General features: G+C 33.3%; 12 protein-coding genes across 25 annotated transcripts in view; 5 read left to right on the top strand and 7 right to left on the bottom strand.

Moving 5' to 3' along the window:
- The first annotated feature begins 695 nt into the window (after positions 1 to 695).
- LOC105162613 (pectinesterase inhibitor-like) lies at positions 696 to 1844 on the top strand. Its single transcript, XM_011080687.3, has one exon. The coding sequence runs from the start codon at positions 887 to 889 to the stop codon at positions 1412 to 1414; it is 528 nt and encodes a 175-aa protein (XP_011078989.1). The 5' UTR covers positions 696 to 886; the 3' UTR covers positions 1415 to 1844.
- Positions 1845 to 3368: 1524 nt separating this feature from the next.
- LOC105162546 (RING-H2 finger protein ATL79) lies at positions 3369 to 4277 on the bottom strand. The gene has a single exon (XM_011080603.3). It carries the CDS (start codon positions 4195 to 4197, stop codon positions 3643 to 3645), a length of 555 nt encoding a protein of 184 aa, XP_011078905.1. The 5' UTR covers positions 4198 to 4277; the 3' UTR covers positions 3369 to 3642.
- A 3198-nt stretch (positions 4278 to 7475) lies between these two features.
- On the bottom strand, positions 7476 to 9609 carry LOC105162545 (protein TEEBE). Its single transcript, XM_011080602.3, has 3 exons — positions 9348 to 9609; positions 8678 to 9178; positions 7476 to 8154 (listed from the first exon to the last, which is right to left on the bottom strand). The coding sequence occupies exons 1-3, from the start codon at positions 9433 to 9435 to the stop codon at positions 7634 to 7636; spliced, it is 1110 nt and encodes a 369-aa protein (XP_011078904.1). The 5' UTR covers positions 9436 to 9609; the 3' UTR covers positions 7476 to 7633.
- Positions 9610 to 19938: 10329 nt separating this feature from the next.
- Positions 19939 to 23983, top strand: LOC105162544 (leucine-rich repeat receptor-like tyrosine-protein kinase PXC3). The gene is made up of 2 exons (XM_011080601.3): positions 19939 to 23205; positions 23310 to 23983. The coding sequence occupies exons 1-2, from the start codon at positions 20862 to 20864 to the stop codon at positions 23633 to 23635; spliced, it is 2670 nt and encodes an 889-aa protein (XP_011078903.2). The 5' UTR covers positions 19939 to 20861; the 3' UTR covers positions 23636 to 23983.
- A 439-nt stretch (positions 23984 to 24422) lies between these two features.
- On the bottom strand, positions 24423 to 25008 carry LOC148788021 (uncharacterized). Its single transcript, XM_088880845.1, has 2 exons — positions 24791 to 25008; positions 24423 to 24714 (listed from the first exon to the last, which is right to left on the bottom strand). Exons 1-2 carry the CDS (start codon positions 24876 to 24878, stop codon positions 24569 to 24571), a joined length of 234 nt encoding a protein of 77 aa, XP_088736971.1. The 5' UTR covers positions 24879 to 25008; the 3' UTR covers positions 24423 to 24568.
- A 3212-nt stretch (positions 25009 to 28220) lies between these two features.
- LOC105162543 (protein SEMI-ROLLED LEAF 2) lies at positions 28221 to 38977 on the bottom strand. The gene is made up of 20 exons (XM_011080600.3): positions 38831 to 38977; positions 38134 to 38464; positions 37688 to 37762; positions 37073 to 37188; positions 36711 to 36825; positions 36447 to 36575; positions 35971 to 36018; positions 35385 to 35539; positions 35103 to 35299; positions 34724 to 35016; positions 34488 to 34637; positions 33979 to 34398; positions 33579 to 33728; positions 33236 to 33311; positions 33041 to 33168; positions 32775 to 32963; positions 32579 to 32701; positions 29301 to 29426; positions 28978 to 29202; positions 28221 to 28828 (listed from the first exon to the last, which is right to left on the bottom strand). The coding sequence occupies exons 2-20, from the start codon at positions 38281 to 38283 to the stop codon at positions 28664 to 28666; spliced, it is 3030 nt and encodes a 1009-aa protein (XP_011078902.1). The 5' UTR covers positions 38284 to 38464; positions 38831 to 38977; the 3' UTR covers positions 28221 to 28663.
- Positions 38978 to 40453: 1476 nt separating this feature from the next.
- On the bottom strand, positions 40454 to 42872 carry LOC105162542 (zinc finger AN1 and C2H2 domain-containing stress-associated protein 13). Its single transcript, XM_011080599.3, has 2 exons — positions 42542 to 42872; positions 40454 to 41443 (listed from the first exon to the last, which is right to left on the bottom strand). The coding sequence occupies exons 1-2, from the start codon at positions 42638 to 42640 to the stop codon at positions 40622 to 40624; spliced, it is 921 nt and encodes a 306-aa protein (XP_011078901.1). The 5' UTR covers positions 42641 to 42872; the 3' UTR covers positions 40454 to 40621.
- A 2258-nt stretch (positions 42873 to 45130) lies between these two features.
- LOC105162541 (fission regulator-like protein) lies at positions 45131 to 45840 on the top strand. Its single transcript, XM_011080598.3, has one exon. The coding sequence runs from the start codon at positions 45306 to 45308 to the stop codon at positions 45618 to 45620; it is 315 nt and encodes a 104-aa protein (XP_011078900.2). The 5' UTR covers positions 45131 to 45305; the 3' UTR covers positions 45621 to 45840.
- Positions 45841 to 49511: 3671 nt separating this feature from the next.
- Positions 49512 to 52141, top strand: LOC105162540 (1,4-dihydroxy-2-naphthoyl-CoA thioesterase 1). Of its 11 annotated transcripts, none has more exons than XM_088880217.1 (6): positions 49512 to 49670; positions 50159 to 50221; positions 50644 to 50763; positions 50891 to 51111; positions 51266 to 51457; positions 51596 to 52141. In XM_088880217.1, exons 4-6 carry the CDS (start codon positions 50980 to 50982, stop codon positions 51746 to 51748), a joined length of 477 nt encoding a protein of 158 aa, XP_088736343.1. In that variant the 5' UTR covers positions 49512 to 49670; positions 50159 to 50221; positions 50644 to 50763; positions 50891 to 50979; the 3' UTR covers positions 51749 to 52141. The 11 variants fall into 11 exon arrangements, with proteins under 11 accessions (XP_088736343.1, XP_088736345.1, XP_088736344.1 ...); XM_088880219.1 differs by having other exon boundaries at positions 50896 to 51111; XM_020693626.2 differs by having other exon boundaries at positions 49519 to 49772.
- A 1088-nt stretch (positions 52142 to 53229) lies between these two features.
- Positions 53230 to 57604, bottom strand: LOC105162539 (polygalacturonase). The gene is made up of 10 exons (XM_011080590.3): positions 57216 to 57604; positions 56356 to 56490; positions 56096 to 56263; positions 55970 to 55990; positions 55189 to 55396; positions 54897 to 54978; positions 54657 to 54765; positions 54091 to 54207; positions 53534 to 53962; positions 53230 to 53405 (listed from the first exon to the last, which is right to left on the bottom strand). Exons 1-9 carry the CDS (start codon positions 57525 to 57527, stop codon positions 53741 to 53743), a joined length of 1374 nt encoding a protein of 457 aa, XP_011078892.2. The 5' UTR covers positions 57528 to 57604; the 3' UTR covers positions 53230 to 53405; positions 53534 to 53740.
- Positions 57605 to 62644: 5040 nt separating this feature from the next.
- Positions 62645 to 67091, top strand: LOC105162612 (pentatricopeptide repeat-containing protein At2g02980, chloroplastic). Its single transcript, XM_020693738.2, is given in 7 exon segments — positions 62645 to 62903; positions 62906 to 63227; positions 63230 to 63448; positions 63451 to 63575; positions 65877 to 66264; positions 66267 to 66665; positions 66668 to 67091. Coding segments are annotated over 7 exon segments (1659 nt in total). The 5' UTR covers positions 62645 to 62732; the 3' UTR covers positions 66703 to 67091.
- A 461-nt stretch (positions 67092 to 67552) lies between these two features.
- The window catches only part of LOC105162538 (putative galactinol--sucrose galactosyltransferase 2), a 5783-nt gene continuing 3859 nt past the window's right edge, over positions 67553 to 69476 (bottom strand). For all 4 annotated transcript variants that reach the window (XM_020693953.2, XM_011080589.3, XM_088880590.1 and 1 more), the window contains exons 9-13: positions 68988 to 69476; positions 68833 to 68900; positions 68616 to 68750; positions 68225 to 68531; positions 67553 to 68130 (exon numbers count right to left, since the gene is read on the bottom strand). The exon at positions 68988 to 69476 is cut by the window's right edge and continues 64 nt beyond it. In XM_020693953.2, coding sequence (XP_020549612.2) covers positions 67789 to 68130; positions 68225 to 68531; positions 68616 to 68750; positions 68833 to 68900; positions 68988 to 69476 — 1341 coding nt within the window. In that variant the 3' untranslated portion in view covers positions 67553 to 67788. The remainder of the gene's footprint in view (positions 68131 to 68224; positions 68532 to 68615; positions 68751 to 68832; positions 68901 to 68987) is intronic.

A 69476-nucleotide genomic window follows, 5' to 3' on the forward strand; every position in this document is an offset into this window, starting at 1 on the left:
CGAATATATCTTATAACCCTTTAATATAAATTCGGAAAGAATAATTTCAATTAATGCATTTTTATACAAATTTTTTTCTTTTTCTATATTCGTGACATCGGTCCTTGTTTGACTAGAAAGTCATTCAACCAACAAGGTCATATTTATCTTCTTGATTTTCAATATTAATTTTCTGTATACACATAATTGTGTGCACAAAATTCAGGTCAACTATACATTCAAACATATATTTTATATTCATGGTGTGTTCGTATATGTAGTACATCGCTAGTTGCAATACCAATTCTGATTGAAGATTTGGACTACTTATTCTTTGAAGAAAACGTTATGCGGTTTTATGTTATTTCCCTCTTTGGAAAAATTTGAATTTTTGATACATAAGTTTTCTCATTAATTTCGAACGCTCAATTAGGTTTGTTCTTAATGTTGTAAGAAGAAATTATGGATGACCAATTCTACAGGTACAATTAACGTTGTACTAAAATTTAAAAAACTTTACAAATTAGGTAATGATCAAATCAAATTAAATACATATATTCATTATATAATTAATCACTTTTTTTAAACTATATATTAATTATATGAAATATATTATTTTTATTATATAATTGATTTATATTTGGCCAAATTCAATCTGCCAAAATCTAGTCTCCTACCATAAATAATAATTTTTTGGATGTGATATAAAGGTAACTTAATTATTTCAATCTCATACAATTGAATGGATTTTATTTGATAAGCAACAAATATTCCAAAACATTAAACCCTAATTTATTGTTTTCTGCACTCACCATCCATAGCCCCAACATTATCTTTATAAAACCAACCCGAACTCCAAATCAATCCCACACTCTACTCACTACCCAAAACCCAAAACCCCACAAGAATGGCCTCATTCTCAATTCCACCCTCCTCACTCATTTTCCTCCTCTTCTCCACATCTCAATTTCCACTCCCCAGCACAAGTTACCCCTTAGACAACATCTGCAAACAGACCAAAAACCCAGATTTCTGCTCCGGTGTTCTGGGCCCTTATTCCAGTGCAAGTCTCGAAGAACTCGCACGAATAGTGATTGACACAACACTTGCAAGTGCCACAAGAACAAGTTCCAGGATTCAGTCCCTTTTACCCACAACCAGCGACCCCAATCTAAGAGTAGTTTATAGCCTCTGCTCCAATTACTACAGTGCTGCAATCAGTGCCCTCAATGCAGCAAAGGATAAGCTAAAATCAGGAGACTATGCCGATCTTAATTCTGCTGCCGCTACTGTTTCCAGGGATGCTGCTTCATGCCAGCAGACGTTTAGTCTCGCGCCATCTCAGCCTGTTCCTATTGCTACTGATAATAATGATCTCGATCTTCTCAGTAACATTTTCATAGTCGTTTCCAGGATTCTCTCGGGTTCTGCCTGATACGTTCTATCACAAATTTTATTTATATTCCAATAATAATGAATAATTATTTTTCATATGCATAATTTTTTGGAAAAAGATAAATTACTTTGGCACTCCTTAAGATTATATTAAATCATACAAGTATTTTCTGTTTTTCGCAAAACTTTCTATAGGTGACTGTGTCAGCTTTGATTTTACATAGAGAGTGTAATGGAGTATATTCGTAATTTAGTGGAATGAAGAGGTGCTTGTGTACTTTAAACTAATTTTAAGGAATCTCAATGTGATTTACCCTTAAAAATATGTCTTTTATTACCCTAATTAAAATTTCTAACTGTGTTCGTGAATGTGTTATTGTACTAAGATGATGAATATGGATTAGACTATATACAGTACGAGATTTGAACCAAACATTAATTATTTTCATCCTGAAATTTAACAGATAATATATATATATATTTGTCATCGATTGAATATTTAAAATTGGGATAATTACACCATTTCTTTGCTTAAAATTATATGTAATTATACAAAAACTTTTTATAATTTAAAAAATAACATCTAGCACTTATAATATTTATTTTCATTTAATGAATAAATTCATCCATTAATAAAATTTATAGAATTTGCTGATATCAGTTAGTAATATTTCACCTAGTACCCCTTATACATCTTTTATAAGCTAATGCATATGAGGAGGTACATGTTTATCCTTATAAATATAGTTTAGTTAGAAAAAATTGTTAACCTGCAATAAGTTTATATAAAGTCAATTATATATAAATTTTCACTCAACCTTTTTGCTTATATATATAGATTCCGTGAATATTACTAACTAATAAATATATTTATTGGACGAAGATAAGTATTAGAGGTATTAGATGTAATTTTTCAAATTACATGTTTACGTATAATTATAATTTACACCAAAATTTAGGGAAAGACGATGTTTTTAAAATTTCAGCACGTGTTCTTGCAAGGAAAATTCAATTTCAGAAAAAGAAAAAGTTATTATTCAAATCAAACTATAATAGTTATATGATTCTCCAAAGTATGAAGAATGATCTAAAAAATAGTTTTTTCTTTCGTCAAAAGAAAAAAAAAAGAGCTATTTAATATGGAAGCCTACTGAAATATAATGTTTAATGGTAACTGTCTATACTATATATTAAGGGAAAATACTTTTTTATTGTCTTTTTATTTTTATCAGGGTTTTTTTCCCCACCTATTATATTTCCTTCACTTTCTACTAGTGGTAAAAACTATTTTTTTAAACAATTATTTATTTTAAGTTTATATTTTTTTCTCTTTATCCTATTCTAAATATTCTTTTAAAATTAATTATTTTTTATCATAATTATTTTTATATTATTTTTTTATGACAAAAAAGTTTTAGTAAATGATATTTAATTATTTATATATTTGAAAAATATATGCTCATGTATTGAATATGTCACGTGTAACTAGTATAAAAAATGGCTTAGGAGAAAATTATACTTTTGGTCGCACACAATAGAGGGTGTCATATTTTTTGTCCCCCAGTTTATAGATATAGCACATTTGATCTTATAAAATAAAAGTAGTAGTATTTTTAGTCCTACAAAATAAAAATATCTACAATATTTTAGTTTATGGGATAATGTGTTAAGCACCTAAATTTTGGGATAAAAAAATGAAACATTCTATTATGTGAAATCAAAAGTATTCCCCCCTCATTAGTCATTCACTTCTTTTCTAATGACTTTCCTTTTTTTAAAAATAATATCATAATTGACAAAGTGAGGAATTAAATAATAGGTGAATTCGATTAATTTATTAATATAACTAAGAAATATAAAATAAATTATAAAAATTCACATTTTATGGGATAAACACTCACAAGAAATTTTTACCTAATTGGCCGAACCAAACAAATTACAGACCAAATATATATACGTTTCGTTTGATTGCACAATCTCTATACTATACAGTAATCATACGACAAATATGTTATATATATAATCAATTCAAGTCCAATTAAATTTAATTTAAATTAAAATTTTCCGAAACTCATGATGAATGAAACTGGAACTCACAAAATCAAACTTGTTAACAGAAAATTCATCCATAATCTCTATACTAACTCAGCTTGATTTTTCTATTTACTTTCTTGAGTTGCCATATTAAACAATCTTTTTTTGTCTACTTCAAACTCCTTTTGGTTTTTATTTATTTATTTATTTTTGGGGTATGGAATTTGGAAACAATCATGGCGGCGAGGAGTTGGATTTTACTGAACAATTTGCCCTGCAGGTTGGGCAAGAAGAGCACGAAACCAGCCACCGCTTAATGCACTGCACGTGGAATCCATGACCACACTCCTCCAGTACTCTAATTCTCTCACCAACCGCAAACTCCGACAGGCAGATCGCGCACTCCGCCGCCCCCCCAACCAGCTTCACCCCCTCCGAGTAAATCACCGCCGGAACTTCCGCCTCCTTTTCCTCGGTGTCGCATCCGAGCTCCGGCTTCTGATTCGGAGGCTCCCGCAGCTGGCGCCGCCGCGCGCAGTGCAGTCTTATGATGTAGCGGACGGCGACGTTGAATGCTGCAGCGCAGATTAATGTGCAGAAGAGGAAAACGAGGACTAAGGCCGTATTTACCTTGAAATCCTTGGAGCTGGAGTACGGCCACCACGGACACTTGTGAGCATCGCATTTCGGCGACGGCGGCGGTGCGGTGGTAGCTGGTGGCGCTAAGTGGATGCTCAATTCAGGCTTCGGCGCTGCGCCTGACGTTCCTACAGAAGGTTTTTGTCTCATCCTCTACTTTGGGTTTCTTTTTCTCGAATAAAATTAATTTTAATCAGTCGCTGTGTTTATTTAGCTTTTTTATTGTTTTCCTGCCACAAAATTGGGGTATGATTGAAGGAAAAGATGACGCTAAATAGGGGGGGGGGGGGGGTGGTTTCTTAATAGAAAATTTTAATAATTTTTCGTGAAGAGAAAATTATATCTACCACTCTTGAAATTTGCTTCTGTGTAAATAAATAAATTCTTCTATTAATCAAAATTCACCAAATTTGTTGATATTAACAAAAGAACTGAATGAAATTGATGTTTTACTATTGATTGACTGATTATTGACTTAGTGCAGGTCAAATAATTTTTTCGAACTCAATTACCCTTATAGCAGTAAAGATATACTTCATCACATGTATTAACGCGTGAAGACGTATATGGGTAGTTTAATCATAAAAAGATATATTTGACCTAATTAAATCAGTAATAAGTCAATCAGGAGTTAACACAGATATTTTTTTCCAAATTTTTTGTTAATATCAACAAATTCGATAAATTTTAGCTAACGGAGGGACTTATTTGTTAGATGTAAGCAGACCTTAGGGATGTTAGATGTAATTTCTCAAACCACATGAAGTCCATGCGTAATTACATTAAACTTCAGGGGAGGGAAGTGTAACTACCCCTCCCCTTTTTATCCAAATTAAGTTAGGTTGTATCAAATTAATTACTGAATAAATACAAATACGTTTGTTGTGTAGTTGGTAATTTTTTTTTTTTAAATTGTATGTCAATCACACAACAAATATATTGTACCAATCAGACCAATCACGCATAGCCGGCAAATTTTAATTCAAATCGGCTATAATTAAATTTAAATTAATTATATACTAAGTATAATATATTTGTCGTGTAATTGATCTATAATTTGATAAGAATGAACAATTACATAACATGTGTATCATATTTATTATATAATTGATTTTGATTTGATCAAATCTGATTTGAATAATGAATGACATTTTTTTTAAAAATTAGAGCGATGAATTATTATTAATTAAAATAAATTAATTATAATTGTTCCATACAGATATTAAAATCTAACAAATATCATTACAACAATTATACTCTAATCAATAATATCAAATAAATTAAACTAGCCAACACCTATTATTACAGTAGAAAACTGACACACCAATTATTCAATAAAAATAACATCCCAAGTATAAAATGGGGTTAGAATCTATGAACTCAGAAATTATGGGGATTCAACCTAGCCAATTAAACTAGGCCATGTTAGCTTGAATAGACATAATTGAACATCAGAAAGTGGGCAATAAAGTTGCTTACCCTTTATGCTAAATTCTTGCCTAGTGGGGTTCTTATCTTGATAATTATGATCTTCCATTGGAATATTTTAATATTATAAGAAGAATGGAAGATGTTATTAAAATATTATGTAAGATGTTAAAAAATGTACAAAATATTGTGAATTGATTGATTTTTTTCCTTAAAAAAATAAATTAAATAATAAAATTTTAAAAAAAAATCTTACAATAACTCGATTGGAATCCAGTTAAATAAATATTATCGTTCAAATTTGTTTGAATTGTTGTCAAGTTTGAACATTTATGTTTGAAATTAATTCAATCGAATTGAAAACGAGCTTTATTTAGATCAAACACGAATCTTACTCGAATAGTTTGATATTAAGTATAATATATTATTTTTGCACTAATCGGCTCGAGTTCAAACCGAGCTAGAAAGTTAATGGAACAAATTCTTTTTGTTCAAATTTTGTTTCTTAAGTTTAACCAATTGAATTCAAACAAGTTTTTTTTATCCAACGATTTCAATCGAGTATCGAATAATTTGATTTATTTTCCAATCGTAACTGAAAATTCTGATTTATCTTTTGTGGCATACTATAGTACAAAACCATGCTGTCGCAATCCCCAGTCTTGAACGTTCATCCCAACGTGTCTTCTTACAGAGACAAGAGAAGAAGATTATGTAAGAAGTTTGTTAGTTATTGATAGTATTATAGCAGGAAAGAAACAAAAGTATATGCCCTGGAGGAAAGGCAAACTCGACATCCATCGTATTCACAACTCTTACTATTTAAGGTTGGGCAATCTGTTTGGTGAACTTTAGCCTTAGGGATTCTTTGATGTTGATAAATTACAACGAGCTCCCCTGAGTTTTCATAATTATGAATATTCGTTATTGTTAGAAAATTACAATTATCCCCTTATGTGTTTATTGAAGTTATTATAATTTTTAGATCGAGGTTTGGAATTGTCAATTTTGTTATTATTGTAAATTTTTGCTCTTCCCTAAAAAGAAATTAAAAATTTGTAAAAAAAAAAATTAGGCAAGTTGGATGGAATTGTAAAAAAAAATTAAAATTATCCACTTAGTCCATAAATTTTTTTAAAAATATTTTAAAAAATAAGTGAAATTATAATTCATAGTCTACAAGGACATTTTGATCAATTCACCATAAAAGAATAAATAAAAATCTGATGGAGACTAACGAATTATGCTAATTATTAAACGACTACTAAAATCAAGGACGTATTGGTATTTTTAAAACAATGAGAGATATTTACAATTATATCAAATATAAGAGAGCGCGTTGTAATTACCTTAATCGTATGCTAATTATTCGAGAAGTATAATTCATTTGGTTTTCGTTCGTTCGGGTGTCATTGAACTGCATTTGAACTAAAATTTCTGATGTAAGTAGAAGAAGCTTGGATAGTATGCTTCTTTTAAAAAAAATTAAGGATTAGCAACACTTAGACCCTTTTTAAAAATTCGAAGTTACATTTTTTTCGAAAAACTTTTTGAAATTAAATTTATACCACATTTGAAAATTCTCCATTTACACTTAGCCTCCTCCGTCTGGTTTTGAACGAAAAACGCTAATGTAATCAAGAAAAGATTCTATGAATTTTCAATTATACCCCTCATTAAATTAACATTCTTATGTTAAATTTTTGTAGTTATAAAGCGATAAAAAAAAATGTGTGTATATATGTATATGTATATGGAATGCGGTTAATATCATTACATTTTTTTCATAAGTACAAGATATACGAAAATGTTAAATGACGGGTAAAATTAAAACTTTACATAAGTTTTTTTGTTAACATCAATATTTTTGTCAAATCCTAATGAAAGGGTGTCAGGTGTAAATAGTGAATTTTTGTAGAGGGTATAAGTATAATTTGAAATTTGTTTACTAAAAAATACAATTAATTTTAGAGGGTCTAAGTGTAATTAACCAAAAAACAAAGATCAAAGTCACCTGCAATAGTATTCAAATCCGCTTAACTTGTCCATTCCCTTTTTAACAGTTTTGCAAGAAGAAAACACCCTTTTGAAGTTTGAACTCAACAATCATGACTATCTTTGAGCAGTTTTGCCGCTCCTGGCTATTTCCTCACTAACACTAGGCAACTGGAACAACCTTAACATCATCCAAAACAGGTCCACACATATGACCAAAATCATACAACCTTGTGTGATAAGACGGACTGTAGAATGCAATCCTAGTCCTCTCCGACGCTGCTTGAAACCTAAGGCTTGCATTCTTGAAATGGCCCTTCCCATGTGAAGTGAACTCAACTCTCACACTCTTCCTGCTGGCGAATGCCTCCACCGTCATCGTCCCGTTGCATCCGTTCTTAGCATCTCCGATTGTGAATGAGAGGTTGTACCATTTTTTAGGAGACGTCCTCAAGACTTGAGCAATGGATGTTTCTCTCCCTCCAATCAACTCGACTGCTGCAAGACCCGAGGGCACGTTGAAGTGCTTTGAGTCGATGTATTTTACCGGTCTGGTGTGCTCGACGATCCATCCTGGGATGGGTGAGTATAGGTCTTGGCGCTTGGGGAGGACGAGGATGCCCGTGGAGAAGTTCTTGAAGACATGAGGACCGGTCTCAAAACCTCCATTTTTCACCAAGTTTCCTAGGATTCACGTAGTCATGTGAAAACCGAGAGTGAGTGGTTTTCGGTAATCTTGACTTCATAGGAACGCTTTCTCAATCTTGAAAAATTACAAAAAAACCTTCACGCAGTCGTATTTCACATCACAAATTGCTTCTTTAGCATCTGGCTTTTCAGGGAGATTTTGTAATGTAAAAACATGAAAGATTTGATCGAATCTACCACTAATCACATGACAAGTACAATGCACTTATTATGCAATAAGTGTACAGTTGAAGGAAAACGACCAATCACATGACAAAGTGTACTACATTTGTTTTGTGATTGGTTTGATTCGACCAAATTTGACTTGTGTTAAAATTTCCGAATAATCCACATCACAACAGGGGTAGTCTTATATTGTCGAAAAACTACAAGGACCGATGCAAATGGAACCTTATCAATAATATCAGCATGTAGAATCAAGGTGTACTATGATGTAATAAGATCTTTATTGCACCTTATATCCAACCTACTATGCAAGTATACTTAATTTGAGACTTACCTCTTGTGAATTTGAGGGGCAGCACTTCCTTGATTGCAATGGCGTCCAAAAGAGGTCCACAGGTTGGGTCCTCTTGCATCCCGGGGTTGTGAAAAGTGACCTTCACAACACTAGAACTTGCCTTAAAGGTCCAGGCGTACGTATCTCCTCCATCGCTGCTATACAGCGTTTGGATCGGAAGGTCGCTCGACATGCCAGGGACCGATACCCTAAGCACCTCATCTTGAGCGCATGTTCGTGTTGCTCCAAACGTAAGGCTGTAGATCGAACCGGGCTTCAAGTTCCTGACGTACTGTGATACGGAGGCTTCGTTCCCAAGCCTCACGGCGTGGACCCCACGCGGCACGGCGAAGTAGAACCCGCCCGGCTGGGGCCCACCGGACACGTACTCGACTATGCCGGTGATCTCCCATCTTGGGAGGGAGTGTTTTCCAATGATCACTGTTTTATTCAGGTTTGATGGCTTGGGACCTGCTTCGAAGTTCCCATTTTGGAGTAGTCCTAAACACATTATTACCAATTCATGGATCACAACATAGTTAGAAAGAACACAAAACATGTTATAAATAAAGCACGAACAATTAAGAGTATAAAATCATAAAATGACACAAAAGTTACGTGATCCAACTTATTATTACATAGCAGCACTCATCCGAAATAAACAACTTACTATCAAGAGGTGGAGCAACTGTTCTTGCAGAGGCCAAACTGCTGCATAGAATGAATATGAAAAGGAAACAAAGAGTGGGATAAGCCATTGATTCCCCCTAGAGACTGAACTGATAATCAGGAAAAGGAAAGTGAAGTCTTATCATGTATGATCAGAAGAGTACTGGTTATATATATATATATATATATAGAGAGAGAGAGAGAGAGGCATGTTCATGTTCATAGTAGCACTAAATTAGGCGTGAGATGTGTTGGGCTGTCTCAGTTTTTCTCTTTTTAATTCTGAAAATCAGTGTTTTCTTTCTCTACACAATTCCAGATAAGTAGGTTTGGGGTCTGTACGCTTTCACCGGTTGCCGTGATTGGCTCAGCTTGTGTTTGGGATTCTTGATTCATTATATTATCTGCTAATTTGAAATTTGGTATATAAATTCTTTTTCATTGTTTATGAAATTATCGATACTTCTTGATTTTTAACATTTGTCTAATAATATTAATCTATTTTATTAGTCTCTATTAAGTTTTCGTCTTTTTCTTAGGATGAACTAATCGAAATGGCTTTGTGATATCAAATATTTTTACTTATTTTTTATTTTATTTTTCTAAAACCTTTTGATGGACGAGAAGGGCAAGAAAAAATTTACAACATATCATATCAACTTTGACAAAATTTGTACTTTGTTGTATATAACCTTCTGTTGATTTTTTGCCGAAAAAACATCACATATTGTGTATATGCGAAAAATAACATAACCTTTAAATATCACATATGCATTGAATGTGATGTTTTTTTTAAACGAAAGACTTGATTAAATAATCAAATATAAATGATAAGTGTAAAATTTTGATGATAAATTAATATTAAAAAATTAAATTCTAAAAAATATAAAATTATATTTTAATGGCAAAATATAATTAACCTTTTTAAATTTAATGGCATGAACTCTCTTGCAACTATTTTAATTTTTAAATAAATACTTGTGATATGTATATATTTGTACGTCGGTACGGCGTTCAAGGTTCTGACAAAAGTAGACTTTCCCACAATTATTGATCCACTTCCACCGTCCACCTCATCTGCATCTCATTTCCTGAGTTTTGGTCAACAATTTGTATTCAGTTTAACTGTTTTTCAGGTTTTTAATATCATTAACTTAAATGATAAATTACTACTGCCCTTCTAAAATTTAAAATAATTTTAAATATTCTCTTATTATTTAAAAAATAATAAATATTCTCTTTAAATAAAAAATAATTATGTAATTCTTATATGGTGGAGCGAATATTATTAGTTTACTCAAAATGAATTTTTTTTTTCGAAAAATATATTTTTGAAATGATATAAAAGAAATTAAGGGTGTGTAAAATAAATAACCTATAAAAAATATTAGTCCACAATTTTCAAAAAAAGTATAAAATATATATAATTTATAACCCAAATGAATATTTCGATTAATTCATCACAAAAATTGAATAAAAATCTAATGGGGACTAATAGAATGAATTCGTTGTTAGACGGATATTAAAATTGAAAGAGCATTTATAATTTTTAAATAACTTAAAGTATTTATAAGTATATCAAATTTTAAAAACTTATATTAAATAATTTTGGGCAGTCTTTGAGTGAACATGGAAATATTCTTATAACTTCTTTCTTCATTTATTTAGTCACATGATATGTTCACATGCCCATTAATACTTACGTATTTAATAAGGATCAATGCTTTATATTGAATACTACCATGCCATGATCATTAATTTTTTCGTATGTATATAAACTATAATTAAATTTCAAATAAATCTTTGGGCTTGTGTATGACCTTACCTACAATCCAAACCTTCATAACTAATGTGGTGTGTGATATGATTGGATTTTAGTGTGCGATATATTATTCGTTTCGATTAATATATTAAATGTTCTGTTATGAAGGTGTGCCTTTTTAAGTAGAGAAAGTCTCGTGATTTTTGAAAATTATAATCCAGAACGGGTCTGATTTAATCTACATTAATTATATGACAAGTGCAATACATTTACAATGTAATTGATGTATAGTTTAAAAAAGTGACCAACCATATTTTAAGTGTATCTACTTGCTCCGTGATTGGTTTGATTCGTCCAAAGTTAATTTGGGTAGGAATTTTTCCGTGGGTTTTGAGCCTCATAGTTCTGTTTTGAAAATAAAGTAAGGATTTTGAATGGAATTTTCTTTCTTTTCTTATTCTTTTTCGTGTGTGTGTAAATGGTAAGTTTCGTATGTATTGTACATACGATTTTGTTTAATTTGCTCAACTGTAAGTCTAGCAGCAACCAGTGCTTTCGTTAAAACCTGTCAAGATCTCGTCTCCTATTCTTCAGTTCCTACCAAATATGATACACAAGTGAAGCCAAGACAACTCGATTTACATGTACCAGATGTCTTCTTATCTGCCCACTGGATGCCCTGCTACCACTATGTATAAGGTCATTTCTACTTGATCAATCTCTGAATATGGTTTATAAACCACGAAAGCTTTCATGTGGGAATATGTCGGAATTATTACCTCCTAAATAATGAAAGAGATACACAAATGATGATGAGTGTACAACATATGCTGTAATCAAATCTTATAGTGCAAGATATTGTTGGTTCTAACGTTTTTAACTTTACAATTTTGTCCTGAAAAAATACGTCGTTAGAAAGACTCTAACATTGATCTTTCATTTCAATCACATCAAAACAATATATAAAACATTGAGATCCGTTGATTAATATGAGATCAACCGCTGGATAGGCTTTAGGTATACGGGGCGTTGGGCCAATTGAAGGCCCATCTTCACACATCTGTCTCAAGGGGTTAGGTCCATTGGGCCAATACCCATATTTCAAATTCTGGGCCCAATGTTCTGAATTCTTACACGTCCCAACATTAATTTGTAGTTTTAAGTGAGTTTGAATCTGGTTATTGTACTTAGAGGGTAACACATTTTATAAAATGTTTTTGGAGATTGTAAAATTTAATTTAATTTAATTTTGGAATATTAAATTTATAAGTAGTGTTGATTTTATAATTAATATGATATTGAAAATTTCTTACCTTTTATCTTTTTCTTAAAGAGATTATAAGATGTCAGGGTGTTTTTGCATAATAAGATTTTTTATTGATAAATGATAAATATATATATATATATATAATACCATTAACATCAAATAAATTGTTATTTCTTAACATATTTTATATTTAAATATTTTAAAATACTTTCATAAATAATTTACATTAGTTTAACTCTAAATAAGAATTTAATAGATAATTCTTTTTACAAAAGTAAAATAAATGAATGGTTACCTAAAATATTTGCTAATCGAATATTAACATAGATATATAATTGGTATTTTCTTTATCAATGTATTTCTAGCTGTAAAATTTATAATATCTTGAATATATATATTTAATTAATATAATTTGAATGCATTTTTTTATGTTAACTATGTATAATATTTTATTATTAAGTAATAAAGCATTTTCTTTTTTTTTAAATTAAAATAAATAACAAAGTTCTTTGATATTCTAGAGAGAGAGAGATTGAGTGTGTGTGTGTGTGTGTGAGAGAGAGAGAGAGAGAATGTGGTTGTATAAACTCAGACAAACACCCTCTCAACTTTAATGTCTATCAAATATATATCTTCAATATTATTATAAAATAAAATCTTTTATCGTATCAATTTTTGAACACCTAAATTTACCCCTGTAATTCATTTCTCCTCATTTTAAAGAAAAATTTAATTAGAATAGTAATTTCAATATTTTTTTAATACTTTCATAATTTAAATTTATTTTTTCTTCTCAACCCACTACTACATATTTCCCTCACCTTATTTTTTCATAAACTTTCATATTTTAATAACCCACAATTACGATTAATTTTTTGTCTCACTTCATTCCACGTTTTTTTTTTTCTCACGGACCCTATTCTTTCTCATCTCCTCACACCATGATTGTTTTCTTTTACAAATTTTATTTTATTCTTCTCCATCCACATTACAACTCTTTTTTATATACTCGCAGGAACAACGTGCAATAACAATATATATATATGTATGCACATGAAAGTGCAATTAGGTTTGTGTCCTAAGTGTAAGTATAGATGGGGGGGGGGGGGGGGACCCTAGATGCCATAGAGAAGAGAGACAATGCATGATGCAAGGGTCATGATGCATGTCCAACAAAAGGGAAGCCCCTATCTCCATCACTCACCACATTTTCACACTGAAAATACCCCTTTGCTTTTTCCTTTCCTTTTTCCTCTTCTGGGCCACATACATATATGACCCATATTCACCTAAAAAGTGACTACCCCACCCCACCCCCCCCATCACACCATGCATGCACATGGCTTAGTGGGCAGTCAAATCCCCTCAACAAGTCATTGAAAAAGAGTAGTGTGTGTATTAGGATTAGGAATGGGGGGAGATGGCATTTCAGATTTTTCTATCTGTTTTTAGCTCTTACAAGTACAGACAGCCACAGGGAATTGTGTTGGGACAACCTTTCACTCTTTTGGGGGATGTTAGAATAGGACCATAAGGCAGCTGGACTACTACTACTATAGGTGACAACATTGTTGTTCTTCTGCCACAATCATTCATTATTATGTTTTTTTCTTTTTTATTTTTTCTGTTAAAAATTCACATTCAGGACTGTAAATCAATCGAGACGAGATGATTTATAGCATTTACTCAATATGTGTCGTTTGAATTTACTGTCGAGCTTGCTTTTACAATATTTACGTCACATCATTATATAATAATTCATATTTATCAGACAACTACTATGAAGATTTTGTAAATGAAGAATACGTCGGTTCAAGTTTGATTTGGTTAATTGATGAATGAGATTCAAATAAGTTGAATACTGAGTAAATTTTTCAATAATTTTAGTTTAGTATGTAAAATATATAATATGTGAAATTTTTTTCCCAAGAGTTGTTAATGTAGAGAATTTGGTCTTAATGATCTTCGATTCTTGAAACTAATTTTTGTGCTAATAGTGTTCATATTATTACGGTATTTGATAGACAAGAAATACATAAAGGGACGTCCCGACCCCCTCCCCCCTAGAAAAAAATATATTTATATTTAATTTTATCAATGATGTATTAACTCAATAGTTAAGGTTGAGATTTTATAAATAATTTTGAAGTTATACATATGAGTTCTACCGAACGTGTAATTTTTTTACCTCACGTTATATGAATTTATTGTAATTTTATTTTTTTAATTAATTATATTAATTATTGATAGAGGAAAAAAAAAAAAAAAAAAAAAGGTGTCATGATGATGGTGAATTGAGCATGCAGCAGGCGGAAGAGGAGGAGGAGGAGGAGGAGTTTGCCGCCAGCTTCCTTGATTCCTGCAAAAATCACGCCCTTAATCACTGCTTATTTATTTGTGTATGCCCAATCCCATTGCCCTCCGCCTAACTAATCATTCTTTACAAAAAGCTACCGCCCCTAAAACTATATATATTTAAAGTACCAATATCATGAATAAGAGTTCGTGAGTTCGAGTTTCATTAATTTATAATTATTAATTTATTTTAATAATAATTATTTATTAATATTGATAATTGATTTTTATATATATTGATTGTTAATGATTAAAATTCATAATATAATTATAATCGATTTATTCATAATTACAAAATGAAAAGAATCAAAGGCTGAATATATGCCCTTTTGGGTTGGTTATGAATTATTTGCTCTACTCACCCTCGGATTCTTTTTCATATTTTTCACACTTTTTTAAAGAATTAATAAGGGTAAAATAGTAATTTTTACCTCACCGTCTAGGAGTTATATAATTATTAACCATTTGAGAGAGGTATTTATAATTTTGCTGATAAAGAGGGGATGTTTATAATTATACTCACAATTGCATAAGCAAATTGATTATAAAGTATAAGAAATACTATATAATATATAAGGACCCTCACATTTTATTAATATGCGAACTCAACTTATTTATTTTTTAGGGTAAATTACAATAACTTTCCTTAAGGTTTGGCATAATTATGAATACCCTCTTGTTGTTTGAAAAATTATCAATACCCCCTGATTTTAATGGCCGTATAACAATTAGCCTAGTCTGTTAGGTTTTTTCATCAATTTTTTATGATGAACTGACCAAAATGTCTTTGTGGATTAAAAATTATAATAATTATTATTTTTTTAAAAAAATATTTTTTTATGAATTAAGTGGATAAATTTTTTATAATTTTTAAATTTTTTTCATCCATCTCGTTCAATTTTTATGTCAGTTTTAAATTTAAAAAAAAATAAAAAATACAGTAAGAACAAAGTTGACAATTTCATACCTCTGTTCAGGGATTATATAATTTCATCAAATATCATGGGGTATTTATAATTTTTCAAACAATGATGGGGTATTTGTAATTATGCCAAATTTTAGAAGAGGTCGTTATAATTGACCCCATTTTTTTACCATTTATATTTAGGTAGTGCTATTTATATACTGTTTCATGTAGACGAAATAATGCATAAGTCGATGAATTACAGCGAGTTCCACTAACGTTTGATATAATTATATATATTTTTTTATTGTTTAAAAAATTATCAATATCTCTTAATTTTAGCAGTTGTCCAACAACTATTTCAATCCGTTAGAGTATGTTTGGTTGGGGTAAAAAATTGGAGTATAAGAAAAGTGAAAGTAAAAATAAATGTATAAGAGATAATTTTATGTTTCGTTAGGGGGAAGAGATGAAAGGAAGTAAAACTCGATATATATGAAATCCTCCCGGGTCCAATTTTGTTTCTATCCAAAATTAGGCGAAAAAGTAAAAATATAAGGCCAAAAAGACAAATATATATAGATATATATATTTTTTATCTACTCTATTGCCCATATATATATTACATATTTTATTTTCATCTACTCTATTGTCCATATATATATATAATTTTTTCCCAGTTCTTTTCTCTTTCCTGCTAATAATATCATACATAATCACCAGAAGAACAAATAAACAAATCGCTGAAAAACGACCATAGTCAACATAGAATATTTTAAAAAATATTCTTATTCTTGTTTGATAAAATTTTTATTAATAAAAAATATTTTTATTCTTGTTTGATAAATTTTTTATTAATATAATTTTTAAAAATTTTTGATATACTAAAATTATATTAGTATAATATTAATTTATTTGTTTTCTAATACCAAATTAAGAGAAGGGTATTTAGTAAAATTACAAAAAATAATCTTTTCTTCTCAATTTGTTTTCTCGTACCAAACAAATGAAAGTATTAAGTTTATCCTACTTTCAATCATACCAAACAATTTTAAGAAAAAATATTATTTTTTCCATCCCCTTCTCTCTTCTCCCTTTCACTTCTCATTTCCTCTCACTTGAACAAAAAAAACCCTTAGTCTCGATTAAATTTTCATTCATTTTAATAGTAAAATTATCAAAATACTCTTGTGAAATATGAATTATAATTTATATATTTATATATTTTATTATTTTTCATATTTTTTCATTCATTTTGTCCGATTTTTTATATAATTTTTTATTTTTTAAAAAAGTAAAGAAAATATAATTAAAATAAAATTAATAATTTTATACCTTAATTTAAAAATTATATAATTTTATCAAACATAAAAAATATTAATAAATTTTTAAATAATAAACAAATATTCATAATTATATCATATATACAGTAAAACCTCTATAAATTAATGACTTTAGGACCATAAAATTTTATTAATTTAGAGAGATATTAATTTATCGATATATTAATATTTTATTAATTAAAAGAGAGACTTTTTAAATTCAGCAAATTTAATACATATGTTTTGAGAATAAATGAATTCATATATGTTTCATTGATTATATTCATGCATCAACCAATTCTTTGTAACTAATTAAATATATTCATGTATTACATCAATTCATTGTATACAATGAACTATTATATTCATGGACGCATGTATCAATTCATTAAAATTACTTAAAATATACATATGTACATTAATTCGTTACACTTAAATAACTATTATAGCCAATTAAATATATTCATGCATGATAAATGAAACATATACTATATAAATCTTAATATGGAAATAAATAATTCATAACACCCAGCAATGTCTTCTCATCTAAAAGGCATGGCAAAATCATCAATGAATGATCAAATACGTAAAGCATTACAGACTTCATATTTAATATTTATAATTGTAATATTTATGAATTATTAATTTAAAATTTTAATGGGACCTAATATTTATAAAAGAATTTTTCAAAAACTTATTATCTTATTATCTTATCGAATTTGGTAATTTTTTTAATAGGCCCAAGTCGGGACCGAAAAATTTTATTATTTTAGAAAATTTATTAATTTATAAAAATTTTACTATATATATATATATATATATAATGAGAGCTCCTAGAAGTGTTTGCAATAGACGGTGGCCCGTTGTCGTTGCCCTATACTATATTGGACAAGGTTTCGGCCTACTTTGTCTAGGGATGCACGTCACCATGTCATCTCAAGGGTTCCACAAGTGGACCACCACACTCAAATTATTCAACTTCAATTCAACTACTTATTTCTTTATTTATTATCCGGATGATTACACTTTCTTTCTCTAAATTTAATAAAATTACATATAAATATTTTATGATTTAAAAAATTATATTTAATATCTATGAAGTTTGCTTCTATTTAATAAATAAATATCTACATTATTCAAAATTCACCGATATTAATAAAAAAAAATTGAATGAAAATGATATTTACCTTCGATTAATCGATTATTGACTTATTGCAGGTTAAATAATTTTTTCGACTAAACTACCCTTATAACGGTAAAGATGTACCTCTTCACATATATTAACACGTGAAAACGTATAAAGATAATTTGATTATAAACAGATTTATTTGACCTGTAATAAGCCAATCGATGGTCAAAATAGATTTTTTTCTAATTTTTTTTAATATCAGCAAATTCGGTGAATTTTGACAAATAGAGGAGATTATTTGTTAGACAAAAATAAACTTCATGGGTAATAAATATAATTTTTTAAATTATAGAAAATTTATATATAATTATACCAAATTTAAAGAGAGAAAAGAGTAATTATCCCTTAGTATATAATAATATTTTCTTTCTAGAAGTTGAGGGCCAAAGTGAAATGAGAATTAGATCCTTCAATCATGCACACGACCCAACAAAAGTGAAGTTGGAAAATAAAATTTAAAAATTAATTTGAAGAATTTGTCCCCCAATTCTTAAATAATTCAATATTGTTAAAATAATTTTTATATTTGCATCAATTTCCAATAAGCTGAGTGCAAATATTTGAACAATATAGTTCCAAATTTTGAAATATTTAGAAAATTATGAAATTCGGCCTGAAATTACAATAACATGCTACCAAAATTTTGGTAAAATCAAGATTGTATATAGGAAATTTTGAGTCCAGACCATTGCAACTATCCCCAAGGGATAATCGATTGATGTCCCAATTGCGTAATGTATTATCCGTTTTGATTTCGTATGAATTCCGTAATTTTGTTCTGTAAAAAGAACTTCGCTAGGAAGAAAAAGCCTTAGGCTTATAAGCTCCATATTTGCAATTGACGTGGCACGTATGATTATATCATGAAGTCTAAACGAGGGGTCCGGGCACATGGCCTCGTTCCCGCTGACAACTCCAAATGATGTAACTTGCAATTCGATCGAGTCGCTAGTTGTATAACTTCACAATTTTATTATAAAGATTTGATAAAACTCATGAAATATGTATGAATGTGTGTGGGTTTGGGACCTTACTGTATTTGAGAAGGACATGTCTCAGTACACAACATATCATCCTATAAAAAAATCATTAATAAGATATATATATATATATATATATATTTAATCTTCCGGCTGACACTACCTTAAACAAATGAGATGACATTTAATAAACTATAATGATAAAATTTATGAGAATTTTAGTTTCAATATAATATTCTTTCTCTTTCAAATTTATTATTTCTTTTTTAGGACTCTCAAACCTAAAATAATAACAAAATTATTAATTAAAAATATTAATTTAATATCATACAAGTAAAAAATAACAATCCTAATAATTAACTATTACTAAATAATATTAATATATCGACACGTATAAATAATTTCTACATCATCTATATTATTATTAAAAAAAATTATTGTACCAACTTTTGAATATCTAAATTACCCGTTAATTTTCAAATATTTCCCTCACACCACGATTGATTCTTTATATAAGTTTTTTTACGTAGCTATTTTTATATGCTTGTGAAGATTGGTTGAGACGATACTTAATTTAATAATAAATACAAGATAGTATATATTAGTGATCCTTTTATCCGTATTTGAAATAGAATATTATTTATTTTTATATACTTTTATAAAAATGTGTGGGATATTTATGAATTTTCATATTTAGGAAAGAAGGGTAAAACCGTAAAAGCATAGAGTAGAGAAATGATTTGATGATTGAGGCACGCGGGGCGGAGCAGTGGACCGGGGAATAGAATACCTACGCTACGTCTACGACACTCTCATTGCTCCATCACTCTGCTCATTTCTCGTGAAGCTTTCCACTGTTACACATTACATCACAAAGCTTTCACCTTTTGTTAACACTCTTCAAAACCAAACTCCCACATAAACTCTCTCTCTCTGACATAGCACAAAACACCTGACCTGTGATAGCATTTTCCCCTCAAACGTTGTACAATCTTCTTTCATCATCTTCATTTTCTTTTCTTGTCCAAGGAAAGAAACAATCCCCTTCTTTCCTCTTTTTCCTCTCTGTAAACCTTGGTCTCCAGCATTTATGGTTTTGAGCTTTTGTTCTTTTCTACCAAAATTGCTGTATTTCCAGTTCATGCTGCATTTCTGGGACTGAGTTTTTTTTTTTTTTTTCTTTTTAATGTCTGTATGTGGTCTCTGAATTTGATCAAGAATTCCTGAAATCGCGTTTTACTCCTCTCTCCAGACCTTTGCTCTCTCTGGGCTTTTGTTCTTGTCCACAAAGACTGTTGCTTTTTGTTTTTTTTAGACTTTTAGTTGTTTTTGGGCTGATTTTTATGCCTTTTTTGGTGTCTGTGTGTTGATTGAGAATTTCTTGAAGGTACACTTTTCTGCTCGAGTTAATAGGAAAGTGCTTGCTTTTAGAGCGAGTTCCTTCATTTTCAACAACTTTGAGATGGGCCATTTTGAAAAGGTGAAAGTTCTTGGGGTTTTTGTACTTGATGGTTTTTCTTGGTTCAATTTTACTGAAAATCTCAGTAGTTTTTAATATATTCTTTGAGCTATAATCTATGAGTGGCATTCCCACATTTGGAATGGTAGATGCTCCTGTTTTTCAGTAAAAATTTCACAAAGAATTGATATTTCAATTGCCCCTTTTGGGCTCTCCCAAGAAGATAACAAGACACCTGCAGTTCCTTCTTTTTCCCCCAATTGGAGGCAACCCAAAAATGCCATTTTTGAGTTTGTTGAGTATTTTACTCTTTGGGTTGCTCTCGAGGTCTCAACTTGTGATTACTCAGTTGTTGAATGATCAGACTACGCTGGTAGAAATTGGGAAAGAGCTTAAAATATCTGGCTGGAATGTTAATAGCTCAGAGTATTGCACTTGGCCTGGCGTTTCTTGCAGCTCCAAGAATTCATCTGTTGAGAGGCTTGATCTTTCTAGTCATGGGCTGCAAGGTAATCTCAGTCTGATATCTGAGCTCAAATCCCTCAAGTGGCTTGATCTTTCATTCAACAAATTCCACGGCATAATTCCATCTGCTTTTGGGAACTTATCTGAGCTTGAGTTTCTTGATTTATCATTTAACAACTTCGGAGGCTCAATCCCTCTGGAGTTGGCCAGGCTCAGGAATCTAAGAGCTCTGAATCTTTCCAATAACTTGCTCATGGGTGTGATTCCTGATGAGCTTGAGGAGTTGGAGAAGTTGCAGGATTTGCAGTTGTTTACGAATAGATTGAATGGTTCTATCCCTCCGCAGGTTGGTAATTTAACTAATCTGAAAGTGTTTACTGCCTATGAAAATGAGTTGAGTGGTGTTATTCCTGATAAGTTGGGATTACTCTCTGAGCTTCAGTTGTTGAACCTTCACTCAAATAAATTGGAGGGATCAATCCCTGAGAGCATTTTCAATATGGAGAAGCTGGAAACTTTGGTTCTGACTCAGAATAGATTGACTGGCTATATTCCTGAATCAATTGGGAAATGCAAAGGCCTTTCAAGTATTAGGATTGGCAATAACAATTTGATTGGAGGCATTCCTAGAGAAATCGGTAATATTAGTAGCCTCACTTACTTTGAAGCAAACAATAACAATCTCTCTGGGGAGATTGTGACAGAATTCTCAAGATGCTCGAATCTCACTCTCCTTAATTTAGCTTCAAACGGGTTCACAGGAACTGTCCCGTTGGAGTTTGGCTTGCTCAGTAATCTGCAGGAGTTGATTGTTTCTGGGAACAGTCTGTTTGGAGACATTCCCACATCAATTCTGAGGAGCAAAACTTTGAACAAGCTTGATTTGAGTAATAATAGATTCAACGGCACCATACCACAGAGTATCTGCACGACAACTAGATTGCAGTACCTGCTGTTGGGTCAGAATTCAATAAGAGGGGAGATACCACACGAGATTGGGAACTGCACGAAACTGCTGGAATTGCAACTGGGCAGTAACTATCTGACTGGAAGTATTCCTCCTGAGATTGGTCATATCAAGAACTTGCAAATTGCTCTGAATTTGAGCTCGAATCATCTCCGTGGACACTTGCCGGAAGAGCTGGGAAGACTGGACAAGCTGGTTTCTTTGGACGTGTCAAATAATCAGCTCAGTGGTAGCATTCCAACTGCTCTGAAAGGGATGCTTAGTTTGATCGAGGTCAATTTCTCTAACAATCACTTCACCGGCCCGATACCCTTGTTTATACCATTTCAGAAAAGCCTGAATTCAAGCTTTCTTGGAAACAAAGGGCTCTGTGGTGAGCCTTTGAGCATTTCATGTGGGGGTTTAGACGATTCTTCGCATGATGCTTACCATCACAAGGTTTCATACAGGATCATATTAGCTGTTATTGGTTCGGGTTTGGCTGTATTTGCATCTGTGACTGTGGTTGTCTTGCTATTTATGATGAGGGAGAGGCAAGAAAAGGCTGCCAAAGATGCGGGAATTACTGAAAATGACACTAGCGACGATCCAGTTATATTAGCAGGAAATGTGTTTGTTGAAAACCTCCGGCAAGCTATAGACTTCGAGGCCGTTGCCAAAGCAACTCTGAAAGATTCCAACAAGCTCAGCACTGGAACATTTAGCACTGTCTACAGAGCAGACATGCCTTCTGGGATGAGTTTGTCGGTTAGAAAACTGAAATCAATGGACAGAACTATACTTAATCACCAGGGCAAGATGATCAGAGAGGTTGAAAAGCTTAGTAAACTCTGCCATGATAATTTGATGAGACCAATTGGATTTGTTTTGTTTGAAGATGTTGTGCTATTGTTGCATCAGTATTTTCCAAATGGGACGTTGTATCAATTCCTTCATGATTCTACGAAGAAGCCTGATTACAAACCTGACTGGCCCACAAGACTTGCCATTGCCGTTGGAGTGGCTGAAGGATTAGCTTTCCTCCATCATGTGGCCATTATCCACCTTGATATTTCTTCGGGCAATGTACTTTTAGATTCTAATTTTAATCCTTTGGTCGGCGAAGTTGAAATTTCAAAGCTTCTTGATCCATCCAGAGGGACAGCAAGTATCAGTGCCGTTGCTGGTTCATTTGGATATATCCCTCCAGGTATTGATATCTTAACATAAGTGCTCGATATTTGCATCTTCTTCCAGGATATAGTGCATAGGCTTTATCTAACACAGCATTATCTGTTTCAACTTGTTTAACAGAGTATGCATACACCATGCAAGTTACAGCACCAGGTAACGTCTATAGCTACGGAGTTGTTTTGCTTGAGATCCTCACAACTCAACTGCCAGTTGATGAGGCTTTCGGTGAAGGCATTGATTTGGTGAAATGGGTTCATACTGCCCCAACCCGAGGAGAAACCCCAGAGCAGATTCTCGATGCAAGGCTAAGCACCGTTTCATTTGCTTGGAGAAAAGAAATGCTTGCTGCACTGAAGGTAGCATTACTCTGCACTGATACCACACCAGCCAAACGACCGAAAATGAAAAAGGTGGTGGAAATGCTTCAAGAAATTACACAAAATTAGGTAGAGTCGATTTTCCTCGAGTTCATTCTCAACCACAGAAATAGAAGCCCAGAAAATATTCTAAGTACAGTCCTCACGGGCCGATGCATGATTTCTGTGACATGCATGGGGTCGTCGCGTTACCCTCATGTATCAAGAAGTTGTCGTAAATTTCAGTACTTTTGGATGGGAAAGACCTACCTACTAGGTGAAGGAAAAGTGCAGCAAAGAGCGTTCTTCCTGAATTGAGCACTGTATTTCTGGCTTGTTATTGGCCTTAAATCATATAAATGGTATATGGCTCAACATTTGTATGAGAAGTTGCATCTATATGGAAAATGCTCTTGAAGGTGTATGATTCTAAGAGAACCTTGCAGAGTCCTTAGCTCATGGTGTAAAAAACCGTCCAGCATTACAGAAACAACAGCCAAAAACAAGAACCAAAGGGGGGAGTAAGAGATAGTGCTTCGGCTATGATTGGGGCAACATAATTCAAACAGGACTACCCCAAGAACTTTAAAGGGATACTTCATTTTGCTCTGCTGTGGCCAAAATGCCAAACTTTTCAATAAAAAGGACCAACACCATCATAAATTGTTGAAAATTAAAGTGCAAATGAAGGTGAAAAGTAGTGAATATGTCCAAGCAAAAATGCCCACAAAGGCATCCAGATAAAAGCCACCTGCCGGGCAGGGCAGGACTAATGATCAACTGGTAATAATCTTTTAAATTTCAAGACATGATTTCACAAGAAAGCAAAGTGCATAACACTTATTACAAGCTCTTTTGCAGCATAACATGAAGTCCACAATAGAGAAGGGTCGTAAAATAAACAGCAAATTTTCAAACTAAAGAGCACTCCGCACATTGTATCCTTTGTTTATCAATGATAAAACAAAGGGTTCTTATCTCATGGAAACAGAAAAAGAATGGACTTATACCAAGTGCATTTTATTAATCAAGACTGGTTTTTACAATGAAGTTTTGGCGCGTGAAAGGGTTCATGACAACAGGAGGACCAGCAGTTCGCGGCCATGCCTGGAACTTTTTGTCAGTCTCTTGCCACCAGTCTTTGGTTGAGACAGTTCTTGGAGTTTTCCCTACAGTTGAATACATTTGTTAAAAGACCACATAAGACATAGTAATAAAAAGCATTGAATTAAAGTAAGTACTAACCTCCGAACAGTTTCTGGTCAGACATCAAATGGTCACAGACATATGCAAAAGCAAGAGACCCCAACACAGAAGCAATTTTAGCTGCCATTTTTCAATCCAAAAACTGCGCAATCAAGATCAAGTAATAAAAAAATTATCCCGGATCATGATGTATAAACACGCATCACACTTTGAACTTCTTATTGGGAAAGATTAGCGGAAGAAAAATGTTTGAAGGTGAACTGAAACTAGAGGGAAAGAAAAGAAGCCAGATAGTAGTTTTGAGTGAACACATGCAATTTTCGAGATGATATTGGCATGAAAACCACTACTCGACGGACATACTGAGCAACACAAAATGATAGTTTAACATGGTGTCTCTGATACTCTCAGTCAAGCATACAATATGTATGGCATGTTTTATAAAAATTAATTAAGCCTGCAATTTTGTCAGATAGACCACTTGCATTAAGTTCTGTCCATAGTTCAAAGTCGCGGTATCAATGATAATATTGATGGGTATTGTTCCACATCGATCGCAGCGTATTGAGATATCCTCAGACGATACCAAACAAATATATTATATATTTAAAAAATTCTAAAGAAAATTAGTAAAACTATAAAAACTACAAGTGTCACGAATTACTATTTAATATTACAAACAAAACTTTTATGATATCGAGCATTGTTAAATTAATCATAGAAGTGATTAAGAAATTGATCCATATATAAAACTAAAATATAAGCACACAAAAAAATATACTGCAACAGGGTTCTCTTAACTATATTTATTTCTCAAATGAGTGATAATTCAGTAAAAGTTTTGTCAAAGTTGTCTAGGAGTATAGGTCTCAGAATAATAATAAGAGGCTCTTTAGGATGTTTAGTAAGTTCATACTATTTCTCAGCGTCTTCAAGCTTGATGCCATCAATCAATTTCATATTAAATCCATGCAACAAATCAGTCAACATTATCTGAACAATCTTAAGTGGACACAAACATTCTCAAGATTAATTTTCTTTGTATCAACTATATAAATGAGTTCCAATAGAAAACAAATTCATGTTTTGATCAAAATAAACACAAAACAACTTATGCTTATTGAATTTCAAAGTGTTTGGAGAGAATTTGTTTTAAAAAAATGGCCATATGAGTTTTGGGAAGAAATTTTCTTTTGTTTTTTCGGATAAAATCGAATATTATCGGCGATAATATTGGATACGAGCGATAGTATCATTATACCGATGACAATAAATCAACCGATATCATTGGATGTTGGCCTGTACTTTTGAACCATGGTTCAATCTGAAGCCTCCCAAAAGAACATACCATAATAGCAGGAGGGGCGCTCATCTCCACCTTTATGCAAGAGTTAATGTGAACTGTAAAGGTAACATGAAGAAAGCACTGCCGGTGAGTGCCACAAAACGTTAACTTCAAACTATAGGCTGCATTTGGTTCAAAAAATTTCGATTTAAGGAAGTAAACGAATAGCTCAAAGTAGATGTCAAGGATTAGAATACAAAGAAAGATCTGACGCAGAAAAAGATCCGACCAGAAGCAAACAATTACCATTTCACAGTAGCCATATACGGAGATACCCATCACTCTTATCCCACAAGCAACAGATCATTTCCGCGAACAAGAACACATTAAACACCTTTTAATTATGAATAACACCATACCAACATATTTGCGTAACATGATGCATATTAAATATTTGAAAAGAGAAAAACAGAAACGCCAAAAAAGTTCTCATTTTGACAATTAAATCGAACAGCATTCAGAAATCAACCGCACAGTCACTAGATCCCAATATTACCAACCAACAATCGACATGAGTGCGTATATTTCCGCACGTAAAAGTGACACAACTCAAAGCGCGCATCAAAACTTAACCTCGATCGACGATCGTTGAATAAGCTCAAAGTTCAGAAACTCGATTGCTAAAAACCAGTACGACGGTCGCAATATGCAGCAAAACACAAACCTCGAACTTGCAGTTTCTAAAATGTGAAATTTGAAACCCAATTCAGACCAACAAACAGAGAACAAAATCGCATCACAGGCACGCAAACACTACACACCCCATGCATATGAATGTACGAATAGAGAGAGAAAGCTCTTAAGCGACGGATTTGTGGGGACTGAAGAATCGGTCAGGTGTGAGTGGAAGAACGATGATTCGCCGCTGCTGAATCGGTCACTGATGATGATGCAACGCTATATATATATACACACACACTAAATTTTTAAAGGACAGATTGCATTTGATGCGTTATGGTATTTTTTAATTCGGGTACCAACATAAATTTTACCCTTTATTTGAATAGGATTAATTTTATTATTATATTAAAATACTAAGTGTGCCATAAACTATATGAGTTCAAATTATTGTCAAGGTGTTTGGTGGAGGTATTCAAACGTCTAATTTGTGTGTTAATTTCATGTGACTAGGTCTTACTTTTTCGCGATAATAAATCAATTATAAGGATTTAAGTCGGTCCACATAGTACAAGCTTAATCTTTCTTGCCGGATATACGAGGTACCATCCATTGTTTCCAATTTTATCTAAAAAGAAAGAAAAAAGTGTTCCATGAAAATACCCAAAAACATTTGAAAGAGATTGAGCTGAATAAGTACATTTGTTAAGCTCAATAGCCTAGTGTAATGTGGGAAAAAAAAAAAACAATAAATAAGCTCAATACCCTAATTGTATATGTAAACTCTTTATAATTTGAAAAAACTATATTAAATACCTTTGAAATTTGCTCGTGTCTAGCAAATAAGTTCTCCCTTAGATAAAATTCACCAAATTTGTTGATGTTAACAAAAAGAACTAGATGAAAATTCATATTTACCCCCTGATTAGCTTGTTATTGATCATTTATCAAACTATCCTTATACTTTTTCATATACTAATGCTTGTGACGAGGTATAGTCAAAACTCAATAAGTTGAAAAGATTTATTTGACTTGCAATAAGTCAATTGAGAGCAAATATTGATATTCATCAATTTTTTTTTTATTAATATTAATAAATTCGGTGAATTTCGATCAACGGGGGACCTATTTTGTTAGACGTAATCAAACTTTAGAAATACTAGATATAATTTTCAAAACAACAGGAAATTTACATATAATTACACCAAATTTCAAGAGAATGTGTGTAATTATCCCTTTCTTTTATTTACCTGCAACAGCTGAGGACAATTTAGGTATGCATCACTTGAATATAAACAAGTAAAGAAAATAAAACTCAGTGTTACTAAATAAATGTAAACCCATCCCACATTATTTAATTATACACTTATCAATATCATTCATTAATTTATTATCACATATATATAAATATGAATATAAATATAAAGTAGCCCTATGTATATATAAGAGTAAAGAGAGTAATATGATCAACTCCCACAAACAGCACTGTTTCCTGATCAGTACTGGTGAAGACAAAATACACAATTCCTTGTCATAATTAACGTAAAAATATGATGTTGAAACATAAAAACTGGACTCATCATTCTTGTCTTGTTTTTTCTTTTTTTGTTTTGTACATGAGAGAAAGGGTCTAAAACTAGCAGGTACGTACGCTACAAGAGCCCTCACACCTTTGCTAAAACCTGAAAGTTCATCACTTCCACACCTCCGGGAGGACAAAATGCTCCAAATTTATGCCCCCTGCCCCTTGTGCTATCGCTATGTGGATTTTTACACAAATCGGAGAAAGAACAAAACTCAACTTTAGTCATACTGCAAATCCACAAACTCGAAAAACTGGCTCTTTCTCTTGCCTAATGCGATGTTTGCTGCTTGTCGGGCGCATTTTTTAGCATGTGGGCTCCTGCCGTTGTGAGTGCAAATGAAACGGCTGTCGTCTTGCGTCTTTGTCAACATCCGGCCGCTTTCAAGAAGTTGTCGTATGGACTTGATGCTGGCAGGCTGAATGAGTGAGGGTGGTGCTGGTACTCAGTTGCACATAATACCGGAGGCCCTCCCACCGGTAGGCCAGGAACTACTCCTGGCATGTTTTGATCCAAGAATGGATTTCCACTCTGCCATTTTTTACCGATGTTTCATAAGATACACGTAAACCGATCAAATGATGAAAAGGTAGTACTAATAAACGCTGTGTTTCATTACGTTCTAAACGTCCTCCGTTTCAGTTTTTCAAAAGATGCTTGTAGTAGTAGAAGAGACGTACCTTATGTACACCAGAATATGGAGCTATCTGTTTGTCCGCTTCGCCAAAATTCCGTGAAGGTATTGCCAGCAAATTCCCATGCCTAGAATTGGTGCTTATGAGATAGGACATTTTCTGCTGCTTCCCTACCAAGAGCGTCTCGCAATGATTAGCCATGTCCCTGTAAGATGTATCGGGCGCTGTGCTCACAGACATTCTGCCTACATGATGAGCTGTCTCCAAAACCTAGGTGCAAATACACAAAATAATATGGTTGAGCTTATAAGATGTTTTAAATAAAGGTAGCAACGTATTCTCTTGATCTGTATAATGAAACAACTTACAGATTGGAGAAGTTGGTCGACACTTAGAAGACTGGGAAACTCAATAGTCAATTTCGCATTTTGTGGCACGTTACTTTCAACTGAATCTGTACGAGGATCGTCATCTAGTCCAAATAATGAGACGGCCTGCAATGCGGTAATAACCTCTATGAGACCTCAAGGAACAAAAATTTTGTATTATGTTATTTTGGCCCATGACCTTTATTCAATAGGCCTAAGCCCAAGCACCACCCAACCCACTTGGATGGCTCAAGCCCCATCCACTACCCAGCCCACCCCAATCTCCCAACCAATTTCTACTTAACCCTACAGAACCCTAACCCCAATTCATTTTTAACATGTTTCCTTGATTTCTGTCTCTGCATTCCACCCCTCCTCCCTCGATTTCCATAATCGCCATTTTCTCTCTCACCGATATCAATAGCTTCCCTATATATTTACCACCTCCGGTAGCTGTAAAAGAGAAGATAACTGAAGAAAAAGAATAACCCTCTTCTTCTTCTCTCTTGATCGAAAGTTCTTTGTGAACAAAGTTTCCTAAGTGGAATTTCTCAGTGGTTTTGAGTGGAAACCTGTGTGGTCTTGGATTGGGGTTTGAGTGGTCCTTTATGGACAAGTTCCTTAGTGGATTTGGGTTCTAAAGAAACCTGTGTGTTTGAGTTACCGACCTTTGTGTGGGCTATCCTTTCACCGGATCCAGCTCCCTGAATCGTTTACTATTGCTGTTTTTCTTATTATTATCTACTGTTAACATTGATCTGTAAATATATTATTTATATTTATGTATTCTTAGATCTGTAGATTTATCTGTTAATATTCCTGTATTATTGATTTGTAATATTTGGGGTCTTAATAATCTAAGATTCTTTGTAATAGTTGAGTAGGGTTTTGTGTTTTTGGGCTCATCACTGCTGGGCTAAACCCTCAATAGTGGTATCAGAGCCGCGGTTTTTTCTTTCCGACTCCGACGCGGTATGATTGTTTTTTGTGCTTGTGTAGATATGTAGATTAGTAGATCTGTGTTGGTCTGAGTGATTATCTTCGTAGATCTATGTGGATCTGGCTTTGTGCCTATATTCTGCTTAGTGCAATATTTATTTTGTTTAATCAGTTCTATATCCATTAGATATGTTAATTCGATATTTGGCTTTGTGAATTTGATCTGCTGTATGCGAAAATTTATTCTACTTATTGCTTAATCATATTGCTTGGTCAATTTGATTAACTACTATTTACTACTGTTTTCTATTAATTGGCTTAGTGTTATTCTTCAACAAAATATCTAATTACCTTGCTTATTTCTCACTTGGCCGAGCCCTTGAGGTTGTCGAGTATCTAGTTGAGATTAAGTTAAGGATTCTCCTATTTATCTGTTAATATTGTTTTTGCATTTGTTGCATATTCTCTTGTTATTTGTTAATATTATTTTCTGCTTTTGTTGCTACTATTAGATCTGTTGAACATTTTGGATTTACTGCATTGATAGTAATTTTTACTGAAAACTGGTATTTTTACGTTTTCTGCCAAAAAAATTTCAAAAATAATGGCTGGTAATTATTTGCAACATTTTGATGGTAAATCTGACATTTTTACTTGGCAACAGAAAATGAAAGGTGTTATAATTCAACAAAAAAAATTTAAAGCTATTGACGGAAAATACCTTAAAAAATTTTCTGAAGAAAAGAAAATTGAAAATAATCAATATGCTTATTCTTCTATAATTCTAAATCTTTCAAACACTGTTTTAAGAAAAGTTGGAAAACAAGATTCAACAAAAGATTTATGGAATAAATTAAAGAACTCCATACTAAAACCTCTTTGCCTAGTAAACTATTTTGACTTGAAAAGTTTTTCCGTTATAAATTAGATTTGCCTAAAAATATTGAGAAAAATTTGGATGATTTTACAAAGTTAATCCAAGACACTAAACTAACTGGAGATAAAAATATAAATGGCTATTCTCCCATTGTTTTATTAAATGCTATCCCTGAAGCCTATAGTGATGTAAAAGCTGTTATAAAATATGGTAGAGGTAATGTCAGTCTAGACACTGTAGTTAATGGATTAATTAAAGAAATAGATCTTAAAACTAGTAAACCTAATCAGGACTAGAATGAGGTTAATTATATTAAGGAAAGATCTATAAATAGAAATTCAGACTATAGACATAGAAGACATGTCAAGATAGAAGTAGGCCCAAAACTAGGGGTGAAAAATCTTGGGATAAAAGATGTTATAATTATGGAGAAAAATGACATTTTATTAAAGATTGTAAATAACCCAAAAGAGATAACAAAAATAAAGAAGATGTAAATGTAATCACTGAAGAAATTTCTGGAAAGTATTTGTGGATTATTAATTCAATTCAAGTATTCTTTGCATTTTTTCTAACCCATATATGTACAAGTCTCTTTTTGTTTTGTAGGTACTATCTCTGGCTAAACGACAATGATGATGTCGGATCCATTATTGGACTAGGTTTCCTTTTTCTGGGTCCTAGTCCAAGATGGGGAATGTTATGTTATTTTGGGCCATGACCCTTATTTGGTAGGCCCAAGCCCAAGCACCACCAAACCCACCTGGATGGCTCAACCCCATCCACTACACGACCCACCCCAATCTCCCCACTGGTTTCTACTTAACCTTGCAGAACCCTAACCCTAATTTATTTTTATCCTGTTTTCTTGGTTTTCGTCTCTGCATCACCCTCCTCCCTCTCGATTTTCCATAATCATCGTTTTCTCTCCCTCACCAATATCAATGACTTCTCTATATATCTACCACCTCCAATGGCTGTAAAAGAGAAAATAATAGAAGAAAAAGAATAAGCCTCTTCTTTTTCTCTCTTGACCGAAAGTTTTTCAAGTGGAATTTCTCCGTGGTTCTGAGTGCAAACCTGTGTGGTTTTGGATTGGGGTTTGAGTGGTCTTTTGTGGACAAATTCCTTAGTGGATTTGGATTCTAAAGCAACTGATGTGTTTGCGTTGTTGGCTTTTGTGGTTGTGGGCTACCCCTTCACCAGATCCGACTCTCTGACCTATTTACTGTTGTTGTTTTTCTTATTATCATCTGTTGTTCCTGTTGATTTATACATATAGTATTTGTATTTCTATATTCTTATATCTGTAGATTTATCTGTCAATTGTATTATTGGTTTGTAATATTTGGGACTTTAGTAACTCAGATTCTTTGTAATAGTTGATTAGGGTTTCGATTTTTTGGGTTCATCACTGTTAGGATAAAATCCCAGTTGTTGAATGCAATAAAAGTAAACTTACCTTTTCGAGTTTACCGTCTTGTCCTTTCTTCGGGCTATCATTGAATAACTGCCCTCCAAGAGAACACAAGTCATCATGTGAAAAGTCCTCGAGCAACTGTTGTCTTACGCTATCCTCGTCCAACTGTAGCACGTAATGTTATTATGAAAGAACTGCTTAAAGTCAAAACTAAAACAACTATACTAAAAATACTTACCTCTACCTCGCCCATATTTTTAACAATAAGCGAAACAAGGTGTTCCCTCATCTGGTCCTCACTGAGCTTTATTTCTGAGAGACACTTCAGAGCAGAACTGTCATCTTCTTTCGATCCGTAAGCAACATGCCCTGCTCTTGAACTGATCTCTAACTTACAATCTTCTGCCAATGTCAAATACGGATCGATCTGACAGAGAATACCAGAAAGAGCTCAGCATTTTTATGTATATAACGGAGGAAAACTAACGACGAACAGTAACCTACCACTCTATCAGAGATTGTGACCTTGACATGTGGGACGACAGGAAAAATGTTGTAAGCCTTTGATGAGAAGATAATCATGCAAGTCGACAGTACAAAAAGGGATCTGCGACGTGATGGTGGCAGAGTCCCTGAAAGGAATGATATAAGTTTCGTTAAATAAACTATATTGATCATTTTGAAGGTGAATGTGCATACCTCCGTCCTTAAGAGAAAGGATCCTCAACGTAAAAGCCAGTTGGAAACTTCGAATAAGAGCATCGACATAGGAGGTCTGCGCCAAACGAAGAGATTTATGTGAAATTTCTAACCTATAGGGGCAGTCACACACTATTCAGATTGGAGCATTGATCTCGGTGAATTCTTCAAATAGGATAACTCTATTTCAAAGAGAAATACAGTATATATGAAGTCGTTCATCATCATGTGATTCTTGATGAAGCCGATAAATTATGATATTACAACTTACATTCAAGAATTTATGGCCAACGGATGGTTTTCAGTGTATGGCTTCTAAGAAATTACTCCAACTGTAATTTACCTTAGCTCGAGAAAAAAGCAAAACCAAGCTGTATGTGTGAGCAATAGCTTCGTAATTTTCGGGCATGTTTGCAGGAGACAGAGATTGTTCCCAAATAGAAGAAAGCAGGAGGGTGATCTGGTGGCTGCTCAATCTAAGAGGAACGGCATCCTGAAATTGAAAGGAAATATAGTCGTAAGTGTGCATCCTAAATTTCGGCTTACCTGTGTCTTAGAATAGGTTGAAGAAACCTTTTCCCAATCTAACTTAGCAAGTTGTTCGGACGATCACAGAAAACAAGAAAAAGTAAGACAACGTGAGTTGTAGACAGGCAATTAATGAATCAGAAACGATCACGTTTAGCAGAGATCTAAAACTATGGTCTTATTAGAAAGTAAGATAAAACACTAACGGGACGCACCGGTTCTTTACTTGGGTTGGTTGTTGTAGCATCAGCGCCTTCTGGTGCCGGTGGATGTCTGAAGCTATATACTCGACTGTATGTCGACCTAATTCTATTCAATACTCCAGCTGGAGGAGGTCCGTGATCAGCTTCTACCAGAGGTCTTTGGATGATGGGTTCAGGAGGCTGAGGACCTTTTTGGTTTTTCAACTTCTCAAAAAGGGCAGCTGATGAAGAAAACACAGAAACAGTTCTTGATAGTGTTCTTGGGACGACCATGTTGTTCTTCTTAGCAACAGTGACAGTTGAAGTCGTTTGAGGGCAAACAGAAGATGGCACGAGGACAACGGAGAATATCTGATGAGCTCCTATTCGAGTCACGTAATCAGGATGGAGCATGGCCGGGATTAACTGATGAAATAAAGCCTCTGGGAAAGCCTAATGATAAAAACAAGTACCATCAATCAAGTAAGTAGCTCAATGAGTGAGTGAGTGAGAGAGAGAGAGAGAAGCAGCAGAGGCCTTGCCTTATTCTTATAAGATATGATTGGCAATGAAGCTATAATTTGAGCGGTCCGATACACAGCAGAAATAGTTGTTCTAGCTATAACAGTAATGCTTGAAATGTTCTCTAACATAGAAGCCATTACGTCAAGGATTAAACCAGCGTCTCCAACCTGTTAACAATCGAAAAGAGACGTAAAAAATGACTCTGGGAATTCAACCAAGTCTGAAAGAAGATAAAATGTCCGAGGGAGGCGACCTTTGATGACAACTCTGTGAGACATTCGTCGACTACTTGATGGAATTTTCTATTCCACTTGATCACTTCATTTCCAAGATTCGCATCATCAAGTGTATAATGTATACTTTTTCGTAAATGCCTCATGATGTCACTCACAGCGCTGACTATAGCCACTGAAGACTGGACTTTAGTGAGGCGAACGAGGGCAGTGACAACCTCAACAATGTCAAGCTGCATGTCGGGCAGCTTAAGGACGTTTTTATGGTCGAGATGCTTGATTAATATAGACAACAAAAAGTGGGTGTTCTGCCCTGCACAACCGAAAGTACAAAGTATAACATTATCACAACCGAGTAGTTCTAATACTATTCCAAGAATCAGTAGGACAGAAACTAACCAGAATCATCCATCACAAGCTGCATGTCTTTGAGAACGGGAAAAGCAATCCCGAACTGTATAGGCCAAAGATTTCCATTATCAAAATATCGAAACAAAGATTCCAAAACACGTCGCATCGTTGTAGCCTCTTTGCCAAGCTTGGCCATGTTCTGCAGGCACACCCTAGACCAAAAGGACGGGCTCTTCGACTCCTCTCTGTTTCATTTAACCAAGATAAACTTCATCTGTGCACTCAAATGGTGATGGAATGAAAAAATCAAAGTTGAGACAAGAAAATTACGTGGTCACATTAAGTTGTCCTTTTTCATCTACAATAAGTCTCCAAGAAGGAACTCTCGCAACGCCTTGATCAGGAGAGGTAGTTCTCTCGGTTTCACTAACTTCTTCCGACTCCTTATCTTGACCTCTGTAATTTTCCAAGACTACGGAAACAATCTGAGGAATCGGAGAATAAGATCGTTAGTTAAATGAGATCTATACCGATAACACAAGAAAAAATTTTCATGAAGTAAAATACTTGAATTGCTATGTGAACTCAAAAATCATTATCTTGTCGCATAATTGATATGTCAGAACTTTATTATGGATCGAAAGAACAATGACAAATAGCTAATAAAGCGGACAAAACTGATAAACTTCAATAGTTGACACAACTTACTGCAACTTAACATAAGAAAAGAAAGAAAGCTGCTTGAAATCATAATGTCCTAAAACTAAATCAAGAAATTGATGAGAGGAACAGATGTATAGCTGTCGACATGCAGATAGCAAGCATAACAAAAGAGATAAAAGAAGATCGATGATAAAATTAAAAAAGATAAGAAGCATAACAAAATAAATAATACAGCTTATAAATATATGCTTACATTATCAAATTCAACTGAAATATGGGAGTTCTCACCCATGAACCAAACCTGTGCGACACAAACACACAAATAAGTAACCAGATGGACTAAACAAATGTCCACATGAAAATATAAGAGAAATAACAAAGTCGACTAATAAAATCCGGAAGTAATGAATTTAGTTAGCATTATGCTTTCAAGAAACTGCACGCCAAACAATCTCTGGTGCCAAAAGAATACTACATATTTGAATGTTTTTCTCCATTAATGATTTCAAGAACGAAGTAAAATTCTTTAGATAGTTTTGAGAATGCTACAGTGAATTCCAGTCTGCTCGAAAGTGGAGTTACTTAAAGTTCCCTTCCCTGCATCAGTAAGTTACTTCTATACCACCCCGTTCATTGAAGTAACGGGACCTAACAGATTCAGATTGAGATCCTTCCTCAAAACCATCAATCTTAAACACAATCCAAAGATTGATTGAATGCAAAACGAACCATAGCAGATAGAGCTTGCAGGGCAGCTGCCCGTAGATTTTCTGCCCTCTCATCGTCTCCCGGTTCTTGAGCCAGTTGGCACAGTTTTGGTATCAATCCTTCTAGGTTAAACATGTAAGTTCCATCATTCTGGAAAGCATACAAGAATTGTATCAGCGCAACGTTCCACAAGAGGGAAAGAAAATGCTAAAACTTATATCAGAAGCCTGTGGAGGAGCTAATTACAGCTTCCAAAAAACAAAGAATCACAAGGCAAGACGATACCTGATTATTAACGAAATCAAAGACGGAGTGGCATCCAATGACTAACATTTCATCTTGGCTTGTCTGATCCAGCAAGGTGTTGATAATAGTCAATAGACTATTTGCAAACAATGGCCTGAAATAAAAATCAAACAGTAAGTTTCATTGATGAAAATCCACCGAGAAGCTAAATGCAACGAAAGCGGCAGGAATTTTTCTTCGAGGCAGCTCACCGAGAAGAATAAAATTTTCAGATGCCCATTGACAGATTACACCAACAAGAAGCCGACTCAAATGATGAAATACTACATAAGTTAAACACCTCTTGCACATTACTAGAAACATTTAAATGGAAGAGAAAAACAATAGCAGCAATGACTTACATTTGCTCCTTGCAAGCTGACAAGAATTTCCTGTAAATACACATAACAACTTTCACTGCCCGAAAGTTTTCATTTCTTAGTTCCTTATAGCATCTTTGTTCAAGGCTATTAGCTATCTGTATTCCAAAGCAAACGACATAATTAGTAATTAGCTTTAACAGAAGATGACAAAGTAATCCTCATGCATACACATTGTGGCCAGAAAACAAAATGTTATGAAGAAAAACGAAAAAAACGCACTATACTAGTTTTTGCAAAAACTATTTCAACAGTCAAAAAACAATGAGTTTTGCCATTCACCAATCCCCAAGTATTCTTGGCCAGACCCCTAGGAGTAACTATTGAAGTTTATCTGTTTTCATATTAACGTTCATCTACTTAAATTTGCAGTTCATTGAAATCGACCACATAAATAAATAAAGCAAGAATGGCAGAAGGATGTGCAAGGGGGAAAAGAACCTTCAACCTACGGGTCTAAATAGGAGTATGTTTAATAACTCTAAGCATTTAAATTCTTTCAGAGAAAATGCATTCTTCGTCTGGCAGTGCAATGATCAACTGACAGCACAATAACCGTATTGCTGAATAGGAGAAGCAATTTTATAACGAGAATACCTTCGGAATGCGCAAGGGGTTCTTTGCAGCATATTCGCATAATTTCCCAATCTTCCTATCATTTGGTTCTTCGTCCTATAAAGCAAAAGAAATAAACGGTTGTTTAGTTAAGCAATTCTAGAAAAAGTGATACATGCAGCATCAAGAAGCCACAAATTCACTCATTTCATAATGTCCCAACATAACGTAGACACAAGTCTCATATGTTCACCAATGAGGAAAGTTTAAGGTGACTGATAAATAAAATGCAGCACCTGAAATCAGACAGCACTAAATTTGTGTCCATTCGTCCAAAATAAGTTAGCTAGAGCAATGCAGCTTTATATATGACTTAATCACTGCGTTGAGGTATATGAATGCTACATGTATGGGGCATATAATCTGACAATTTTGCTCATACCGAATGTAACATCCAAAAGTAATACCATTTGATTCATGAAACTCACCAGGGACTTGGGGAAAATATCCGAAATCAACTTCTTGTACCTCTTCACAGGCTGTCTAGACCTTTCCCGCAACGCGGGACAAAAGAAACAAAGGCTGCCGCATGCTGGCAAGACTTGCCTTGAGATCACACCAGAAACAGCAGCACTCATTTTTATATTATCAATTCAATGAACTCTTCTTTTCTCCCAAATCCACCTTCAAAATTCACTGTTTTCTTTCCTTTGATCTCGAAATATACGTACACGAGATTCTTGAAAGTCGAAGGGAGAATAAGAAGGGAAAGGAAAGCTGGTAAGATCAAGCAGGCACTTTCCGGTTTCGGGTACCAGCCTACAGAAATCCAAATATGTAAACATCTCACCTTAGAAACAAATTCTCATCAACCATTCCAACAAACAATAAACTTCAGCAAAATTCAAACAAGAAGGGGAGTCTTGATCTATATTCATGCAATTACTTTAACGAAAAATGGGCATTTTTCAAGAACTGATAAAGATCATTCAATTTCGTTCAAAACTTCAAGATTCTTCAACATATACAGATCATATCACTACTAAAAAGCTACAACAATCTTGATAGATAACACAAAATCACTCTACATATACGAATATAACATCAACGGATCTTTCTCTAACATCCTTATTTTTCCATAGTTTTTCTTGAATTCAAGAAGAGAGTGTTATGTTAGATTTTTACCTTCAGATCAATGCCTGTAAGGATCAGGCAGAGAGAGCTGGTAACCCATTAAAGATTTCCAACAATGTACCGATTCTCCAGCATTTCCCGAAACTTATGACTCTCTTTCTCTCTCCTCTTTCTACAACCAGCCCACCTCATATCTTTCCCTACTATATATAGCAACATACAGAAATCATCATATCTATATTTTTTTTAAAAATTAAATTTAAAATTTCAGCGGCACTGACATTAATGATTGAGAACGTGTCTGCTTCCACATTCCCGACATGCACTGGCTACACGCCAATCAAATACAAAGAAAATACTTTCAAGAAACGTTATCACAATTTTGAACCATTTCTACACGTATACTTAGGTTCTTGTAATAGTGTATACATAGTTCTTGCATTATTGTTGGTTGACAGTTGTTTCATAACATAACTCCATAATCTCTATAGAAAAAAGTTTTATTTTTTTCAATGGGTTTTAACTTCGTATTGTAATTTTTAAGATTTGTCTTTGACGTCAATTCACATAATTTGTGGGATTATCAAGAATTTTTATATTTAATACGATTCCACGTTGATAATTGATTTAGATTTATATTGTGTCTGAATATCTATAATAGATTGTTCTTATATTTTGAAAGTATTTATCGCGCAAAGCAATATTAGTAAATATTTATTTCTTTCAAATATCAAATAATTCCCATTAATGTTCATTTGCAAAAGTGACGAGTGGTTTGTGTAAGTTCACTTACAGCTTAGTTGAATGTTATTGTAATTTACTTTTAAAAAAAAATAGTCAACGAAATGCTATAATAATGCGCAATAAATGTACATTCTTGATAATTGCAGCTTATTTCCTTTGGGTAAGTATAATCCTAACTTATTTGCCATACAAATGTACGACTTCTATAAATGTAATTCATAAAACCCCGCTCAAACAGTCATAACGATTCAAGCACAATGTGCGGATCTCATTATAATTATATTTTTACCTTTTTTTTGTAAAATAATTTATTTCCATGTAAAGAATAGTGAATGTGTCGAAATTTCTGGGTACATTATTTTTTCTAAATTTAGCTCACTTATAATTATGTCATAAACTTAAATATATGTTTAACTTGTTATGAAAAATGATATAACCAGAGACTTTTCTTGCTAGAAATAGGATATTCATAAAGGCAAAATTTCATTTTTAGTTTGGTAACTACAGAAATATTGTATTCTTAGTCTTTTTTTTTTTTTATATTGCAAAAACACGTTTAATCATTTAATATAATGAGGTCAATACATTTAGTCCCACAATAAATGTGTCCATTTTTCCAATCGGATCTTCAATCGCTAGCGAATTTGGGACTAAGTGTGTCTTCTTACAAAATTAAAGAATTAAATGTGGTGCTAATATTTAATTACAGGACTCAAGCAATTACGGGATCAACTTTGTTAACCTCATAATATTTTGAAAATTAGAATATATTTTTTTAATATGTAAAAGTTAAAAAGTATAAAACCCCATAAGTACATGACTAAAAATGATATTTTGCCCATCTAAAAATTGCACTAATCCATGAACAAGAATAATAATTTTTTGAAGTAGTTCACGTCGCTTGTCCTGTAGTGTGCACAGAGTGTAGCCTTTGTTGGCGCAGTTCAAACTTTTTTATAATAAATTGATATTAGTCAAAAGGAAGGCCTAATTTGGCCTCGCAATAAGCACTTCACATGTATGTGAATTCTAAATAATGCAAAAGACAGAATAAGTAGCTTTCTGTTCACAGTTTCAAATTTTGACCAACACTTCCGATTAGGCTTTTAAAACACCTTCATGTTCCCTCTCAACATGGTCTACGAGGGTAACAGGATCGCGGAATCCTTTACTACATTTGGGGCAGACATCGAGTGCCATGTTCATAATCCCATTCCTGTCATGGACCTTTTCCACATGATCCACCAGCGCCCCAATGGTAGAGAATCTCAAATTGCATTGTGGACACACTTCTATTTGTCCAGTTGCATTTTCAGTATGGCTGACAGTGCTGCTCTGCACCGCTCCATCCCTGCCTAATGCTTGATTGAGTTCAACGCTCAATCTAGCCATTCCAGCTTCAGCTGTTGCTCGAACAGATGACGGTGTAAATCTAGCCATTCCAGCCATTCCAGCTTCAGCTGTCGCTCGAACGGATGAAGCTGCCTTGAAGAAACTTGTAGCCCAACTTGATGAAGATGCACCTGGAGCTTGGTTTAGCTCCTCTTTTCTACTTCTATTTAATAATCTCATAAACTGAAAAGCTACTTCAGATTTCTTAGGTCCAGCACAATTGTGGTCTGGTCCAAACCTATGTTTCAAACAATGATCGACACTGCAATCCCTACACTTAATCGTGTTTGAGAATGTTAGAATCCCTCTGCATCCAGGTACAGGACATGTCCTTTTCTTTGTCACTTTGTCATAATTTGATGGGTCGCACTCAACGTCTACATGTGACTCCCAAGTAATATTTGGATCTTCCTCAGGAATTAAGCGAACTCCTTTAGCGCAGAGGGGGCAGATGACAACAGTGACATTACATTCCTTGGCTTTTATACATTGGTGTCTGCTGTAGCTCCGATGCTCAAGACAATATATCTGCAGGAGGTTGCTAATAGACATTAGCATATGAAGAAACATTCTAAATGTATTTGCATCGTACAGCATTAATGAGCAGAATAAATCGGACAATTAACAATAGAGACCATCCTAACCTATAACACCACAACTAAAATCATTGGCTAGGGCAATAACCAAAAATCAGGGGAGAAAGAATCCAAGAACAGATCATAAAACATACAACCAGCACTAACTTCGAGCCTTGCCAGACAAACAATCAATAGATAACAAAAATGAAGTGGGTTGATTGAAGTAAATTATGTATGGACGAGTATTACTGCAGGTGTCTTCCAATCTTCCACACAGCTCAGTGTAAATCGAGAATTTATCGTCTTCGAATTTCTCATAGCAAGACTTCGAAAAGCGTAACTGACAAATATGGAAAGATTACCAAGAGAAAGCAATGAACTTTGCTTTGGAAGCATGTTGCATGATAGAAAAAATCAGTATAGATAATATAGATTGATACAAGTCATCTAATGACTTCAACAAACAAGTACCATCCAACCAATAAAATTCAGACGAGCATTGATATTATAGCTAGGAAGACGATGAGAAACAAACATTAATGAACAACAGTGACATTCAGAGTCACAGAGCAAAAGAAACAAAAGGCACTTTCCTATTTACAACATATATGAAACAGAGACCTATATGTGCGGAGGATTAGAAACCACGACTCTATATATTTCCTCTAACTGTTGCATGCAACAAAACTAATTTTCTGCTCATCAGTTCATAGTCAGCTGCACTTCTTTTGAAGTATGATCGCTGTAAATTTCATAAAGTCTCAACTAAATCAAAACATTAATACAACTCATGCCCACTCACAAAATTTCAGTTCGGAAAACATCTTCTAATCGAAGAACATATCCAAATCTTCTTAATTATTACACAAAAAGAATTCTGCGACACTCTTTTGAAGCACAACATCCACATATTTCTTCTCGATCACGCAACAGGAAAAACCATAAAATTCCAACTCCTCAAGCAGAATCAAAATCATTGCAGAACCAAAAAAGAAAACAAAACACACAAATCAATCAATTGCATAAACACATGAAACTACAGGTATACCTGGCGGCAGCAATCGCAGGTGAACGGCAAGAAATCAATCTGGCGGCAATCGTCAACGCTGCAGTGTTTCCCGAGATTTGGGATTGCCGGAGTCCCCATTCTTTTCCTAAAAAAGGAACCAAATAATCCCGGGAATCAGAGTTATGATGCTGAAATTCCAGAGAAGGAATTGTATTCCCTGGAATCGAGGCTGAGTATGGGGAATTAAGGTCAGATTTCTCCCCTGCCCGAAATTCCGCGTCTGAAGCAGAGAAAACAACAGCGCGTAATCGGAACTTGGGGAGTTCCTCTATTCAAAGTCTTGCTCCGTTTTTCTTCTCCTTCTTTTCCTTCCTGAATAAAGAAATAAAAGTGTAAATTGCACTTCACTCCAAAAGTTTACTATTATATCATATTAACCATCATATAGGGGTGATCAAAAAATTTTAAAACAATCCAAAATCGTGCCAGTCAAATCGAATCGAATTATTTTTCATAATTTATTTTTAAACTGTAATTCTAAATTTAGAATAAAATCGTACTACACTATTAATTTATTTTACTATAAAACTTAAAAAAATCATCAAAAATTAAACCGCATCACTAAATATATAATTAATTTTTGTAAATTATATATACATAATAATTCGATAAAATAATTAATTTTTTGTAAGAGTTTCATATTCGAATTATATAATTAAGAATTCATATGTTATCAAGGATCCACATCACAAAATCCAATTTTATAAAAATTTTATTTGAACTTTATACAAAAAAAAAAAAAATATTTAATTTTTTAAACTCGTTCAAGTTTTAAGCCCATCTGATGATTGTCTCAAATTTTCATTCATTCTTCTCCCTGTTTATTTCCTCCCCCTTTTCCTCTTATCTCTTCGCACAGACAGAATTCGAAAAGGTCAAATCTATGATGATTCCATCATCTATGATTGAGTTGCGAAAACTTTTGGATAGGTATCCTACATCTGCACCAAATCCTTTCTGGTTAAAGAATCTCTTTCTAGTTGCTCTGGAACAATTAGGAGATTCTCTAGAAGAAATATGGAGTTGTGGAGAGTGTTGGTGGTCTATGGTGCATAATGTTGTTTTTTTTTTCTTGCTATATACAAACACTAGTTTTATTTTTCGATTTTTGCCAGTCACAACATCTTATTTTTGTCATAAGTATTAAAACCGTCCAGAACTGCACATTTAATTTTCATTTTAAAAGTGATAATTTAAAAAATTTATTTATAAAACCACCAATGAGAATTCAAATTAAAAATAAGTTTTAAAAAGTCGAAATCACATCGTAATTCCCAATTTTTTGTTGGAAAAAATTTTATGAAGTTAAAAATATCCTTTATATTAAAATAAGTAACTTATTCGACTTTTCAAAATTTACATTAATTGATAAATTATTTTTTTTCTTTTTGTTAATAATGTATTAATTTATATATTTTATATTTATTTATAATATATTTTAAAGTATAAAAATTTATTTTATTATATGCACATAAAAACCACGTGTCAAAGCAGGTGGTTTGTCTTTAAACAAGCTGAGTCTTTCAGTTCATCTTACTATAATTTTTTTTTTTCAAAAAAATTAATAAATTATTTTATATTACGAGTTGAGTGGTGAGTGGCCCACACACTGCAATGCAGTGAACATAATAAATAAAAGTGTAAATTATAGTAAGTCATTTAAGTTTGGCATAATTGTAAATACCTTTTTATTATTTGAAAATTACCAATACCCCATAATTTTAATGATCGTCTAGTAATTAGCTCAATCCGTTGGGTTTTCATTCATTTTTTGTGGTTAATTGATTAAAATACACTTGTGGATTAAATTTTATAATTTTATTATTTTTTAAAATTTTTATTTTTTTTATGAACTAAGTAGATAATTTTTTTAAAAAAAAATCATACACCCGTTCAGTTTTTTTATAAGTTTTTAATTTTTTAAAAAATAAAAAAATATAGTAAATGCAAAGTTAATAATTTCATACCTCAATTTAAGAATTATATAATTTCATCAAATATTATAGAGGTATTTATAATATTTTAAATAATAATAAAGTATTCATAATTACAATAAATTAAAAAAAAAATGTGGTGTAATTTACCCTAAATAAAATGTGCAGAGAGGAGAGCATTGATTGAAATGAAATGTGATGATACATATATAGTAGGTGAAATTTAATTGGGGTGAGGAGAGATGAAGTGGTTCCCAAAACAATACTTACTGCATGCAACATGACAAAATAGCCAACTGGTCAAAAAGGACCGGACGCACTCCGCCGCATAGAAATACGAGCATTGACTGCCACAACCCCGCTCGGTGGAGGTGGAACTGTCATATAAAATTTACATGTAATTATACCAAACCTCTGTGGAGTGTTGTGTAGTTATCTGTCAAAAAATTTATATGTTATATAATAATAAAAATTGGAGCGTTCGGAAATAAAAGTTAAAAGTAAAAAAGGAAAAAAAGGTTAGAAGTGTTAGAAAAACAAGTTAGTATTTATAATTTTAAGATCCAAATTATTATTATTATTATTATAAATAAAGAAGATCCAAATTAAGAACAAAAGCGATTGTGGGCATAACGGCATTGCTTTTAAAAGTTTCTTTTTGTTCTTACAATATATCTCTGTAATAATTGAGATTTTAATCATATCTACCTCTTTTTATGCCCTCTGTCTCTCCCTCAAACACACGCACAGTTTGTTGTTTCTTCTCTCTCCTCATCAAACGTTGTTATTCGTAGTTAACTCTCGCATTAATGTCAGGTCAACTGCCGCCGCTGGTGGTGGTGGAGGCGGCGGAGCCCAGCCACTCCACTCACCGCTCAATCGAGACACTCGTAGTGGTGCTGGCGGCCATCACAATCCTCGGAGTTATTGCGGGTATAATTGCTCGCCTCTGCGGCGGACAGCATTTTGGCGGCTCAGGGGAACATGACATTGAGGGATGGGTGGAGAGGAAGTGCCGCAGCTGCATAGACGCCGGCATAGCGACGGCGCCTCCGCCACTACCTCCACCGCCGCCCAAGGAGGAGCAACCAAAGCCAGCAGCAAGTGAAGAAGCCAAGAAATGAGATACTGAGGGTTGCTGCAAAGCTCCATTCGGAACGGCTCCGTCGCAAATTATATGTGAATTTCTATAATTTTTATTTATTTAATATAAAAAAGTATGATAGGAGATCTTTTGCGGAATTATAGAGATTAATTAGGATTTTTGATGCTACAAAAGGTATTATTCTATATTTTTGTCCTCAATTGTAATTTTGTTAACTATTCATTTGCTGAGTTCCGATAGATTTTCTTTTTGATATTTTAGTCCCAGAAAATAGTATTAAGGGTGAAAAGTGAAAAAAAAATAAAAATAATCAAGATAAATATGAAGAAAATACTATCAGCATTTTTTTGTCTCACTTTATGTGAATTATTATAATTTATTTATTATATTTAATTATATTAATGTATTATTAGAATTATGCATTACTCAATTTATTGAGATATCGATGTAATTATATATGTAATTATTTTTTTTTTAGAAAAAACCAACAAATCTTGATGTAATAATATAGATATTTGAGTGATTTGTGCTTAAATTATCAATAGCATAAATATCGGTAAAGTGAAAAAAATAAATCAAATAAAACTTAAAATTATAAAGTTGTATAAATAAAAAATCATGGTACTTGTTGATATTTTAAAATAACGATTATCTTCCACACGTAAGTATTAATGGCTGATTATGACTCCAATATAAAATTTTATTAACTCAACTAAATTGTCTCGTACCATGTGCACAAAGCGGAATCACGAAGATTTAAAAATTAATTAGCATTTGTCACGATCTTACTAGACCCACCCGAAAGAGACCTGCCATGTACCCCGCCCCACCAACTGAAAAAGAAAATAAATAACGTAATTGCAAACTATCGATATTTTTTTGTACTCCTTCTTTCATTTGTTAAACGCAAGAAATTAAAATTCTTCCATGATTCAACTAAATTATTAATTTTCTCATCAAATAATATCTTTTTACGACTTACAATAAATTATATTATACAAAGAATACATTTAACTAATATTTTAGTTTTTAATAAATAATATCAGTTTAGATTTAAATACCTCCATGTAGTTTTTAATCTCAAATGAATTGTTTAAGACAAAGAGTACGTTCAACTAAATTATTAATTTTCTCATCAAATAATATCATTTTACGATTTACTATGAATTATATTATATAAAGAATACATTCAACAATTATTTTATTTTTAATAAATAATATCAACTTAGATTTAAGTACCTCAATATAGTTTTCAATCAAAAATGAATTGTATAAGACAAAGAATACATTCAACTAAATTATTAATTTTCTCATCAAGCAATATCATTTTACGATTTCTAATAAATTATATTATACAAAGAATACATTCAACTAATATTTTATTTTTTAATAAATAATATCAGTTTAAATTTAAATACCTCAATATAGTTTTCAATCTAAAATGAATTGTATAAGACAAAAAATATGTTCATCAGTTCATCTAAATTATTATTTTTTTTATCAACTAATTTTTTATGTTTTGTATTTCTTATATAAAGTTGGATACATGCAAAAATTGCTTAGGATTTTTATTAATAATATATTATACACTACAAAAAAATTATTTTATAGTAACGACTTTTGTAACTGCCACATTATTAATTTCTAACTTTTTTTAAAAATTTGTAACGTCTTTTGTAATGGACATCCCTACCGCGATTTTTTTTTTTGTGTTACAAATATTTACAATGGCTTGCTTGAAAATTGTTACAGTTTGTAACGGTCTTTTTACTGGCCACGCATGAATTTGGATCTGCTTTTGGAATGACTTAATTAATTTTGATTTAGTTGTTATTGGGACGATCTTTGCAACACATATAGGTATGGTTGTACTTGGACTTTGGCTCGATTTTGGATTACACTTTTTAACAGTCTTGCATTATGTTATAATGGTTTTTGTATCAAGTTTTGTATTTTTTTTCTAATAATTTTTGTAACGATCTTTATAACACCTTATGGTATGTTGGTTTTGGTTTTGTATCTGTCTTTATTACTTTTTTTACACTGTTTTAGTAACGGCTTTTGGGACGGCCCTTTCCAAAATTGATAACCATGTTTTGCAGATCGTTGTAATGGCTTCAAGATTATGTGACAGTAATTCGTATTCCAAAAGTCATTACAAATACAATGACCAAAAAAATATTTTTTTAATATTTAATTGTATTTTTCTTTTTAAAATAAATTATTAAAATTTTTGTTATACGTGGGTAGTTTTAATTTCTTAAATATGCAATATTAAATAAAAAAGCATATAATATAAAAAGAAAATAAAAATAATTTAATTACAAAAATAAAAATATTGTTTTTACATTGTATTTTTATAGATAAAAAAATCCTAATTTAAATCAACATCCTCATCAGCCTCGTGTTAGTTGTCGTTGCGTACCGGGAAATCAGCTAGAGGTTGGGGCACTAGAGGATTAGGTCAGGTGGGATCCATCCGTCGCATCCACTCCTTGAGCCTCGATACCCAATCATCAAGATCGGGACGCGACAATTGTGGTGGCAAGGATGATGGAGTAGTGAAACTGCTAGGCTTTGATGGTCCAACAATCGTGTGGTGGGCTTCGGAGTTGAGACCGAATACTTGGCCCCTTTTTCAGACGCCGGCTGCTAATAGCCACACCTATTACTCATTCAGGGCCACCGAGTCCTGAGAAGACAATGGAGGGTCTTGATCACCGTTTTGCTGTCTTTGGCGTGCCTCCATCATCCTCTTGAACAACTCCTACAAATAGATTATGTGACTAGATTTTTGAAAAAACTAAATTTAAAATAACAAAAGGTAATCTAAAATAACAAAACAATGTCGCTTTGCTCCTTTTTGTTCGAAAAGCCATTATATCTGACAATTAATTATTTTTCATTAAAATGTAACAAAAAAAATCCCGTGTTGGACAATTTAATGTTCTAAAAACATATCAATTATGTGGAACAATATAATTGAAATACATAAAAAAAAATAAAATTATAGTTGACATTGATACATTTTTGCAGTATGGAATAAATTAGTATATTAATAAATGTTAGTATTACATTAATGTAACTATCATCCTACATTATTGAACTGTGTAGGTTAATAGGGCCAACAAAATTTAGATAAAATCGTTAGATATGATCACACTTATTAAAGAATACATTTGGCCTAGTTTTAGCCTTATTGGATATTAGATGTCGATATGTCGTACTTGGAACATAAGAGTAATCATTCAAAACAATGTATTTTTGAGTCAAGCCATGTGATTTTAAATCATATCGTCTGATATGATCTCACAAATACATACTTGTATATATTTAAATTTGGTATGAGTCGGGGCCCGAATTTTAAGATATTATAATTCCCAACATGAATTTTTGAAATAGTTTGTTGTTTATAATGACTTTTTAAACGACTTGTATAATTTAAATTTGTACCTGCCTTTGGAACAGTTTTTCTAACGACCTTTGAAATAGAAAATCCTCCCTGTAGCACATCTACTCACTACATATAATTATCACTATTTCGTCATTTCCTTGTTTACAACTCATTCTATAAGTAATTTTTTTCAATTCGTAAAATAAATTCTATTTTATCAATATAATATATAAATATCATAAGAGATAATAGATATTTTCAAAAGTTTATATTTACTCCCACCAGATATTCCCATATGCATAATCTCAAAGGAAAATAGGTAACAAACAATAGTACAAAATTTTAAACACAAACCTGACAAAAAACTATAATATGTAACAATCAAACAGCCAACACTCTGATTTCAAATGTCATGACTGACCCACCTAATAAAAACAATGTCACCATTCTAATCCAACATAGTTAATCAATGTGACCTATCCCATTAATAGTACATGATAAGGGGTGAGTTAACTTGCTCAATAAATATAACTAGTGAGTCCCTCCCACTGGACAGTACAGCTTCCCTTACACGTTCTACTCTCTCGCACTACATTGCTCTCCACCGCCGCCACCACCGCCACCACCACCGGATTGATTGATTTACCGACCTGCTTCAGTACTACCTGGAAGGCGGTGAGTTTTCTTGATGCTGCCTGTACTTTCATTTTTTTGATGTCAATCGAAGAACAGACCATGCCAATAATTTGACTCTGTTATGCCCTGTTTTCAACCTCTGTAATGATCCGGGTTTCAATTTGTGTACCCTTTTAATTGTCGTCCTGTTGTTCTTTAGGCTGGTTTATGAGTAGTGGTCTGCGGGATTTATGAAGTGGTTGGTTCAATATTAATAGTTTACTTTTAGATCAATGTCTTTTGATTTGTTAGGTCAAATTGCCCTCATTTGGGATTTTTCATGTTTTGGGATTTAGCTTTGATTATGTGGGTTTCTCTGTGAGCACAGATATAGCAATCTTCTGGGTTTGTGGAGTTCTTTGTTTTTGCGTGTTTCGAGTTAAATGGTTTTTCTTTGGCTCTGTGTATTTGATTATCAGTGTAAGAGAGATCTTTGATTGGTAGAAGTATAATATAATATAAGCATTTTGATTTATACCTTTACACAGGGAAAGGAGGGAAGTTTTACATAGCTAAGGAATTGAGGTGAAATTGCTTGGAGTTTTCGTTAGGTAATAAATTAAATATGATGATATTTCTCTGTTTCTGTTGAAAGATTCACAACACTTCAAATTTTTCGGGCATATGCTTCAAGTTTGCAGACTCGGTTATATACTCGATTAAATGTTATTTGAAGGCACCCCGTTATCTGATTAAATCTTTAGAAGTGATCATTGTACTTATTTGTATAAACTCATTTGGTTTTACATTTTGAAAGATTCAGAAGTTGACATCAATTTCACCGACTTGATATGAATTTTGATAAGTTCTTGTTTTCATAGAACTATGACTTTTCTACAAATAGAAATAGACTTAACTTATGAATTTTGATAAGTTATTGAAATTAACTCCTGCTTGGAAAAGATGCAAGATGGAAAATCACTTTCTAGAAGAGTCAAGCAATTACTCATTGTGCCATGAATGCGATTTTCAGGGTCAACCAGCTCTAGTGCTGATGCATGTTTTGGATGTTAAATGCATTATACATGTGGTCCCTCATCCTAATATGAACAACTTAATAGAATTCTCCCCAAATTGCCTAAGTCGTCAATAGGTAATCTAATCTAATATACTAAATATAGCGAATTTTTTACTTCCTGTAGGTAAAGGTTTCCCGCCCCCTCTTCTAACCGTACCTTGTTGATGTAAATGGCTGTGCTCACCTATTTTTCTATTATAAGGTTAGTCACCAATTAATACCATACCAAAAAGATTGAAGGAAACAACTGATTTCAACTTAGTTGAGAAGAATCAACCAAAAAGCAGAAGGATGGACCAACCACAACCACCACCAAATACTGAGATTTTGGATGCCCCCCTTCACACACTTGGCTTTGAACTTGATGAACTTTCTGCCCACAAAGTTTCAGGCCACCTTGTTATCACTTCAAAGTGCTGTCAGGTGTTACTCCTACCATTCACTTGTTTTATGTTGATTCCATCTCCATAGCTGACCTTTATAATCACATATATATATACAAACATACATGTCAATGTGTGTGTTTGTGTGCGACTGATTGACTGCTGAGTTGAGCATTTGAGATCTGGATGGGCAGCCGTTCGGAGTGCTGCATGGAGGAGTGTCAGCACTTATAGCCGAGGCTTTGGCAAGCATAGGAGCTCACATCGCCTCAGGTTTCCACAGGGTAGCCGGTATACATCTCAGCATCAATCATCTAAAAAGTGCACAGGAAGGTGACTTTATTGTTGCTGAGGCTACACCGGTCAACATTGGCAAATCCATTCAGGTAAACCTTTTAATTCTCTGTTATCATTTCACCCGGCACAAACACTACAGACAAAACCCCAAAAGGAAAACAAAGTATTATTATTGTAATCAGGTGTTGTGATTTACTTGATCTCGCTAAAATGCTACTTCTGAGCAGTTGTGGGAGGTGCAACTCTCCAAATGTGATCCCTCAAAGCCTGAGATCAAAATGCTGATTTCGTCATCAAGAGTCACTGTTCTTTGTAACTTGCCTGTGCCGGAATCTGCCAGAGATGCTGCTCAGAACCTCAAAATATATGCAAAATTGTAGCTACATTTGGGTCTTCTGCTGTATTCAACTGTCAACTCTGAGTGGAATAGCTGTCTCTGGTGAAGAATAATTCTGTTGTATTCTTAAAAGAAAGTAAATCGATTCGAACGGCCTACCGATGCAGCCATAAAAGCCATTACATGATCTTGCTTTTGAGAAAATAAATCACATTTAAGGAATTGCAGAGGGCCACAGATCGATGCATCAATTACCGAATTATTGGCTGCCTAATGTAGGTGAATTAGACAAGCATTTTGATTACTATTTGAATATAGTGAATTTAAACTGTTGTCGTTTTTATTAGAATGCTGTCGTTTTTATGAGAAAAAGTTCCAAGGATGTAACAAAGTTTGCTAATGGAAGAAAACCCCGAATGGGAACAACCATCAACAATATTTTATATATTTATGAGACACACGACATATTGGTTATTGAGTTACATAAGAATTAATGTACATAATCGTATCAATAATTAAGTTACTGCAGCCGCCCTAGCTAGAATAACTTGATGAAAACCAATTGAGTGTATTATATATATTTATATTCATGTGTATATATATATGTTTTTCTGACTTCCCTACGAAGGGCTCCTCAGTCCTCAAGAGCTTGAGTTAAAAAACATTATAGATGTAGTCGTGTGAGATCAAATTTGTTAGATTTTGGACTATATTATAAGGACTTTTAATTTTATGGGACAAAAAATATTAATTTTAGAAAATATCAGACCAAAAGTATAACAAGTTCCATTTTATAAGATTAAAAATATATTTAAATAGAGGTGTAAATAAGTCGAGTTTGAACATAGCTAAAACATTATTCATAATACTGCAAAATGAGTTTAACAAAACTCCAATCCACGGGCTCCAAAAATTCGGGAAGTGGTGGGTTATTTCAGTGGCTCCGACCCGCCAACCAGGTTGACATCTGGTGGGAACTCGGAATAAAAGGAATCATGTGGGGGTGGGGGCTTTGGTTTAGTGCTTTTATTGGTTTTGCAATAATAAATTACTCGACTTCCCAATGGTAATGGAGACGGATTTTTACCTACTTCAGTACTACGATGGCCGGCGGTGGCTATTTTTCCTTTTTGCTATCAATCCAAGAAGAATCGAATCGATGCCCAACTGCCCAACCTTGTGAAGTTATTTCATGTATCAATTAATACTGTTATATCTTTGAGCAAGGGATCAAATTGCAATTAAAAGTCAGCCATGACTTGTTTTTTAGTTTTATGTCACTGCTATCTGTGTGTCCGCATTTAAGAGATAATTATATTTGCACCCCTTGATTTGTATTCTGTTTACATAAAACACCACTGCTTTTTAGATAATTATGTATAGAACACTTAAAACTATAAACATCATTTTTGCAAATAATTCCTGTCTTTTTTGAAAAAATTACACATATGCTTCTAATAAACGTCAACATCATTAAAAAGAACTACCCTTGCTTTTTTCGTAACTTATAAATAACAAATAGGAGACAATTAATCTACGTACTCTTTATTGAATAATAATTAAAAATGAATCCAATATAATTCTAATTAACCCTTTACACCAATAAACTCAATTATGCCCTAATTTCCAGCAAGAAACAGTCCATGAAAACCAGTTGAGTCCTCCATATATATGCTTTCTTGACTTCCCATGCATCAAACCTGAATCCAATCAAACAAACATGTTTTTACTTCAATTATCATTTCAAAAACTGAAAACACATAAACAAACTGGCCCTAAAATTCTTGTAAGTAAATGATTCCATGCTCATATTTTACATAAATCTTACCTCGTCATGAGAGTACTATGTGTCAGTTGGTGGTTGGCTGCTGTAAGAAACACTTCTGGTCTTCATGAGATCTAATAGAGGACTGTTTGGCATAATCTTCCTTATTCAACTTTTCTGTCTAAATGTATATTTCCTACATGTACACAAACCCTAAATTCACACACACACAGACACACGCTATATGTATTAGTGTTCTTGGAAATTCAATTAATTAGGGCAAACAGGTGAAACATTTCCTGAGTTCTGAACATCAACATTTTTGCAGACAGCTTCGGAATTTCCACCATTTGCACCTTCAAGATTCACATTTTCCAGCACAATTCCCTGGCATGGATAGCTCTTACTGCACTCGAGATCGATAGCTACAGTAGAAGCACTTGTTCCCTTGATGTTTTCGTACACAACATTCTTCACTTGGACAGCTGAACTCTGATGAAATATATATATGACAACATCAAATTGTTTTCGTATGTTTTTTTTTCAGACAAGAACTTGATATCTTGCATTAATCCAGTGCAAAGAAGTTGAAGGGTTCTTTTGATTTTTCTATACTATACCTGATCTTGGCAGGGTTCATCCTGATCGCAGTAGTTTTGATCTATGATTATAGGGTTTTTCACGTTTTCCATCTCTATGTTCTTGAATTCGATGTTGTTTGCACTTCCGGATCCACCCTGTAAATATAATATACTTTGATTAACATAATAAGTTAAACAAGGTAAGCTTGAAATATAGAGTCCAAGATGGGTGATTTGCGTTATGGTTTTTTAAGAAATGAAACTTGCAATTTTTTTGAGGATACATTTTGCTGAAAAGTTCTAAATCGGCCGGAAATTGGTACGTGCCAGTCAAGTGCGGCTTAAATTTGAGAACACACGTGACTTACATTATAATTTTGCACCCAAATTTCAAATATCGGACAAGATGTGTTCTCACTTTGCGAAATTTATAAAAATAATGGACTAGATTGTAAATTTCATTTCTTAAAGGACCAAAATACCGAATTCTCTATAATTAAAGGATCAAAATTACAATGGAAATCGAATCTCCTCTAAATAAAGTGGTGTGGTTTTTCGATAGTCAAAATCTTGGAAAATATTAAAAATGACCCTGTAAAATTTACCTGCCATGTCTTGATCCTAACTCCATTGGTGGTTCCAGAAAGCTTTGCTCTATTAACCACAACATCCGAGACATGAGCTTCTGAATTTCCCGAACCCAAGCTTCCAATACTGCAGAATCAAGAAGAAAAAGAAATAAAACAAAAATAGTCGGGATTAATTTTCTATTTTATTTTACAATTAACTATATATAAACCCATCAATCTGTTCATATTAAATTAATGAGTTTGAATCCAACGAACCTGATGCCATGGCCAGGTCCACAGGTGATATCTGAAGCTCGAACCTTCTTCGATCCACTTACAATCGATATGCAGTCATCACCTAAACAAAGTCATGAAATTAATTAACTTGTTAATATAAAACAAGGCCCGAGCTTGTAAGTGTCATGTGATCAAAAGAGCTATATTTTGAAAGATATGGGGTCAAAAGTAAGCACCACGTAACCAGTTGGACCAAAATTAAAAAACTCTAAATTATAGGACGAAAAGTGTTACTTCTCCAAATTAAGACGAAGTTACTAATTTAACTTACCAGTGGCTATAGTGCAGGTAGAGACATGGATGTCCTGAGTGGCAGTGATATGGATTCCATCAGTATTAGGGCTGTTTTCAGGGGAATTCACCACAAGCTTGGATGCCTCAACACTTTTGCACCTCTCAAAGGAGACATGAATTTGCTGTGCATTTTGGATCTTCAGGTTCTTTACTACCAAGTCTGTGCACTTGTAGAAGGTTAAAGCCTGCACCACAAATTTTGTAAATTATTCATGATAAAATTAGTCATTTATTTAGTTACGCGACCTAATTGCATAAATGATTTCCAATAAGACAAAAATTGACATCCCCTATAATTACATGATCAAAATTATACCTTTGGTTCCATTAGATAGGGGTTCAACATTTTAATTAGTCACATGCATTACTGGATTTTCAAAGTGTAACTAAAATTGAAAAAGCTCGGCGCATTTAGCCCCATAAATCTTCTAAAGCTACAACACTAAATGTGCCGAGTTTTCTTAATTTTGGGCTATTTTTGAAATTTTCATAAAAAAATAACTAAATGCGTTTTAGCTAGTTTTCACAAATTTAATTTTCACAAAAATAACTAAATTCATAAAAAAAATAACTAAATGTGTTTAGCTAGTATTTTTTAAAATTTCGTACAATAGAAGAGTAAATATGTTGAATCATCTTTCGACTAAAAACGTGATTTTACATATATAGATAGAATATTGCTACAAATAATTATGATAATATATAACACAAATTAATACTTGCAAGACATAAATATAAAGAGACGATGAGTGGCATACCGTGGGAGCATCCTTGCATGGCTGCAAGAAAAATTACAAAATTATTTATAGTATATAGATATAAAGATGCAAGAATATTTAAAATGAATTTTTGTGTGGATTATTAATGTTTATGATTCTGATCACCTTATTTTTGTTTATTTTGCATGAGTTCTGCCACCAAACATTCCCATTGCCGTCGATGGTTCCACCGCCTTCCACCACCAGATTCTCCACGCTGTCGAACCTAAGCCAGTGTCTCTTGTCTTTCTTGTAGTCGGAACGATCATCGGATGCTATAAGGGTTCCGCCAATCTGCAGTAATTAAATATTTTTTTTAAATAAATAAATTTCATGTATGTTCAACAATTAATTAATTCATTTTCAATAAACAATTAATTAATTACCTCCATTTTAATGATGTTGGAATTGCAAGGGCCAGAAAACCTAAGTGGTTTCAGAAGGTAACTTCTGCTCTGAGGTACGATGAAAGTGACATTCTCCGAAGATGAACATGCTTCTTCCCAAGCATTCTCAAATGCCTGCAACAACATATACATATATGATCTATATATATATAGCTCAAAATCTGAAACTATATAGGGCTCATGCTTGTATGTGCAAATTTAAAAGAAAAAAAGATTATATATTTGGGAAAAAGGGCTCTCCAGCACATGCGTTTTTTCGGCAAAAAATTGGACTAAAATTGCTAAAATTTCAAAATTCCACCCCTAAGTTATAATTAGACGAAAATTACAATTTTTCTTTTTCCATTGCCTAATAAAATGATAATCCATTTTTACATCACAAAATGTAATAGCAACATAAGTACTAATTAATTAACAGAATATATATGTATGTATATTTTATATATATATATATTAATTTTTTTCAAAGTTATATACACACCTGCAGATTTTGATGTTCATTTAGTCAAATAAATCATAATTTAAGCATGATATTGATTTACTCAAAAATTAATAAACTTGACAAAGAAATTCTATTGTAGGGACAAAACATTATTAACCGAACTAGGTTTTGCAAATTTAAAACCAGTCATATTGTGACTGTGACTGCATTTACTATGTGATTGACTGTGTACTCTATCAATTACATATCAACCAATCACAGAAGTTTAGTTTCACGTAATGTAAGTTCAGGTATGACCGAGCCGAATTTGAATTATAATTTTATCTTTAAGTTTAAAGTACATGCATGGGTTCTGAGTTCTGACAACGATGCAAATTAACAACTATGTATTAATTACCTTAGTATCATCAGTGCTGCCATCACCTTTAGCTCCGAAGCTGAGTACATTAATTGTCTTAATGGAAGCAGCAAGTCTTCTGAAGATCATCGTCCTCGCCGAATTGTCCAAGTTTTTAATGCCCTCAAAGGGTCTAAAATACGACGGATAAGCTTCAAAACCATACGTCCCATACTCTTGTTGGGAGTAATGATGATCATGATCTTCGACTAAGTCACGATCATCAGCATGATCCATGCTGTTAACTGTGCAGATTGAATTTAAGGACAGAACAACGATCAAGAACGTCGAAATGTGCTTTTCAAGCCCCATAACTTACTCTTTTTTCCTAGTGAATTCAATGATGATTGTATAATCAAGATTTCAGAAAACCCTTTTGTGGGATTGTAGTATGGATGTTATGACAAAGCCATGCCTATACCTCGTATATTTATAGTATTTGTTCTTGTCTTGGGGGGTGGGGGGTGGGGGTGGGGGTGGGGGTGTCATGTTCTCTACGACTCTTTTAATATGGAAATAGGTATGGGGAAGATTTAGACGAAATGGTATCTAAAGCAGTTGCTGACTTTTTGCTCCATGCTTTTGCACAAAAACGTGCCAACTATTTGTTATTGATGAAAGTTTTATTTGAAGAAGAGATTTATAAAAAATAAATGTAGTATTATTATAGTAATGCAAAAGTAGTTACACAAATTGATATTTATTTTTCAAAGTATCGATCAATACATGCTTGCTCAGACGACAATCAGTTTATATATATATATACACTATTAAAGTAATTTATATGTTTTGAAACAAGTGGATACTTCTCGACTGTTGTAACCTTAAATTACATCGTATGTTTGCTAATAACATGTAATATTAATAATATTGATATATACATATATTTGTCTATAGATATAGTTATTTTATTTTCTTGAATTCTCATATTATCACATAATTGTCGAAATGTTATATGTTGTGACAAAAAAAGATACGTTTTATATTTGATAGTTATGTCATGTCTGAACGTGTTACGTTATAAATAATCTTTAAATAATTATTTGTATTCTTTAATTTCTCATGTATTAATGTAATTGTGAGAAGTATTATTAATTCTTTTGTTGAGTATAATAAACTATATATATATATATATATATATATAAAATGGCATGTGATAGGATGTTCTCCGTCATTGTGACATAGGCATGATCATAATCAACAATTTTGAAGATTATTTGAGCTACTAAAATTATTGAATATATGAACAATAAAAAGACATCCTTATATATGCCGTAGATTAATTAATTACATTTGTGTGTATTTATGTAGGACATGTATCTAATGTACTTGTGATCAAGAATCATCAATACTTGTAATGAAGATGTTCTAGACAAGTACTCCTGTGCCTGCTAATAATTAAGCATATATTCATGCTTGCATCATAACTTGTTGAGAAGTACTATGTTGTTTCATGCAGTACAATTAATGTGGTTATTGATTATACCATATATGAGGTAAGAACGTTATTTCTTTTTTTAGGAGTCCGTTTATATGGATACTTATATACGTTTTTGTTTATATTTATAGTAAACAATTACTATTTTATCGTCTTCTAACTCTCTTTATAATAATTCGCTTGTTGAGGGCAAAGCAATATTAATATCGCTCATTTTCAATATTCTAAATATTTTGTTTAGAATTAAATTTCTTATTATTTCGCCCCAACTCTATTTGTATTCTCATTAATTATTAATTAGCATAAGGTATGGTACATAATAAATTTAGTTATTTGGATAAAGTTTCTGAAGGGGCTTATCTTAATTGTCTCTTCAAAGTGATAAGATCAAAGACTACTTGCACTAATTCTTACATTTCTTCATGTATCATCATTACCTCCTATTCACTTGTTGGATTATTAGTATCTTATGTCAAAGGATATTACCATCATACATTTAAGGTAATATATATATATCTATGGATAATTTTAAGTAGAACAAAATTTTGTTATTTTTTCTACTTAAATTCTTAATGATCACGTATTCGTAGCAGGAAACTACACTTAAAGGAGTCCCGTACGTGATATCATAAACCCCATCCACAAATTTCGTAACACGTGGAACCGCCAAAGACCCTTTGTAATGCTCTTTGAGTTTGATAGAATTTGGTTCAATGAATAATCATTTCGCATTTGATTAGAAGACTCGATGTAAATTAGGTTAAACATATGATCATGGTTACGTCGAGTCAATCAAAAGTGCACGACAAAATTAATGTCAAAACCTAGTGAAGGAAAAGCCACTCGAGGATAAAAATGACATTTCACAAGGAAGATTGAAGTAAGACCGCATACAATTGTATATATTTACTAAATCAACCATGAAAAAAAACATGGTTTATATGTAGTCGATTAATTGATTAGGGGTAAAATTGACTTTTTTTCCACCCATGTTAAATGCATTCTGCAGTATAATAAATAGGGCTTCAAAGTAATATTGTAAAAGGGGTATTTTGGCTGAATTGAAGAAGACAGGTTTCTAGCTTGACATTTGCCATCGTGTCGAGTGTGTTTGAATTGCTTACTTCTGATTTATTCCTCTTCTAAAAAAAACCCTAGAATGCCATTAGCAACAATTTGTTTATAACAAAAAATTAGGGTAACGGATTGAGTAAAACATCATACAAATTACCCACAAAAAATCTTGTGCATGTGATTGAGAAGTGGACAATTGTGGAAAAGGTATTTGTTATACGTTGCCCTACTTGTACATGTCTTAACTAGGTCAACATAAAATATTACACTTTTATGGGATTGAATGTCGAATACGTTGGATGATGGTGTGATGTAATAGGGCAAAGTTTCAAAGTAAGATGTATATTAGAGTGGAAGAATCAAGTACTAAAGATGGTGATCGTTTCAGACTCTATTGGGGTACGTTTGCAACTGTTCAAAATAAAAACTTATCGAAAAAAAGATAAAAATAGTATTTTTTTTCTTAATTTACAAATTTTGCTTTTAAATTAATTTAAATCAAAAACTATAAATTGATCTTACCAATTTCTAGAGCTCTTACCAATTTCTAGAGCTAATTGATAAAATCATAAATATAAGATAGTTTTCCAAAAAAACTCCAACTTTAACTTTCTTTCTTTTATTTATTAATTTTTGCTTTCAAATACTCTAAATTTTCGATACTACTTAACTTACAATTTTTTTTATACCTTATTCCACCACAAAACTAGAAGCTATTGCAAATGCTTCCTAAGACTCTGAAGTTACAAAATTACAATTTTAATCTCATAGGACACAGGAGTCATGCTTTACAGGATTTTTAGAATTGTCTCAAACTAGAAGAATGTGAAAATTTTGGTTCTATATTTTATGAAATTTTTAAAATGATCTCAAAATTGGAAGAATCGACACATTTAGTCCCATAAAATTCGGTAAAGCAGATGATTAAATGTATTGAATTTTTTCAATTTTTATTACCATTTTAAAATCCATAACATAGAAGGCTAAAAATATTGATCTCTTTATCCTATAAGATTAAAAATGTAATTTTGCCACTATGAAGCTGATAACTATACAAATTGTCATGATTTTATAGTGATTTAATCCTCCTTTTTGAGCCAAAAATGCTCCTAATCTTATGAATTTATTGCATATTAAGCTACAAGGGATCATTTGGGATAAAGATGGCAAAATCGAGCCAAAAATAGATATTAAAGACATTAAAAAGGGAAAAGAAGATTTCAAGGCAGTTTTGCGGTATTGACTAAACGTGCTCAGGCTTAGTGATTTGGTCAATATGGATGAAGAAGGAAAAGACATGATTTTCACAAGAGAAAAAAATGAATGATTTGCTGGATTTTGGAAATGACTCCTTTAAATACGTGATTGATGATTTATTAACATTTTTAGAACCAATCATGTACTTATCTCCCCCCTATGTCTAGATTCGTAGGAGACTTTTATTATAAATAGGGGGAGTCTCTCCATTTGTAGGACACACTTTTGAATTGAAGAGAATACTTTGAAAGGAAAAGTATTATTTTAGTTCGCTAAGTATACCTAATTATAATTTTAGTCCGATAACTACGTCCATTTTTGTTTAGGTCCAGTAACTTACGAAATTGCTTACTTTTTGTCCTCTGACAGATTTTCGGATAATTTTACCCCTATGCAACTTTTGAAAGGCAGTTTTAGTCCATATGCACTCATAGGGGTGAAATTGTCCGAAAATCTGTCAGAGGATAAAAAGTAAGTAATTTCGTAAGTTACTGGACCTAAACAAAAATTGACATAGTTATCGACTAAAATTAAAACTAGGCATACTTAACGGACTAAAATAATACTTTTTCCTACTTTGAATTCAATAGATTACTTCACTTTCATACTCTCTCTTTTAGTTTTAATTTGTTGTCGGGGTTAATGGAATTTCACTTTTTAGTGTGTTCTTCCATTAACATGTTCGACTAAATTCATTATTTTCTGGTTAAAGTTATAATGATGATTGTTTGATTCGTAACTTGTTGTGAGATCTGATTTGCTCTTTGTATACTTGTTAAATAAGTATTTATGTTATTATCTGTGTCTTTATTACAAACATATGATTTTCTGAATAATGTGGCTAATTGTTCATTATCAAAAAAATTTGCTTAGCTAATTGAACTTTACAAATCAGTGTAATTGTTTGTTTAATTCAATGCTTAGTAGCAACGTAGTATAATTAATTATGTCAAAGTAGTTAGTTAATTTATGGGGAATGCATCTAATTTATGTTAGTTTGTTAATTAGAATCAGGCCTTTGTAATTCTTAATGCTGTTAATAGATTAAATCTTGTGGACGTTCCTAGGGTTGTTTGTTAATTAGGGATCTAATCAACGGTCGTACCTTGGATTACGAAAAGATAAGGAAAGGTGAGATCGTTAGGTCGTATCAATGACCATAACTGATTTATTTGTTTATACAAGTGTTATATTTACATCAATGATCAACTCATAGAATCAAGCATGATCCTAACCTTAACCGAAAAGTCCCCTCTTATATCTTCGCCTGGTAATTTTAATTGCTTTCTAGTTCATTTTTAGTTTTTAATTATTTCTCTTTACTATTAAATATCCCCTCCAACTATTTTCTTTTTCTTTTAAAGAAATCGACTTAAATCCGTCCCTGTGGAATCGATCCTACTCCCACTTTTGCAAGTATTGTAGAAATTATTTTTTGTGATTTCGACACCCATCATAAGCTCATAGGTATAACAAGATTTGGAAACCTATTAGGCTAAGCCCAAATTTTATGGTAGGCTGGGCTGATATAGTAAAAGTAGTGAAATTGGCCCATGAGCTTTAGAGCCCTTGGTAACTATGCAACCCCAGACTTTCTTTAATGCCAATCATTGACAGATTCTTCTGTCTTTCGATTTCTACGATGAAGAAAAATAGCAAAAATTTTGAAGAAGCAACGACAGGTAGAAGGAGAGCTGGCAGAAGAAGAAGAAGAAAGATTTGCGTCACTGATCAGAAAATGTCCCAACATGAGAGTCCTCAATCAAATCCACTCCCACCCGCGCCTCCCTCCGTCGATGCTTTTGTTTGCACTCTCCAAATTTCTCTGCTTCGCTGCCTACCGCAATATTCAGTACGCGAAGGCGGTGCTTTCTCAAATTCCGTATCCAAGTATATTCTCCTACAATACGGTGATGAGGGGGGGGTTTTGTTGCAAAACCCATCTCCAGAACCCATTTTCTTGTTTAGGAGGTTGGTCCAGAAGAAGTTTTCGATATCAAACACCTTTACATTGGCTTTTGTGCTGAAGTGTTGTTCGCTGTTGCCAACGTTTGAAGATGGGAAACAAGTTCATAAGCACGTGATTGGATCTGGGTTGGGTGATAATTTGTTTGTTCGGGCCTCGTTGCTCAATTTTTATACGAAGTACGAGGAAGTCGAATTGGGGAGGAAGGTGTTTGATGAAATGACTGAGAAGAATGTGGTGGCGTGGAGTGCGATGATTGGGGGGTATCCGAAAGTTGGATGGTGAATGAGGCTTTTGGGTTGTTTAGGGAAATGCAAAAAGGTGGGGTAAACCCGGATGAGGTGACAATGGTGAGTGTGATTTCTGCGTGTGCTATGACTGCAGCGTCAGATTTAGGGAAGTGGCTGCAAAAATACATTAATAAGAGAGGGATAAAATATGATCTTGAGGTGAATACGGCGCTTGTAAATATGTATGCTAAGTGTGGGTGCGTTGAGCGAAGGAAGTTTTTTAGGCCATGCCACTTAAGGATGCCAAAGCTTGGAGCTCCATGATCTTAGGATTTGCTATCCACGGCCTCACGAAAGAGGCATTGGAGACTTTTGCAAATATGGAAGAAGCTAAGGTAATGAAACTGGCAGTTCTGGTTTCTGAGTGAATCAGTGTGACAACCTGCATTTTCCCAATTCATCCTTAATGCTTGCGGTTCTTTTCCACTGTAACGCCCCAAAGATTATAATATATAATTGGGAATTACTTGGTAAATTTTTATGAAACTTAGTTAATTAGTACATAAATTATGGACCATAATTAGAATATAATAAAACTTGAACGGGTTAAATTGAAGCTTGTTACAATATTTGAGAGCAAATTATATTAATTAAGAAATTAGGAAGGACATAATTGGTATTTTGAAAAAAAAATTAATTAAATAAATAAAATAATAATAATATTATTATATATATAATATATATTACTAAATAAAATATATATATATGTAAATAACATGTGTACATATATATATGAATGAATTAAGGGGAGAAAAGGATTTGGGGGTGGGCCACCACCCACCGCCCCAACCCCTACATATATATATGTGAGTTCAATTACTCACAATTTGATATTTATCAAATTGTGCAATTTCCATATTTGTTCGATAGTTCGCTGTAGAAGGTAAAGTTCTTATTTTAATTTTTATTAATTTATATAATTATATTATTATTTGGTTCGTTTATTAAATGTTGTTTATATTGAGCGGTGTACTATGTAATCGGAATATTTTACGAGTTTAACTATTTAAAATAGTATCGAATTAAATATCGAATTGGATATAAAAATGATATCATTGGTCAATTAGATTATTAAATTTATTAGATTTGAATATTATTATAGCTAATTTATATAATTTCATCAGAATTGTTAACCAAATACGCGATTATATGTATTATTGTTCAATTAAAGAGTATAATAGCGAGAAATTGATAGAAAATTCATAGAAATATTCTGAAAATTATATTTAATAAATGGTATGTTAATAAAGAGGAAAAACGAAGATTTGTATTTCGATAGAAATAGAATATTAAAGAATTATTAGAAATTGTACAAATGATATTTAATATTATATTTAAAATAAATTACGATATTCTCGATATATTAATTGTGTGTGGTATAACTCATTATAGGATACGGGGGTAAAGTGAAAAGACCGAACCACTACCTATTGGATAGATAAAGGTGTTGTAAGGTCGAGGTAAGTAAATAATTAATACTATCTATATATGTTCTCTTTATTTGTGGTATTACTATTATATGAATTTGTGGTTCATGCTGACATTGATTTATCTGAAAATATATGAGTGGTGAATGATTTGATTTGATTGACGATATTGTGTACGTGGAATGAGAAAATACGTTGAAATATTATGTTTGTTGTTTGATGTGTTGTGGATGTCTGAAAATGAGAATATGTTGATATATTATTTTACGTTACTAGTTGCTTACAAGAATGGTGATATGTGGAAATGAGGGAGTGGTGGAAATTGAATGTAATTGTGGTGTGAATACCCCTTGATGTGTTGAAAAGCCTATAAGGCGAAATGATATGAAAAGAGCGATGCTGCCATATAAAAGAAATATGATATGAAAAGAGCGATGCTGCGATATGAAAAAAAATTATGTTATGAAAAGAGCGATGCTGCGATATGAAAGAGCTATGATGCGAAACGAGATTGATGAGCCAGCTGTCAAGGGAATTCACTTAAATTTATATAAAGGTGAGATTGAGTTGACGGGAAAAACACGATATCACCTTCTGTAAGCAAATTAGGAAAAAGGAAGTTTAATTGATTATTTTATTGTGAGATAGCTATGTGGTGTACTACAATTGATTATGTTGGAATTAAATTGACTGTAATCCATGCATGTTGCCTACTTATCCTGTTTGGACTGTGTTTGATATACATATATAGATAGGGCTGGTTATTTACTTATTGAGTGGCAGGCTCATCTCTCTGCTAACATTTTCTTTCAGGAGTAAACTTTGAGGTGTTTGACTGTTGAAGAATAGTTCTACGCGCTATACTCAGGCAGGTTGAGCCAGTATGTTGTTTTCTTCTCTTTGTCAGTTAGAGTACAAAACATATTTTGTTGTATAGAGAGAAAGTAAGCATGAATTACTGATGATTGATTACTTGTGGTATTTGATGTGCATATATGATATTGTAGGTTGATTACGCTTGTTATGACGTTGGGGTTACGTATTCATATGGATTAAATTATTATGTGCATTTACATTTATAAACACAGGGATTACTATAAGTATGACGTTTAGGGTAGATATAACCCTTGTAGCGAAGGGGGTGTTACATCCACACTCCAACTCTCTCCTCTGAATACCTTGTAATACATCTTATGAATTTCATTTCAGGTTGAACCTAACCATGTGACACTTATCAGCGTGTTATCAGCATGTGCTCATGGTGGCCTAGTTGCTAAGGGGAAAAATAATTGGTCAAGCATGCCTGAATCTAGGATTGAACCTTCTATGGAGCATTATGGCTGCATGGTTGATCTACTTTGTCCCACAAATCAAACTGAAGAGGCTTATGAATTTGTTAAGAACATGCCAACTACCCCAAGTCCTGCAATATGGCGTACCTTGCTTGTGAGTTGCAAGAAGAACAAGATGTTAGAGAAAGGTGAAATTGTAGCAGAGCAGCTTCTTTAGTTAGAGCCACTCAATGCAGAGAATTACATACTATTCTCAAGCTTGTATGCATCAGGATCGGATTGGGTGAAAATGAGCCGTGTTAGGAGGCAATGAAGGAGAGGGGTATCAAAGATGTACCAGGCCACAACTCCATTGAAATCAACGGTCATGTGCATGAGTTTGTAATGGATAATTGGTCTCACCCCAAAGCAAACGACATAAGAAAGGTTTTATGGGAAGTTTCAGAGAGAGTTCAAGGCATCGGACAAGAACCTTAGATCGCATCTGTATTGCTGAATGTGGGTGATGGAGAAAAACAAGATACTCTTTGGGAATATAGTGAAAGATTGGCTATTGCTTATGGTCTTTCGAAGACTAAACCGCCTGTAACAATTAGAGTAGTAAAAAACCTTAAAGTCTGTGTAGACTGTCATGAAGTGACAAAGACTATAAGTAAATTGTATAATAGAGAAATCATTGTTAGGGACCTGTTTTGATTCCACAAGTTTGAGATGGAGTCTGCTTTTCCCGGGACTTTTGGTGAATTTTAGTGGCTGGACAACCCGGAGAATTTTGATTTCCAAGTGAATTGCGCATTTCCATGTCGTCACAAGTGTGAATTCGTCCATTTTTGCTCCCCTATTCAACCACTCTATCACGACCCAAACATTTGGCAAGGGACATATTTGGAATTTGATGAAAATAAAATCGGGGCGATAATGGAAAGGAGAAGAAGTGTGAACTGTTAGAATATGTGACCAAAAAGTCATACACCGATTCTTTTATGAATACCCATCGAAGTTGTTACATTGTTTTAGTATTTCTCATTCACGTTTTGCTTTCATTGTGGAGTGAAGTGATGGTAGCTTTATATTTGGTGGAATGGTGTAAATCCGGACCGAGCAATTAATAAGAATTCTACTCTCTTCTGCATTATATTCCTCTTGATTTATCTCTACATGTTTACGACAAATATAATCGCATCCATCAATATGTGTTCTACCTCCGACACACTGAGACATGACACACTCTTATAAGGGGGTGACAGTTTTAAATTTACTAGCCTATTGATCAGGTACTATTTGGTTTGAAAGATTGCCCAAGCTTGCATGAGTGTCGGTGTTTTTTTCATAATTTCTTTTAATAAAAAGAAAAGATATACGAATGTTGATTTCATTCTTTAATTGTCTGCTAATTTTAACTCACAAGAATTCATCTCCATGTTCAGTTCTCCTATATAGTTCTTGACAAAGTGTCTTTCCCCTTTTCAAATGAAACCATCTAAAAACAACAAGAATTGCATATGAGTACGATGCACTCACCATGTAATTGGAATTGGGTCTACACCAGAATTTCCCTTTTGAGAGTTGGGAAAGAAAGGAGAAGCAAAGAAATTATTTGAGATGATAACAAAGATAATTATATTAGAGAAAATGTTTTACAGCATTTATTTTTTCCAAGTAGATGTCTCCCTAAAATCCTCACCCTCTATTCCCCCTGTCACTCAAGAACTTTTCCTAAACTAATTAGCGGAGCAGGAGCAAAAGCACTTGCAATCTTTTCAAAGCATGGAGACATCTCAAACGAGGATCTCAACTTTGATAGGATTTCCATCTAAAATACCACCTACTTAAACCTGGATTTCAACAGACCATTTATACATTTCCTCGACTGGTACTGGGATCATCAGAGTTACCAATCCAGTGGCATCGTCATAGTTAAAATCAGTTTCGGTATTGTCCACGGTCAACTTCAGTGGCCGTTGAGAACAGTAAACCCCAAACCTCCCACATCCCCTAACCTTGAGGGCGATTGTTGCCAGGGGCAATTTGTCTCCACTTAAAGCCTCAGAACCATTGTTGTTATCTAGACACTCTAGGTTTTTCTGGATTTTCAAATGCTCCACAGCACCGGTAGAGTTGAACATGTCAAGCAAGCCAATGGATGCGAAGGAGATGGTTTCTGTAACATTCTGTGTTTGTAGAAGAAAGTCAGTCAATCACTTATAGTACAAGTCAATGTAATTTTATGCTAAAAGTATGTATGATTACTCATAAACAGCTCACCTTCACTGGGCAAAAGTGGAAGAGCTCATATTCAAGAACCTTCAACGTCACTGGCAATGAGACCCCTTTTGGCAGCCTAACAACCTCCCTTGACCTATGAGCATAGACTATAGTATCACCAGTCCAATCTGGTCCAGCAATTTGAGCTATAGTATCCACATCTGTGGCTTGGACAGAGCCAGTAAGAGTGCCAGGAGAGGCATCATGAATGCGGGTCTTCTTAGCCACCTTGCACCACCCTGCACCCTGGCAGTTGAACACACCGACCACGCCAGAACACTTGTTCACATTCCAGATTTTAAGCAAGCTGTAAAACAGACATTGGAAATTTAATTCTACGACCAATGACTCAAGACAAAAAGGCGTTAGAGGTCAAGACGACGAGACAAACCTTATCCCATCTCTAGCTGGATCAACAAAGAGACAGTCAACTGTGGGTCGTCCGGGCAATTGTGCTCTAAGAATGGATCCATCAGGAAGGACCAACTTCTTCAAAAGCTCAAAGTTATGGTTACCAGGCTTGTCACTGAATAGTCAGCAAGAAAAATTTCGCGAGATCAAACTTAAACAAGCATTATAGAAAAAACCTTAAATTTGACTGAAATTACCTGACATAAATTGCACACCCGCCGACAGAGCGAGCTGCAGCATGATACTCAGCAGCTGGGTGTAGGCTCTATATAGAATAATGCAAGAGTCAGACTAGCAATTTGTATAAAACGAAAATTTTACTGTTTAGTGAATTAAATATGTAAGCACTCACATGGAACATGTCCCAATCAGGCTGCATAAATTCTCCCAAGAATACTGTATTGTACGCCACAGATGAAATGTGGATGGTATGGGAAGCGGGATCGCGTGGATAAAAATCATCAGAAGCTCTAACCACAGCAGTCTGCTTAGCACTATAGATCCCATCGGTATTGTGACACATGCAAGCAATGCAACCATTATCGGGGAAGTTCCTACTGATGGAAGCTTCAAGGGCTTGGTGATAGCTACGAGTGAGTGAAACTCTACCACCATGGCCAGCACCAAGAGTCTCGATTATGTTCTGCACGTCAACCTTGACTCCATCTACTCCGCATGAAGCCAAATAGGCATGAAGCTCGTTGTAGAAATTGAAGACCTTCTTAGGGTTAACAAGGCCCAAGCCATGAACAGCAAGGCTATCCATAACAATGTCTGGTTGGTTGCCCAGAACACCAGGAGACTGAACAGGGTATGCCAAGGCAGTCTCGTAATGTTCCAT

Source organism: Sesamum indicum, linkage group LG5, assembly GCF_026168435.1.
Source record: "Sesamum indicum cultivar Baizhima isolate 11 linkage group LG5, ASM2616843v1, whole genome shotgun sequence".
NCBI classification, from domain to species: domain Eukaryota; kingdom Viridiplantae; phylum Streptophyta; class Magnoliopsida; order Lamiales; family Pedaliaceae; genus Sesamum; species Sesamum indicum.

Bases quoted from the DNA above. Each gene is read 5' to 3' on its own strand.
- LOC105162542 (XM_011080599.3), bottom strand. From the start codon at position 42,640: ATGGGGACTCCGGCAATCCCAAATCTCGGGAAACACTGCAGCGTTGAC. The intron at 41,444-42,541 runs GTATACCTGTAG...AACCTCCTGCAG, and splicing joins CCTGCGATTGCTGCCGCCAG to ATATATTGTCTTGAGCATCG.
- LOC105162543 (XM_011080600.3), bottom strand. From the start codon at position 38,283: ATGAGTGCTGCTGTTTCTGGTGTGATCTCAAGGCAAGTCTTGCCAGCA. The intron at 35,300-35,384 runs GTAATTTTCTTG...TAAATGAAACAG, and splicing joins GGACAACTTAATGTGACCAC to AGAGGAGTCGAAGAGCCCGT. The intron at 34,399-34,487 runs GCAAGGCCTCTG...TTTTATCATTAG, and splicing joins TCATATCTTATAAGAATAAG to GCTTTCCCAGAGGCTTTATT.
- LOC148788021 (XM_088880845.1), bottom strand. From the start codon at position 24,878: ATGGCAGCTAAAATTGCTTCTGTGTTGGGGTCTCTTGCTTTTGCATAT. The intron at 24,715-24,790 runs GTTAGTACTTAC...ATTCAACTGTAG, and splicing joins TGACCAGAAACTGTTCGGAG to GGAAAACTCCAAGAACTGTC.
- LOC105162546 (XM_011080603.3), bottom strand. From the start codon at position 4,197: ATGAGACAAAAACCTTCTGTAGGAACGTCAGGCGCAGCGCCGAAGCCT.
- LOC105162541 (XM_011080598.3), top strand. From the start codon at position 45,306: ATGTCAGGTCAACTGCCGCCGCTGGTGGTGGTGGAGGCGGCGGAGCCC.
- LOC105162613 (XM_011080687.3), top strand. From the start codon at position 887: ATGGCCTCATTCTCAATTCCACCCTCCTCACTCATTTTCCTCCTCTTC.
- LOC105162545 (XM_011080602.3), bottom strand. From the start codon at position 9,435: ATGGCTTATCCCACTCTTTGTTTCCTTTTCATATTCATTCTATGCAGC. The intron at 9,179-9,347 runs GTAAGTTGTTTA...TAATGTGTTTAG, and splicing joins AGTTGCTCCACCTCTTGATA to GACTACTCCAAAATGGGAAC. The intron at 8,155-8,677 runs GTAAGTCTCAAA...CGTGAATCCTAG, and splicing joins GCCCCTCAAATTCACAAGAG to GAAACTTGGTGAAAAATGGA.
- LOC105162539 (XM_011080590.3), bottom strand. From the start codon at position 57,527: ATGGGGCTTGAAAAGCACATTTCGACGTTCTTGATCGTTGTTCTGTCC. The intron at 55,991-56,095 runs GTGATCAGAATC...TTTTTCTTGCAG, and splicing joins GCAAAATAAACAAAAATAAG to CCATGCAAGGATGCTCCCAC. The intron at 54,979-55,188 runs GTAAGTTAAATT...GACTTTGTTTAG, and splicing joins TACCTGCACTATAGCCACTG to GTGATGACTGCATATCGATT.
- LOC105162540 (XM_088880217.1), top strand. From the start codon at position 50,980: ATGGACCAACCACAACCACCACCAAATACTGAGATTTTGGATGCCCCC. The intron at 51,112-51,265 runs GTGTTACTCCTA...CTGGATGGGCAG, and splicing joins TCACTTCAAAGTGCTGTCAG to CCGTTCGGAGTGCTGCATGG. The intron at 51,458-51,595 runs GTAAACCTTTTA...ACTTCTGAGCAG, and splicing joins ACATTGGCAAATCCATTCAG to TTGTGGGAGGTGCAACTCTC.
- LOC105162544 (XM_011080601.3), top strand. From the start codon at position 20,862: ATGCCATTTTTGAGTTTGTTGAGTATTTTACTCTTTGGGTTGCTCTCG. The intron at 23,206-23,309 runs GTATTGATATCT...CTTGTTTAACAG, and splicing joins ATTTGGATATATCCCTCCAG to AGTATGCATACACCATGCAA.